The sequence below is a fragment of the Rosa chinensis genome, chromosome 4 (assembly GCF_002994745.2).
Source record: "Rosa chinensis cultivar Old Blush chromosome 4, RchiOBHm-V2, whole genome shotgun sequence".
Classification (NCBI taxonomy): Eukaryota; Viridiplantae; Streptophyta; class Magnoliopsida; order Rosales; family Rosaceae; genus Rosa; species Rosa chinensis.
The window spans coordinates 54,490,894-54,555,504 of NC_037091.1; the positions used below are offsets into that span (position 1 = coordinate 54,490,894).

Here is a 64,611-nt window from a genome sequence, read left to right on the forward strand (position 1 = left end):
CCCCAGCTAGGATGCTCGGGAGGCCCTTGGGTTCGAAAGATACTTTGACACAACTCAATCCTTTGATCATCGATACTCAAAATCCGTCTCATGAGAATGTTCCTGAATATGGTTATCATTGGGGGACGCCTCAACGTCAGAACCTGCTCCTTAGAATGTAGTGCTCTCTGAAAATTACACTGGTGTACATGAGACATGGGATAAAAACTCCATCATGATTGATGATTTATTCACGCATTTCATTGCACATGAGTTTGTTGAGTCAAATGACATCGAACCACGCTCCATTGATGAATGAATGCCAACGTAGAGAAAGTTGGCCTAAATGGAAAAATGCGATCCAAGTTAAGTTGGATTCTCTAAATGAATAGGAAGGTTTTTCGAGCCAGTGATGCCAACACCTCCTAACATAAAACCTATTGACTAATGTATCTTCATTAGAAAGCGTGATGAGAAAAAGATATAGTACTCTCACCTTATGGCGCAAGGCTTCTCACAAACGCCCTGGAATCGACTACGATAAGACATATTCTCTCGTTATGGATGTCTTTTCACTCCACTACCTTGTCAGTTTGGTAGTTTCTGAATAACTAAACATGCAGCTTACGAATGTGGTCACTACATATCTTTATGGGGATCTAGATACAGAATATATATGAAGGTTCAAGGTGAACTTCATTTACCTAAGTCAAGTGGCTTTAAACCACAGAGCTCGTTTGCAATGAGGTTGAAACACTCACTAAGTGACTACTTGATTGGGAAGGTATCGCAGTTCATGTTGATGACATGATCTTCATTGGAAGCCCTTAAAAAGTTAAGGGAAACCGCCGAATACTTGAAATCCGAGTTTGAGATGAACGATCTTGGGAGAACACGATTTTGTCTCTGTTTGGAACTTGTGCACCGTGTTGATGGATGCGTAGGCATTTTAACAAGGTCAAGCCTTCAAGCACGCCCATGATCGTTCATAGTCTTGATCCTAAAAAGGATCGTATTCGTCCGAGGATGATGACGAAGATGTGCTAAAGGTAGAAGTGACATACATAAGTACAATAGACGCATTATTGTACTTAGCTCAATGCGCAAGACTAAACATCTCATTTGCAGTGAACTTGTTAGCTAGATATAGCTCCGCTCCAATGCAACACCATTGGATTGGTGTAAAAGATATTTTTCGATGCTTAAGATGTACGATTGATATGGGCTTATTCTATCCCTACAGAGAGATGATGGATTCGGACCCATCACACACCAATAACGCTGCAATACTAGCCTGCGTCCTCTATACCCATCCTAAAATAACATTAGTGTTTTGAAAGGTTTTGCTGATGCTGGGTACCTTTCTGACCCACGCAAAGGTCGTTCTCAAATTAGTTATGTGTTCACCATGGGTAAGACCGCAATATCTTGGAGGTCTACAAAACAGACCTTAGTCGCTATATCTTCGAACCATGCAAAGATTATTACTCTTCACGAAGAGGTTCGTGAATTATATGAATTGGATCGATAATTATGTATGTTCGAAGCAATTGTGGTTTGAAGTCTGCCACAGATGTGCCTACAAGCATTTATGAGGATAATGCTGCTTATATTGAACGAATGAAGCAAGGCTACATCAAAGGCTACAACACTAAGCATAATCAACAACAACATACTCTCCTCAAGATCAAAGTGAACTAGGCTTGATCTGAGGAGAATGTGGCAGACTTGTTAACTAAGTCATTGCCCAGTTCCACTTTTGAGAAACATGTTACACTACTGCAAAAATTGAATCAGACGACGGCTAAAAACCGTTGTCTGATATGGAGGCAAACCTTCATATATCGAGGCGCCATCTGATGAAGGTCAATTGTAGGGAACCGTCGTGTGAAGGGCTTGGCAGCATGGCGGCAGCAGGTCGGCAGCCTATCGACAACATTAGCTGTTACGTGACTATTCTTCAGATGACGGGTTACTTTAGAAACTGTTGTATGATGGCAATTCAGATGTCGCTTTATTTTATGCCCGTTGTGTGACTTTCATTCAGACGACAGTTTTTCAAAATATCCATTATCTATTTTAAACTCAGACGACAGTTTTTATTTTTAGGTCATTGTGAATATTGTGCACATACGACAGTTTTTTTGTGGTTATTGTTGTCCTAATAGAATGATTCAATGCATTGTACGTATATGGTGAAACTGAAATAAAAAATGATCAAATTAACAGAGTAGCTAATCAATATATAGAAGAAATTGTTATAATTCACATCATGCACCAAAATAGATTGTGCAAAGGTAATCTTTCATCTACAAAAGGAGTACATCTAATACTACTCTCCTAGCAATATACATCCAGAAATTTTCTTAAGGAGTCTAGCTTTGCTGCTTTCATGAACTCATTGGAGTCTAGCTTTAGAAGCTTCTGTAGGAGCTTTTTGCTCTCTTTCTGTACTTCCAGCTGCATATGGATCAATAGTTCACTGAGTGGTACAAATGCCAAAACAGAAACACAACAATTCAATTATACCCTTTCTCACCAGTCAATGCTAGGATCATGTACCTGAGATTAGAAAAAAGGAAACAACATACTTATTCACATATGTGGTCAATGAAATACTGAATTTATACATGTTATCATCATTTAGGAAAGGAAACAACAAACTGGACTATATCCAAAGCTTCTTTAAGTGCTCCATGTTTCACCAAATTTAAGGGAACAGATATCCGTAATGCATGCATCATTTGGAATGACTTAATTCCTACAAGCACTAACCCATCACATGCATGTGGAAGCTAAGATGTGCAAAGCAGCTGTGCTATCAAAAAGATTACTGCCTCCACAGAGCCCAGATTAGCTGAAGAAGAAGATATAGTGTTATAGGCTGTGTGATCTTGTCGAGCTCATCTTCATTATCCCAGTTGTGTGATCAGGTTCTATAGGCTGTGTCGTCTCTGCCTTCATTTCTTCTAAGACATCAAAAGCATGGTCAACTGCTCCTGATTGACCACATGCAATAATAAGTGCATTGAATACAACTCAAATTGGCTTTACTTTCTGCTGCATGTGATATTTCATCAGCATGAACTTGCAATGCAGGAAGATACAAGAAACCACTTGCTCATAAACACATTAAAGAAAGCAGGAATTCTTCTGACATATAAAGGAAGCTAAATGGGCATTATTTCTCAGAATGGAAGTAACTGACTAAATATTTAAACATTCAATATTCAATCCATCAAAAAAATCCATAGACCCCATGTCAACTATTGAAAGAAGAGAGCTTATTTGACATTTTGATAGCCCAAACAAGCACCACATGTTGCAGTAAACAAGGCTTCCTCGTCTTAATTTGATGGAGAATATCACTCAAGATAGCACCAAACATGCATAGCAGAATGTTTATGTTAATCAACTAAGAAAGCAACTGATATTGAAGACTCCGTCAGCCAAAATAACTTATATGAAGTAGATGCACATAAATACATGTCTTAGTAAAAAGAAGAGAAACCAAAAACCAAAAGTTATATGGCAGTTGTGAAAAAAAGGTAATAAACCAGACATGTCTATCCTAATTATATTGAAAAAGAAAACAATTTTAGCTACTATGACTCATACATTCTCTATTGATATCCCAAGTTAACAAAGTAATTTGCTTTTTGATTTTTGCAAGCTTCACTTGATCCAAGTACAAAGACATTGAATAATCATCAAACTTATGTATTGCAGGTCTTTCTGTAGTTCAATTTTTCTACATAAATTAGTTGCCAAAGACAGAGTTATTAGCACAGAAGCAATTAGTCCATGATCACTATCTGCCATCAGTTAAAAATGATTGTAATAATATTATTCAAAGAGTGGAAATACTATACAAATTGATTCCAAGGTGAAAAACTATAGATGAGTATATAACTTTATGCAAGAAATCACAAATATTTACATTAATATCAATCAAAAAGTGCAAGGCACGAAATTACATACATTATACAAAGCAAATAGCAGTAAGTAAAACAAGGATTCATAATACTGAAGAGAATAAACTAAATTGTGGAATGTAAACACTTAAATAGAGTATTCAATGGAAGTAACAACATGGTATTGAACCTTGCATGAATTTTCTGTGCAATAAAAATGAAATCAATCTGATTGTAATGTAAATAGGTGGACAAGTGGAGGCAGTAATCTTTCCTGATAAATAAATAATAAAAAATAGCATGTCAAATAGGTATCAACTCCAAGCACACAACTTAGATATATTGTTTGAAGGCGATAGTACTATATATGCTAGAATTAGAGCTACTTAGGTTACCTTCTCAGTCAGTAACATATTTTTGTCTACTCACGTGCTTGAGTTTTGTTATATCATAAGCTTTTGCGGCTGTTTGTTCCAAACGATAACCTCCTAAAATATTATGTCCGAGAAAAGATTAAATACAAATAACAATGGTGTAGGATAGTTTACAATGACTAACCTGAACATAGGAAGAAAAAGACTCACTAACCCGATTAACCGATATTGCAGTTCGATTGGGACAAGCAGCAATACCAGAAATTCAGCGTGCCATTTTCTGTGGTAGGCTGCAAAATGAACAAAAAGACAACTAAACTTAATGTAACACACAATTTACCATCATAGCCAAAAACAACTTACCAATTGCTATAAACTTTGTACCATCAATTCAACTAGTATAGACATGGGGCCAAGTGGGCATGAATTTTTTTCTAAGTTCAACAGAAAATTATCCACAAGCATTACAGAGAATTCTATGTTCAACACAAAATGGAACTTAAGAGATTGGTGAACAAAAATTTCATATATACTTAACAATCAAATAGATAATCAATCAAGAATCTTAGGAGTTTCAATTTCCACTCCAATTGTACTCGAGTCCAAAGTACATGAACAACATATTGGAATTTTAATTTCAATTAAAGACAACCTCAATCTCCACTAGTATTGCAATCTAGAAATTAATTGATCAAATTGATGTTAAAAGGAAATAAAAAAATTTAAAAAAAGATCAACTTTGATCAAATAGAATAACAAAATAACAAGCACAACTAAAAACCCCCAAAGTCCAAGTCAATATATTAGATGTCAAACAATAAGTGTAAATTAGGGCCCAGACAGAATAAAGTTCCATACTTGAAGCACCTGAGATAGATTTTAGAGAAATATACTTTTCAATTGCAGCCTTTCATGGGTCTAATCAGTTACCCCTTTCCAGCTTTACCAAATTTAACTAATATTCAACTTAAAAAGAAAAAGATGTAAGCAGCAATTCTCTTGAAAGCCAAATGACAAACAAACAACAAGAACATAAAGAAAAGCAAATCAAAAACAAGCAAATAAACTCACATCCGAGAGCCTGATGCTTCAGTTTCCAGAAAATGAACTAGTTCAGATGTTATATGTTCAGAATTAGTTTATGCATTGCCATAGTGAACTAGGTAGTTCGGGTGTAGGGTATATCATTTGCCAATATCTGATGGATGGACGTGTCCTGCATAAGTTTGATTTCTGCATTTGACTTAGTCGGATATCATGTAGACATCTTTTTTAACACCAGTACAAAATAGAGAGTGAGCTTGGTATATAAGTCCTATTAGATTTGTTAAGCAACTACAATACAATTGCCACTGAAATCCAAGGGAATCATTATGCAATTTCCAGATGCATCAAACCAGGCCCAAAAGTTTAACTTCAACTAATTTAGAACATAAACCCATAAAACTGAAGATGTATTGATATCATGTAAACTCTGGATTGCTCAACACAAAATTCAGCATAACCCAAGTAAGAAAATGCACTGCTGAAGCTAAATGGTATATAAATTTAAGCTAAATGATAATCAAACCGCCGACCCAGATCAGCAAATTTCACAACTATAAACTACAATCAACAAAAAAGAAGTGAAATTTAGATATAACGGGAAGGACAATGGATACATTGGCTAAACAAGCAGCGAAGGCATCGCACAAGAAGGTCTGCAGGAATGAGATCTCAGACCTGGGGCTAAGATCCGCCATGTTGGAAACTGAAAAGTTCTAGCAAGATTCAAGCCCTTGCGATACTCATAAAACTCAGCAAGATGCTCAGCCTAAAAAACAACAAAGCATAAAGGAATTAGCTCAACACCAATTACCCGGCCGTTGAATCGGGTTCAATAAGAGAGGAGACTGAATTGAGATACCAAAAAAAAATCCCTCAACTCTAGGTTTGCTTTCAAAATTGGTAAGCCCTGAACCCTCCGCACTTGCTTTCAAAGTTGTAACCACCGACGAAAGCAATAATCACCATCGCTGAAAGATCTGAAGAACCCTAGAGGCTACCCATTAGGTTTTCTTCCCTTCGCTATTTCCCAGATTGAATAACCTAGCTAGAGGGAGAGATGGTTTTGGTCGGGAATTGTCAAAGAGAAAAAGCTTTGGTTGGGGTTTGTCGAAGAAGATAGAGGATTTGGGAGAATGAGGTTTTGGATGTAGGGAAAGAGGAGAGAGGAGAGAGGTCTAGGTTTTGATCTGATGGATTTCGACATCGTGTAGAACAGAGAGATATGGTTGAAGTGAGGAGGCGCTGATAGTTGTCGAGAGAGAGAGAGTGAGGCACTGTCGAGAGATTGAGGAGCTGTGGGTATTTTTGTTAGTCTTTTGCTCTAGTGCTAGGGCTTCAAGCCCGGCTATATTAATTTGGACAAAGACTTACACAACAAAATTTTATAAAAATGTGGTTTGAATGCAACTATTTTAAATTTGGGATTTGTCTCCAATCAATTTGACTTCCCTCTTTGGAGAGGTAAAGAAAAATGGTGGTGGGAAATCTCCCTCCTTCAGCCAAACATATTGATCAGACCACAGTTTTATTATTTTTCGTGTATGATTAATAGATGTTGGGGGAAAAATTTGGGGTTTGAGATGGGGTTTGGCACCACTTACACGGTGGAAAACTTGCCGCTCAATTTTTTAAGCATCACACAACGGTTTTGTCCTTAAACGCCTTCTGAACTAATTCATATGCCCATATCAGAAGACAGATTTTATAAAAAAGACGTCCGAAAAAATCAAAATTAATCAGACAACGGAAAAGTATGATACGTCGTGTGAGAGGTGTCGTCTGATTCAATTTTTGTAGTAGTGTTAGTAGCATCGTTTGAGGAAGTTATCCGAACTCCCATGACCGTAGTCATTAGGGGGAGATGCAGACATCAGGGGGAGATGTCTACATGTATGGTCTCGAAACGTGAAGGGTGTGTTGTACTCTTTCTTCTTCGACCGAGGTTATTTTCGTCCCACCGAATTTTTGTTACTCGGCAATGTTTTTGACGAGGCAACGAGAGGAGCACCGCGTTTGAGTGACACAAGGGGGAGTGTTTAAGGATACTTAGATTACGTGTCTGGCCCAAACTCTAGTTACTTGTCTGAGTTGTAATAGGATTAGTCTTACAGATATTCTCGGAGATATGCTAATCATTGTACGATTATGTTTCCTTGTAAGACTCTAATTCTATGCTTGTAATCTTCTATATAAAGAGACCCCTATTATCAATGAAAACACAACTCATTCTCCCAATCCTCTATATATGAGAAATGTTATCATACCATAGTCTAACCCAAATAACCATAATGAAAGGTATATCTTTATAAATCCACACAACTAGCAATTCTATATACTTATACATATAAGTTTATGGACTCCCTTACCAAAAAAAAAAAAAAACCAAGATAGTAACAATTCGGATCATCAGAACGTGTGTTAAGCTCCATATGCAATATATTGTTAGACAACACACACAATTCCTGCATGTAATAATGACCCTCTGTTTATCGATTAACATAAAAAAATATTATATATACAAACCTCTTTTAATCTACGAGAAGACGGAAGAGATGGCATAAAAAACCCAGCCTCAATTGCTTTTTTTTTCCCCACCACAACTTCCAGCAAATTATTGAAATTAATTAATACTCAATGCTTCCCCACCCCCAAAAAAAAAAAAAAAAAACTTGTTCAAAAGAAATAATAGATGATATTAATTTAGTCACGGTAGTTGCATGCATCTATTTTTGAACACGAGACTCGTCTTGTTCCTGAGTTTCTTCGATTTTTTTCCCAATCAATATTACTATCTTGTCCTTCTTCCGGAGGCGATCGATAAGCTTTTTGAGATCATACCTTCCTTCCACTTTCACTAGCTTTTTCTCCTTATCAAATACCACATGTTCGACTCCTGACACAGAAGAATGCTTAAACTTAAGAAAACTAAAGAAGATATTCAGATCAAACATTATGTAGATAGAGAGCATAACAAATTAGGGTTTGAGTCGGATATCTTACCTTTTTCAGTGACGCAGCAATTTCTGACATCAATTGCACAATGGTCACAGTGCATGCTAAATTCTAGCTCAGCAGCCAGGCAAACCTAGAAACAGAAAAGAGTTTCTGATCAGCCTGATCGATCGAGAACTAAAAATCATCTCTATCATCTATTTTTCTTTGCTTTCGATATTGGATATATATATATATATATATATATATATATATATATATATATACAGGCCTTCTCCACTGCGGACGTCCGCAGTTTTTCATTGGTGTGGATTTCCAGTTTTGACCCACTTTCCGATCATATTTTCACATCTTAACCGTTCAGTTTTTAGGTCCTAATGTATAGATCACCTCTGCAAAATTTCAGCCAAATTGGTGATCGTTAAGGCATCCAAAACTGCAATTTACAACAATGTACACGAACGGTTCCGGTTCGACAGATTCGGTCCGTTCGTGTAAATTGCAGTTTTTGATGCCTTAACGATCACCAATTTGGCTGAAATTTTGTAGAGATAATCTATACATTAGAACCTAAAAACTGAACGGCTAAGATGTGAAAATGTGATCGGAAAGTGGGGAAAAAATGGAAATCCGCACCTTTTTTCTTAGGTGCGGATATCCGCACATTTTTTCTTAGGTGCGGATATCCGCACCTGAGAATGATTATATATATATATATATAGATAGATAGATTGGCAAACAATATTTACTGTCACCATGCCTGCTGTGCTTACCTCTGGTTCTTCTTTCTCTCTTTTTTCGTTCGACTCTGGTTCTTCTCTTAAGACTGAGACTTGTTCATATTTTCCAGACCTTGTTCTCTGAAACCATTGCAAGGATTTTTTTTCTTTTTGGTAGTGAACCACTTCAGGGTACTTTTCTTAAAACCCTTCTTGCTCTTGAACTCCTCTTTTTCTACTTCTTTTTTTGGCAATAAAGATTGGTATTTCAAAAGGCACACTTTGTCAACCGAAATCAAGTGATTGATGATTGGCAATTAAAATAAAATCTGATGAGATTTTAATCGTTTTACGTATTGAAATCTACAAAATCTGGTAACTTTATATATACAAATCCTTCAAAATCTTCTGCTCCTTCCGGTTATTTTCCTTAATTGTGTACGTTTTTATGCTCTTTCAAATTTTCAATTAAGAGATGCAGTAGAGAAATTTTGTCAAATCAAACCTAGGTTCCTCTTACAATCACGTGGAGATTCTTTCATTACAGTCGAGCGCTTAAGGCCGTAGAAAAAGTTTCACATCATGGGAGGCCTATATCGACGATTTTTCCTCCGATAAAAGGTTTCTTTTTATTGTTATGGAGGATTTTACTGACGAATATTTCTTTGGTAAAAGTTTGTGCCTTTTTTGTGGAGGTTTTTACCTACTCAAACACTCAGTCCCGTTCACTTGATCAGCTACTGACCAGGGATGATTTGCTCACTAACCGTCCGATTGAAATCGGACGGTTAACAGGTATCTGGATTTTGGGACATTTATACTCATATTCATATTTAATTGTGCTTCACTATCATCGAATTTAAATTTAGTATTCAGCTGAGCACAATTGTGTAAAAATTAATTGCGTGAACAAATATAACTGGTTCTTGTAATCTACAATTTCTAAAATATATGAAATGCACTATTAATTGAAAACCAATTAATTAATTCTCTTTCAATTCAATCAATCCCATATTTTCCAGTTCCTCAAGCCATCAAACACCAAACCACCAACTCCGGCGAAGAAAATCAAACACTTGAATAGACTCAAAAAGTGAAGAATTCTCATTGTATGGTTGAAGAAATCAGAAGCAAGTTTTATTGTCTGTGGATAAAATACTTCTCTTTCATTAGAGGAGATATTGATAGCCTTGATTGGCTCAGAACAAGTCTGCAACCTGTAATCTCGGGGATATTGACAGTTTGGCACTGTCCCTAAATTTAGAATAGACCACAATCTTACTTTGAAGAACAAGGTGCACAGAAGGATACAGACTTGCAGAGTTAGCGAAACACACCATCACTAGGGATATAGAGAAGAGAAACCCAACGCGCCAATCAATTGACTATACCAAGATGACACATGGTTCACACTTGAATTAACTAATACCCACCCATAGCACTTGTTGAATGATTCAGAACTCACCACATCGTATGTAAAATTTAAAAACCAAATAGCAAGGCAACAACTGCAGGGGTAGATCTGAACGCCTTTATCAATAAAACACACAAACCCTGTCCACAATTTCACACAAACACTATCCGTGATTCACATATTCACATCAGGTCTGTACTGAATTGAAAATTTAAGGAACTTGTTATCACTTATCAGAAATTCAGAATACATACTTCGATCCCTAACAGTTAAATTTGAAGAACAACAGTTGTTCAACAATGTGAGTCAGGCGTTCTATACTCCTGTTGCAAATTTGTTTGCTCCTAGAAAAGCATCATGTAAACCAACGACATATCATGCCCCATGCAAGACAAAAAAGTTTACTTCAGACGTTTAAAACTCCACAAGATTAGCTGACACTACTATGGACAACAAACACTTATTGGCAAAAAAAATAAAGAAAGTTGGGAATAATAGTTCTGTACAATTTCTGCCTTGCAGTGGCATATCCTTCTGCGTTCATTTTATGAACATCTGACTAGGCATCCCGCAGAATCACACACATAAATTAAGCAATTACGAAGAACATTGTACGGTACCACAGTGATGCTAGCTGAAAAACAAGATAAAAAGTAAAATCAAGAAGTACCTATTCATGGCAGAGGCCCATAAGGATTACCTAGCTAGACAAGTACAATGAAATAAACTTCAAGCTTTCTTATGATGGTTCAGTTAGCAAGGTTGTTAGAAGAAATGTGTGGATTAGCTGAGTTTATATATATATATATATATATATATATATATATATATATATATATGAGTCCCATTCCTCTGGTCAACAACTGATCATGGATCATTTGGTCAGTCACCGTCCGATTGAAATTGGACGGCTGATAGAACTCATCTCAGATTTCATCACTTATCTGCCAGCCGTCCGATTTCAATCAGACGGTGACTGACCAAATGATCCATAGTCAGTTCACTCAGTTGCTGACCAGGGGATCATGATTTATATATATATACACACACACACACAGATCCTATCTAGAGTGAGGCCTCGCTCTGAAATTAAAGTGTGAGTTTAGGATCACTTTTCGGTCTCATATCCACATCTCGACCGTTCAGTTTTTAGGTACTGATGTATAGATCATCTATGCAAAATTTCAGCCAAATTATTATCTTTAAGGTATCTAACTCGCTTGAACCAATGGACGAACTGAATCTATCCAACCTGAACCGTACTAGCTTTAAGGCAATTATCAAATCCTTAACGACCATCAATTTAGCTGAAATTTTGCAGAGATGATCTATACATTAGTACCTAAAAGCTGAACGGTTGAGATGTGGATATGAGACCGAAAAGTGACCCTAAATTCCAACCTCGCACTTTAATTTCAGAGCGAGACCTCGCTTTGGATATGATCTGTACACACACACACACACACAGAGGGCCCTTCTAGTGATGGATTCTTTTTTTTGGTATTTTCTAGGGATAGGGCATTAGACCAACTTTTCAATCATATTTTGGCATCTCAACCGTTCAGTTTTTAGGTCCTAATGTGCATATCACTTCTACAAATTTTTAGCCAAATTGATTATCGTTAAGGAATTCAAAACTGCAATTTAAAATTATAAGTATGAACGGTTCAAGTTTGACAGATTTGGTTCGTCTATTGATTTAATCTAGTTTGATATCTTAACAATCACCGATTTGGCTGAAAATTTGCAGAAATGATCTACACATTAGGATCTAAAAACTGAACGGTTGAGATGTCGAAATGTAATTGAAAAGTTTGTCTAATGTCTATCCCTAGAAAAGACAAAAAAAAAGAGATCCCTTAGTGGAAGGGGGCCCTATATATATATATATATATGTGTGTGTGTGTGTGTGTGTGTGTGTGTGTGTGTGTGTGTGTGTGTGTGTGTGTGTGTATATTTTTTATTTTCTTGTGTGCTTCATTTTCATTCTTTCTGATCGTATCTTCAACTTTTGTAACCACAGAGTGGTCTTACTATAATTCTTCAATTCTAGCAATAAAATCAACTTCAAGCTTTCTTTTAACTTAGGGACAATTATTAGGTTCACCCCTTGGGTGAATGAGCATATTCACCATTTCTTGCGATTAAAGCATAATAACTTTATAATTTTCTAATCCGACCATTCATGTTGTATAACGTAATACAAAGATTAGCTCTGTAAAAAACCAATCAAATTGAACACCTTTTAGTTATTCATTTATATGAAATACATGGACGGTTCATCATAATAGTAGAACCATCTATTTGTTTGATTCAATTAGATAACTAAATGATTTCTGATTCGATTGATTTTTTACAGATATGATCTTTAAAGGCTTATTTAAGATATGTGTTGAGACTAATTTCTACTAAATTTTGCTTAGTTATTTCCTTAACAATGTCATTTCTAACTTATTTTGTGTTTTTAGGTAGTTTTGAGTTTGGAAATGGAAGGCAAAGAGTTATTTGAGCAGAAATGAGAAGAAATGGAGAAATGAAGTTTTCCCAGTTCTACCAGGAAAAGGAATCCCAGTTGAAGTAGGAAGCCTAATGCAACTAGGAATGAGCTCGAAAAAATGATGTTTGGAAATGAAGAAATGACAGAGTCCCAGTTGGACTAGGAAACCTGATGACACTAGGAGTCCTGATGCTGCTAGGAGACCTGTTGAGACGAGGAGATGCTGTGTCTTGAAGGTGACTCAAGATAGTTCAAGAATGTTCTAGAATAATGAAGAATTTCGGCAATCATAGAGATGGATTTTGAATTGGCCCAATTTTGAGAAGTTTGGCCCAAAGATTGAAGCATGTGACTTGCACATAAGTCTCTAGATCCTTCTTGACGTTTTGAGGAAGTCCATGGGCCATTCTAATTGCTTTTGCCATGAAAAATAAAGGAGAATATCAAGGATTTTTGGAAAATATCTTTTTGGGATAGTTTTGAATTTCTATGGAATTTTGGAGAAGAAAATAGAGGAAAAAATATTGAAATATGATTCCTAATTCCAAGGAGGCCGAAATAGGGTCTAAATACATGGAAGAATTAGGCAAACAAGGAGGTGACTTATTCTCTACTTCTCATGGAATATTTTCATTGGTTGAATGATGTCACAAGTAGATTTCGACCTAGATTCTCAAGCCCTTGCCGGTCACTATATAATAGAGGTTTGTGAAGCTCTTCTCCACACCACAAAATTCAGAATCAAAAGCCATAAACACTCCCCCTTCTCTTCCAAGTTTCGGCAATTTCAAGGAATTCCAAGTTCAAGGCCATGAAGCAAACATCCTCTCCATTCAAGCATCCTTGCCGTGATCCTCATCCATTCCACCACCTTTTGAAGTTTCTTGTGTCCTTGAAGATCAAAAAGTGTAACCATGAACACCATACTTTGTTTTCGGTTTTTGAATGTAAAACAATTTCGGTTTTATATAAAATTGTGATTTTGTTTTCTTTCTTGGTTTTACATGTTGCGATTTCTTGTGATGATAAAGTGTTGATTTTAGATATGTGATTTTCGAATACTATGAAGCATGTTTTAGGTTTTAGGTTTTCAAGTTGATAAATTGCGATTTCTATGTGTTCTTGCATAATTGTTAATTTCGAACTTCAATCCCATCTTTTATGTGTCAATTGATCTTTGGATGCATACTTAGGTTGATGAACATGTAATTGAATCCATATTAAAGTGCTAGAGTTCTAGGCTTTAATAATTTCGGTGGAAAACCTAAAATTACTTAGGTAAATTAACAATGAGTCTTGCATGCTTGATTAGCATGCTAATTTGTGTTCTTGACTTGAATTGATCAAACTTCCATGATTCTTACTGCATTGAAAGTGTTTTTGTTAGTAATTAGCTACCACTAGTAATTGCACGATTAATAGGGTTAGTTATGGTGCGTTCATCTAGTTAATTTAACTAAGGGAAGTAAAAAGAACTTTGCATGCATTCATCTTTGTTCTTGATTGATTCTATATATGCTTAAACATATTTTGATTCGTGATTTGATGTTTGAAACCTTGCCAACGTGTTAGTAGTAGTTAATCCTATCTAATTTCGTTTCATCCATATAATTCTACTTGATTCTGTGTTTTGATGTGTCACACATGTATATATTTACTTAGTTGTTAAATTAGAAAATAAAAATCCTAAATCCCCATACTTGTATTTTTCGTAAATAATGTTTATAATATATAGTTTTGTTTGGTCTATCGTTTTATTTTTCAGGAATTAATGAGGCCCTAATCCCCGGTTGGATTATGAATTTATTAAGTAAATATGGACCGTTGGATTAATTTTGTGCAGGTCAATATGGACCGTTGGATTATGAATTTATTAAGTAAAATTATGTTAATCGACAATGGGAGTGAATATGCTCATTCATTCTAGGGTGAATCTAAGAATTGTTCTTAGTATGCTTCCTGCAGATTCTCAGATCTCCCTCAGATTTTCACGAGGGTAAGTTGCCACAATTATTCTCAGCTTTCTTAGAATGACTAATTTAGCAAGATCACCTAATCTACAGTAACTGATAGAGCTCTAATAGAGCTCTAAATAGTGGTGGAAAATTGGGCAGAGTAGACAATTGCAGTGTATGGCTTGCATGGTAAAACTTAGGTAAGTATAACTGTCTCAAGTGCTCTATCTTCCTTATCATGTTAGGAATGTTAGGGACAATATTCTCCGAACCATTAACACGAAAATCAAGAGGTTACAATAGGATCAAATTTTCTCTGAATGATGGAAATGATTTAATATCACTGCACCTACAACTTGGGAATCTCAAATGGACCATATTAGTGGCGTTACTAAGAAATTTTATATAAGAGGGTCAAAACTTAAAAAAGAAAACCATACTAAAATTACTAATTTATAGATTTAAAACTATATTATATAACTTAGTAGATATAAGTAAATCTAAAATTGTATGATTGAATGATGAGTTGTTGACCATTTTGCAAACGAGAATAACTCAAGAAATAAAGCAAAAGAAAAAGAAACGGTTGAGAAGAAAAGAATAAGGGGACAATAAAGAGGAAAATATAAGATCGTGATTTTTTTCATCTTTTAATTTCTACCGTAAAGAATTTACTATATTTATATACCTCCTATTCTGGAATCATAATAGGAATCACAATAATCGACCATTAGAAATTCAATTATATAAAATGAATGCGAGACACGTCAAGACAAAAGCAGAAGGGTCAATATCCTATTTCTATTTACAGAAGTCCAAATACTTCAACCAATCATATTCATTTTTTAAAAATGAGAACGGTCAATTGACCCTTTTGACTCTATAATAGCTACGCCCATGGACTATATCCCCAATTTCTTAAGGTAATGTCAAGTTTTCACCATCTTCACTCACCATCCCTTCAACCTTTAAAACCCTCAGCCTTTTGAAATCCTTAAACATTGATGACATTACTTTTTTACTTTCTCTAGACTCAAAGTTTAAAAGAGACTGAATGTAGTCACCTCTCTTATCTGTGGACAGCACCAATTCATCAACATTCATACTCAAATGTATGGTAAGTCTTCTAGCTTTCTCCATAGGTGTTCTCATCAGTACCTTGTAAGAAGGAACATAATTCATTGTTGTATATTTACATGTCAGAAAGTTTTCTTCTTCCGCCTTTATCAAACACAATTCTCGCATCAGATTAGCATCCAACAAGTTTTGATTGTTCTGGTTGAACCTTGTTCTCTGAGGTGAACAAAACACCTTTCTACTAGCTCATTTAAGCAGTTGTATGTGATATCTTTCAATATGTCCCCTAAACCTTTCTTATATTGTCCCAAAGAGATAAAACCTTCGGCTATACATAGTTTTGTCAAAATCTTTACCGGAATCTCAAAAACCTTAGGAAAATGACTAAAATATAGAAAACATGCCTTTAGGTGATAAGGCAAGTCATCATAGCTCAGTGCCAAAACCCATAATGGACTTCCATATTCTGCTATGCATCCAAAAACGTTACCACATATTGTTTCTCACTTGTTAAATGTTTTAGCTAGAAGACTAGCAAAGCTTAGTAATGGCTAAGGACAACCCTCGACAATGTCTCAACATCTCATCTAGTAGTTTTTCTATCTTACTGTAAATTTCGGAGTCTGCAAAATGAACAAATAAAAACCAAAATATTAGATTTTTCATACTAAGCCATCATTCACTACAAAACCAGCAAAAATAAGAAAAAAATACTAAGGATCCAAAATGAAGAATGATATCATATATATTGGTGAAAATCTGAGTCAATGTTAATTAATTTGACTTATCAAAAATGACATACTAGGTAAACAACACTAACAAACTAGACAAGTAAAACATACAAAAGAAACTAGACAAGTAAAATATAACAAAAGGGTTTGGTGAAAAGATACTTTCAAAATTTGTTGTCTTTCAGAATAAAAAGAAAACAATTTCTACCCGCGTGCACATCTATTGCCTCATTACGGATGATAATTAATCAGCATTCTGCTCTTTGAGTCTTGAAAAGGAAACGTAACTTGCAATGTATGTTCCAAATGTCATCCAGGACAACTAGATATAGTGTATTTTCTAGGAGATTATAGAGCATTTTTGCAAATTTTTTTATCCATCGTCTTCGAATTTTCATCTCTGTCCAACTTTGTTGGAGAAATGAATTTGATTAAAATTTGCTTCCAATTATCTCTCAATCTAAAATGGGGAGAAACACAAACTCAAACAGATGTCTGAAAATGATACCGAAGTTCTGGTGATGACAAATTTGCTTAACCAATGTGTTCTTTCCAAAACCAGTCATATCCCAAATAGCAAAAACTGTGTATGTGGGTCACGTTTGGGCCTACCTATGAGGATATAAGTAGACATATCCAGTTATATGAGTTATGGTTTTTGTTGAATTTGCATCATACAAATAGAGTTCACAAGTTGAACAAAAGATCGAGATATATGAGTTATGGTTTTCGTTGAATTTACATCATACAAATAGAGTTTACAAGTTGAACAAAAGATCGAGTGATCATTAAGTGTTCCCCACACCCCCCCCCCCCCCCCCCCCCCCCAAATTATGAATGCAAAGTATGAAGATAAGAACTGTGTTTGATATATCAATCTTTTGATCATTGATGTATTTCTTAGTAGGAAAAGTATTATTCGATCATCAACACAAAGTTTTTAAAGATGAGGCATTTTGAATATGTTGTATGAATGTATAAGACATATATCCCGATGTGTTAAGATGAATGAATTTTATGAAAAGTTTAGTACAATAGTGAGTAGAAGAAGAATTCAAGGAGCGTAGATTCGCCTAAGGCACAACCAAAAAAAACCTTAATCTTCGTTCAGTCCCTTTGTTGTATTTGTTATGAACATTCTCTACTAAAAAAAAAAAGTATTCTCATTTCGTCCCCACCACCAAAGAATCACTAGCATTCGAATATTGATAAAGCCTGAAGCTCCTCGTCCAATTTTTAACATTCATTGGAGTATGTGCTAGTTTCTTATTTTCCTTTTAGATTAGGGTTTTAGACTACTTTATAAACGACGTTTTATGAGAATTCTATAGGGATACGTCGTTTTTGTGCTGTTTGTTTAATTTCAATGAATGGATGATATTTTCTACTTAAAAAAAAAAAACATTCCGAGTCACCTTAGCTAGCTAGCTCATCCTTCATCAACATTAGTGAAATTTAACTCCCACCATAATTTGTACCTGACTATTTTACAACTTAAAAAAAAAAATAGATTAGCCTGAGGGCAACCGCACCGCTCTTATTTCAAAAAAAAAGAAAAAAAAAAAAAAAAGAGTAAAGGATAGTTCGATCTGATCGACTGATCCAGTTCCACCACGAAGAACCGATTCGATCAAAACGGCAAAGCTCTCCTTGACACGTGTTGAACAATTCCTCTTCCAACGTGGCACCACTGCCAAGTGTTAACCCCACACTAATACACGTTCAAATAGATTAGCCTAACACTGTAGTCACCCACACCTTTTCCCCCGGTGAGTTCGTCTTCTCCTTCGGACGCTCTGGTTTTGGTATTGAAAGAATCATTTGCTTACTTTCTCCCTCACATCTACATCTGTAAGATCTCTCTCTCTTTCTTCGTCTTCTTCATCTTGTTGGCATGCTAAGATCAAGTATCTGCTTATATCATGAATCATGGTATTTTATGAACATAGGATAACACAAGAATGGTGATTACAGTTTAGTTTCATTCTTTACCGATTACCATATGAAATTGTTGTTTGCTACCTCAAACGTTGTTCTGTTGCACTTATCAATTGGTCACCATTGCATTAAGATGTTAAGCTTTCTTGATTGTTTCTGGATCGTAGCTTATACAATAAAAGTAATGATCCCCTGTTCCACTGGCCATTAATTTAAATCTGTTAAATTTCGTGACCACAGTTTCTGCCCGAATGCAAACGGTTCATTGATTTCATCTAAAACCTTTCAATAGAATTTTCTAAGATGCATGTTGAAAATGTTTGGTTCTCTTTCTTCTTCATGACCCGAAGAGTTGGTTCCTCTTTTCAGGTTCCATATCACTTTCTAAGAAGATACTGAGTGATCCTTTCCTATACAGCTTTTTATAGCTCCCTAATTAGTTACCAAGAGCATCGATCATCTACAAGGAAGTAGACCACAATGTCTGGCGTATCGGTTGCTGTGGCTCCTAGGTCGGAGCCTGACAAAACTACAACTGCTGGATCACAACACCAGGAAAAGCCACATCGCCAACTGCACCAACAGCGGCAGCAGCCAGCTGTTGGAGGTGTCATGGGGTCATTGCGCGTAATCGAGCTCCAGCTCGTGGCATTCATCATGGTGTTCTCTGCCAGTGGCCTCGTCCCGCTCCTTGATTTGATCTTCCCTGCTTTTGCCTCCGCCTATCTCTTAGTACTGTCGCGCTTGGCCTTCCCATCACATGGTCATGTCTCTTCTGGCGCGCAGGAGATTTTCCAAGGAAGCAAATTCTTTAGGCTGTATGTGATTGTGGGAACTACAATTGGGCTGTTCTTGCCTTTGGCCTATGTGTTGGGTGGTTTTGCAAGGGGTGATGAGCACGCTGTGCGCTCAGCAACACCTCACTTGTTCTTGCTCTCCTTTCAGATTCTGACTGAAAATGTCATAAGTGGGTTGTCACTATTTTCGCCACCAGTTAGAGCACTTGTTCCGTTGCTTTACACAGTTAGGAGAATCTTTGTCATCCTTGATTGGATGAAGGATGTCTGGCTTAACAAGACTCTCCCTGCAAATGCACAATTGAAGGTACTTAATCCCACACTAGCTGCATTTAGTCTTTTCTACTTGTTTTTGGTTACTTTGGGTCACGGTTTACCTAATCTGGCATGTTATAAAATTGTTGTGTAATTTAGATATGTTTTTCCCACTTTAGAGATTTTAAGAGAGAGTTCTGCCAACTAAGAGATGGTCGATGTTTATGTAATTTGACATGTTAGTTGGGTTCTGGTGGAGTCTAAGAAAATTCTAAACTCGTAGAGTAATGTAACCTATCTGAGAAAATTTCACTGGTGTTTTGAACTAACTATTATGATGGGTTGCAGGATGTTGCATGGTTTTGGTTTGGAAGGACCTTGGCTGTGGCCAACTTCTTATATTTCTCGATCAATTTGTTTGGGTTTTTGATTCCTCGATTTCTTCCAAGGGCCTTTGAGAGGTACTTTAGGGAGAGGGATGAAGTTCATTCCAAGACTGCAGAGGACAAGCGCTCAGCAGTGGTAAATAAATCGCAATCAGCTCCAGCAGATAAGAAGGCCGACTGATTCCTTGCTTGCTCGGTCTCGGTGCCATACACTCTTTTGTTTGTAGAGACCTACCTCTCGATTCTCACTTTCACTGCACCTTAAGCAATTCTCTGTTTGAACTTTGTAGTTTCCTTTAACTAGTTAATTTGTTGTAGTCCTTTTTGCATGGATTATATATCAATCTAAATGTGTTTGCTTTTTGTACCTTTTGTTTCTCTTCTCCACACCCGATTTGAAGGGAAAGGTCTTGTCGAAGTCAATAACAGATTATTATTTAGAATTATATGCTAAAAAAACTCGCTCTCTGGTTTAAGCTGTTGGAGGTAGCCTAACTAATGAAAATCACAAGATTACAAAGCTCAAGTACAAGTTTTCTTTGTTTAATTGGTTAAACAATGGATCCGAAGCTTATACGCCTATGGTTGCTTGATTGGAACAAAGTACGGCTTTAGGAGAAAAGTGGCATACCCCAAAGGAAAGCTTACAATCAAATGCTTAACCTAACCGATACAAGAAGGAAAGTTTGAATTACAAGAGAAGTTTGGATTGAGAGGAGAGGAGGAAATGAGAACTCTGAAAAATAGAAGTTGCATTACTCGTTGTGCCCTGTTCGTTTTCCTGTATCCCATGGGATATCGAATCAAGTATCACCAAATAAGGAACCTAAATGCCTGAATTTGTAAAACAATAACTATCCCATTGTTACGAACTCACTTAAACACAAGCAACATTTTACTCATCACAATTAATTATCAAATTTTATTCATCAAGTAATTATGCTTCATAATATCACATAAATATTCATAACTAGTCATTCGTCAAACATTAGAAATCAAAATCATTTAAATCACCTGTCACAGGATTCAGATCACCGGTGGCCGGAGTCCGCGGCCGGCCACTGGTCACAGGAGCACAGCAAGGTGGAGGATGACTTTTCTTTCTAAGTGAGAAAGAAGGAGAGGGCAAAAAAGTCCCAAAAATAAATAAAAAGAATAAAAAAGAATTAATTGGGTAAAGAGAAAATAATCTCTTAGAGTGTTTTGGATAAATGGGGTTAAAAAAACTGTTAGTGGAGCAAGTGGCAAATTTTAAGCTAAAATTGGGTAAATTAGCATTTCCCCTTAAAATTATTGATAAATCAACGTATTACCATTTCAACAAACAAAATGTTGAAATGAATATCACCAAAAAAAAAAAAAAATATCACCAACAGTCTGGTTCATAACCCTTCAATCTATCTTTCTATCGCAATGATGATGGTACATACCGCATAGAATTCAGAGAATTTTGTATCGCAGTTTTCATTTATTTTTTCCCCCTAAAATAGTTAACCGTTGGATATATTCAATAAAATGAACGGATAAGATGGGGAGAGAATCCAACCCTAACCCACCTCACCTCACCTCAATTGACGCCTTCCCACAGTTCTTTTGGTCGGTTGACAACTTGTTCTTATCCTTACCAGCGGGATGTGAAAATGACCACTTTGCCCACTAAAGTAGAAGCAGTATCAGGTGCTACTAGCTAGGTGACTCTGATTCAAATCAGATAGGGGCATCACAGTCACGATAAGGTAAATAAAACCGTTGTGAACCACGCGCGGAGGCATAGGGTGGAGACCAACCAAGCATGCCCCAACTTTACTAGGTTAATGTTAATTAATCAATCGATAATGACACATGTTGAATTTCATTTGCACCTTTACAACTCATATCAACAATGTATCAAATTATCAATGTTTAAATGCACTTGAAGTCTTGAACATATTCTTTTCTTCGTAAAAAACCTCTATCTGCTTCTATGATTCGATCAAACACGTTAAACGCGTGTTTGATAGTATTTAAACATTGTAATAGTTGTTAACCAAAAAAAAAAAAAAACATTGTAATAGTTATAGAAAAAAAATATTTATTTAGTTCAATCTTAAACATCAAAAAAATTATAAATCATCTTATTTAAGATTTTTTTTATTTAGCTCAAATATGAAGGTTTTAGGGTAAAACTAAGGTATGTTAATATTTCTCATACATCAACTATATTTACTACTTTAATGACTTATTTTACCACTTGAGGACTCATGTGGTAATTAATAAAATTTACCACTTTAAAGACTCATGTTATCACTTTAAGTACTAATATTACTATTTTTATAGCTCATTTTACCACTTTAAGGCAATTGTATGCATGTCATACGATAATACATTATAGAATTTTCCAAAGATTTTAAACCATTTTCTTAATGTTCCGTTACTGTCACGTTAGTTTGTTAACTTAATTATGTTTTGGGTCAATATTTTTAACTACTTTACTGTGAAATTAGTGATGGCTGCTAACAAAAGACAAAAAAAAAAAATTGCTATAGACAAACTTGGTTGCTATACTTTTTTTTTTTTTGAAAGAAGGCGAAGCCAATATATTGATCAAAAGCTAGAATGACCCTTACATACCCTTCCGCTGCCATCAGACAAGAAGATGTGTTAGTACCCACAATGGTACATACAACTAGGTCACTCATTTGACATTAAATACATCGAAAAAGCATGAATCTTCCGGAGTACTACTCCGGAAGATTCGCTAGAGGCACAAAAGTGCGTAGCTCCCTAAAAAATTAGGGACTTATTGAAAGTAATAAAATTACTATCCTAGAGTTCCTTAAAAAGGAAAATAAAATCAGCTATTAAATAGCCCAAATGGCCCAAAGAAAAAACTGAAACCCTAGGCCCAAATCACTGATCCAACCCTGTTCCACCTCCACCTCCCTACGTTGAGGAGGACGCATGCCGCAACCAGAGCCCTGCCCAACTGCACCGTATCGTCGCCACCCACTTCAAGGACCGCCGCATGCCACACCGCCACCACCGCAAAGGCAACATCGAATCGAGAAAGCACCAGACCCGATCCAAAAGAAAAGGATCCCTTGTGCCCCTAGAACGCCGACTGCACCCCGACAATGAAGCTGCATAGCCGCCGATGCTTGGAGTCAAACACCAGCCCGCGCCGCCCCTTGACCCGGACGCCATGACTCCCACCACGGAGAAGCTTCGAACCAAACAAAGCAAAATCTTGCTATACTTGATAGAGAAAGTTTGCCACTTAGGAAGGAGCGGCTTGTTTGCTAATTTTGTTGATATTCATCACACATACACATCAGTCATCAATGACCATTCTTAGTTTCTAGGTTAGGCAAAGAAATGACCATTATTCCCTTTAAAACAAAAAAATGACCATCCTTTATTTCTAGGTTAGGAAACCCTATTTGAAAGTGATTTCTAAAAAATGACCAGTCACTATCCTTGATTGACACAAATAAACTCTAATAATAGGCTAGGGTTTGGAACTACATCTATAATTAAAGTTATATAATTACTTATGGTTTAATTATAAACCCATTTATATAGTAATACCCATGCATCCATACCAATAATGTCAGGGTAAGTAGATTTTTAAGCATGGTTTGATTAATTTAATGAGTGGTGCTACATATCCCAAAAAGTATTACAAAATTTTAATACCAAATGAGGTGGCATATGCTATGTCATCAGCTTTTGCTTAGAAAACTAGTGAGGTGGATTTTCCATATTTTGATAATTATGTTATTTAGACTATTTACCAGCAAGGATACATGAATATGATTCATGTCTCATATCATTCATTGGAAATATAGGAAAAGGGATGTGAATCATCTGATATTAAAGTGCAGCTAGTGCTGCAATCAATAAAAAAATCATGATGGACAAGAGGAAGAGCTTAAACATGCAGGGGTTTAATACATTTTAATGGCGGAGATTTGCAACAGAAAACTTCACAGAGAGAGAGAGAGAGAGAGAGAGAGAGCAGCTTTTGCTTATGTCATGTTATGGGTGAATGAACTGAACCTCCAACAAGATATCTGAAATAGCAATAGCAAAAAGGGATCAAGTCTGGAGATTAATTGGTATGGTGAGGGTGGAGCTGTGGAGGCGATTCCCAGAAAATGATAAGGGATTAAATTTAATTTTTTGTTTAGGCTGAATATAATATAATAAAAAATGAATAAATTCCACCTCATCAATATATTTTTGTGGCAAAATGCTAACATGGCGCGTGCCACATCATTTGGGATCTAAATTTTGTATAAAAATTTGGGATCTCTAGCATTTTTCTAATTTAATTTAACAGAGTTAGAGCAACTCTAACAACTTCTTTATATTTTTGTATTATAGGGCAGCAAAAATGGGGATAGTTATAGAGGTCGCTGTAAATTTTAGAGGTCGCTGTAAATTTAAGGAATTTGATTTTCTATTTCCTCACTTTCCCTAAAATGGGGATAGTTATAGAGAATCTATTGGAGCAAAAGAGACTCTTTTTTTTTTATTCTAAAATAGAGAAAAATCAAAATATAGGGAAGTGTTGGAGTTGCTATTATAGAGCTTAGATATCGTATTCAAACTCCGTTTGGATTTGCTTCACATTAAGATACTAATTAAAAGCATAATTTTTCCGAAATATAAGACTGTTGTCTATGGGAGGAAATCACTTGTCCCCAAATTCCCTATCCCTACTCTGTCCCACGAATAAGAATTTGACACGTAACCTCTAGTCTAACACCTAGCTACCTCTGTTATCTCTCACTGAAAAGTAATTAATAAAATTTTTAGGAAAATGATTTTTCTCTTTCTTTCCAATTGATCGAGCTCAGAAGAAAAAGTTTCAGATCTAGCTCCATTTTGTCTTCTTCTTCTTCTTCTACTTTCCGATGCCTTTTCTTTCCTCTGAGCCTAAAATTCAAGAGTGAATGAAGAATTATACCATTAATGCTAATAGTACTAATATTGATTCATCTCTTCTCCTATCTAGGTTTTTGACTGTTTATGTCACACAAACTCAATTTATACACAAAAGTGCTAGAATCCAAATTCAGAAAGGGGAGGGGGGGGGTTGTTGTTGCCCCTCAATGGATATGTTCAGGTTGAAGCCTATGCAACTCGTCCAGATCATCATTCCCATCGAGTCCACGCACCTCACCGTATCTTATCTTGGCGACCCCGGCCTCCTTCAATTCGAAGACGTAATTATCATCCCCTAGTGTCTCTGATTCTCAATCTTCAATTATCTTAGTCTGTTTTTGTTCGGATTGGGTTGCAATTGGATTTGATTTTTGAAACTTTTTTTTTTGTATGCAATTTAGGATTTCGTCGATTCAACCCTGGACTCTGTTTTTAGATGAGATTTGGTTTCTGTTGAAATCTTTGGGGATGCCTTGGATGGTGTGGAAAGGAGAAGCTTGGGATTGGAGAGAGGGGTGTAAGGCGAGCGAGGGTTTGACAGAAGTGACAGGAGACCTCCGCCGCTTGAGCGCCACCACATGGTCATTTTCGGGTTGTTGTAGTTTTCGTTACGAGTTGTTCGATCTTTATTTTTTATAGATTATGGGTTGTTCTTCAATAAAGATAAAGTCATAAAACTGATAAATAATGAAGTTAACGATGTCAACTTCTGTTAAGTTGGTGGACATGTTTTGCAATGTGAGAGCAGTGACCGAATTAGGATAGGTTTAATGGGACAGGTGATTTCCTCTCGTTGTCTACTCTCAGTCGTACCTGAAAGGGCTTATCTGTAATTTACTCGAATAATAAAACAACGCGCTCCAGCGCGCGTGTAAATGCTCTGGTTAACCTGAAAAATAAGGAACAGCTCTCTGCTTTGACGAGACGTACTGTCCTCTCTTCTTTCGACACTATTTTTTTGCCTTTTTTTTTTTTTTTGGTTTCCGAAGCAACAAAAATAAAACCCTATCACTGTTCACCACTCGCCTCTCTTCCCCCCCCCCCGGCCCAACCACAATTTCACCACAGAAAAAAGTGTGAGCCTTTCCAATCCTCTCAGAGCTCTCACAAGCATAGAGCAGCAGCGAGCAAACCGCCACTCTCAGCCCATGAAGATAAAGAACAAAGGCAAAGTCCACCCATCTCCTTCCTCCTCGTCCTCTTCCTCCCCCTCCTCTTCTTCCGATGGAGTTGTTCTCTCCGTGCTCCAGCTACTCCCAGCTGCTATTCTAGCTCTGGCGACGGTTCTCTCCCTCGAGGACCGCGAGGTCTTGGCTTACATGATAACCCGTTCCATGAAAACCGCACCCTCTTTTTCTTTCTCAGATACCACCCAAGATTCCAAGAAGAAATCTATGAGGAAATCTAGTAGTAAAGCCGGCAGGACTGAGAGCCAGAGCAACAACCACCAGCCGCCGATGTTCGATTGCGAGTGCTTCGACTGCTACAGAAGCTACTGGTTTAAGTGGGACTCCTCCCCCAACCGCGAGCTCATCCACCAGGCCATTGAGGCCTTCGAGGACCACCTGGCCCACGGCGAGAGGCCCAAGAAGAACGCCGGCAGGGGGAAGCGAAGAGACAAGATGGGCCGCCGCGAGGCCCAAAAATCTGCCGATAATTCCTCCAAAGATGAAGTCTTTGTGGCGGAGGAGAATGTAGTGAGCTCAGTTGCCGAGGTGGTGTTGCCTCTGTGCGACGTCGTTTCGGTGGGGTCCCCGGAGAAAGTTGAGGAGTTGGAAGTGGAAGAGCAAGCTGTGGAGGTTAAGACGGAGACGACGGCGGACGACGTGGCGTTGGTTGTACGCGCCGCGGCGGTGAGCAACCACAAGGGCCTGGCCAGGAAAGTACTTCCGGACGTGTTGGGGCTATTCAATTCTCGTTTGTGGAATCTTTGGAGTCCGAATGCGTAGGAAAAAAAAAAAGTATTTGGAAAAAGGAAAATGGGAATTTCTTTTTTACTTTTCGAGCCTCAAAAAAAAGAGGGAGGAAGTATTATAATTTTGGTGGTAGGTTAATTTTTGTGCTCGAAATATAGGTATGTCAATTTCTCCCTCACTCCCACTCAATGAAAATGTTTATTATTATTTCTGTTCTAAATTAGTGGTAATTTTTGTGAAATTGTGAGGTGGGCCAATCGTTTTTAGAGATGATTAAAAAGAAAAGGTTTGAGTATAATAATTAAGGGAAATTGGGGGCAAAGTGATTTTGGTTTCAATTATTTATTGGGTTTTCTTTTATAAATTGTCAAAGGATGCGATTTTCTATGCCTTTTTCTTTTGATTCCTTTTGGCTGGAATCGTTTCAGGTAATAATTCCACTTCCAATTTATATCTTCCCAATGCCGCCTAGTCTATTTTGGTTAGGTACCCTATGTTTCTCTGACACCTTAACCCTTGCAAACTCATGAAAGCCCGGAACTACCCTTCCCTTCCCACCAGCAAGCACCTCATATATTCATGGCTTAAAGTGATTTTTCAGAACTATACTCTATTTTAGTTTGGGAGCTTTCATGAAATAGTGGTTCTAGTTAGACCTCAAAATTTGTTATTTGAACCTCCTTTATGTAGTACACTTCTAATGTACTTTTTTAAATACTTAAAAAGCTAATTAGACTTATTTATTTTTATCAAAATGCCCTTGAATATGAGATACAACAATTTGTTACTCAATTTTTTTTATTATCTATCTTCAACTACGAGAAGAATAATGAATCAAAATCACATGATTTTGCTTTCTTATGAGTATGTCTCTCATCCATCAAAACCCCATTCTCGATCTTAATATATTGTTGGAATTCCTTTGAATTTGTTAAAAAAATAATTTCAAGAGTTTTGAGTTGGAAGATCGAGTAATAATTATATCATAATATTTAATTAATTTAGTTTATGAAAATTTCAAATTAGATTATTTTGAATTTATTTTTGTATTAAATGATGGATCATGTTTAGAAATTTTTATTTTTACTTAATTGTTCTAGGTAAATTATAAAACTATATTAGCAATATAAGGAAATTTTGGGGGAAAAAAAACAATTTGATTGAATGTTATATTTGATCGGAGGAGGTAAGAAAAATATTTATTTATTTATTTATCTTTTTATTTTTCTCTCTTTGTCTTTATTTATCTTTTTGTATAATTTTTAACAAAGTCTATTAATAATTGAAAAAAATTAGAAGTCAAAATATCAAATTTGGAAGTCCAATTAGAATCACCCTTCATGAAATTGGAGTTGTCAACAAAAAAAAAAAAAACTCGTTGAATGGTACGCAATGTAAATAAGTTGTGATCTGATTTCTAGTTTTTAATATTCTGGAGTACCATTTATGCATGAAATTATGCAAGCAACACAACTTAGATTTTGGGCCGCTTTCTATACCCAAAAAGACAAAGGCAACAATTAAATGGCTAGAGGTTGAACTGTCTGGTAGCATTTTGTTAGTTTTGTGAGAGACAAAGGATGGGTTTGATGAGGATCATATACAGATAAATGGGGAGGGTCCTATGACACACAAAAACAACTAGATCCCGCCATAATTCAGTCATTCACAAGGGAGGTGATGACACTTGACTGGACCACAAAGAGTAATAGTTGGTGTAGCTTTTAATCACATCACCCTTGTACTGGAATTGATGCATTGCTATCAAAATTCAACAATGCTAACAGGGCTAGTGGCCATAGATATGGGTGTAGGTAACACAAGGCATTTGGAGCTATGTGACTGACTGTGAGACCCAAAATGTGAAACTAAAAACAAAACTAGAGAGCTGGAAATGTATGATTGTCCAAAGAGACTCCATTACCAAATCTCTCTCTCTTGGAGCTTGATGAGATCCTGAGACTACTATAAGGGGTGGTAGCAGTAAATAGTAGTACTATAAGGGCATGTGGTTGATCTAATATAAGAGTTCTGTCATAGTTCGCAAATTTTTTAACCTCAAGAAGTGGACTTGCGGTTTGGACTGTGCCAAATTTGGACTTTGAGGAGTTTATTGTGCGAGATTTTGACTTCAAAAATGTGTTTAAAAAAAAAAAAGGAATTATTTATATATATATATATATATATATGGAAATTTTCAGAATTGGCCAGAAAGGTAATTTTTTTAAAGATCAATATTTAAAAAGAGAGGGATAGAACCAGGTTCAATTTGGATTTCACAAACCGCTTGTGGACTTGGCTTCTGGGTTTCTTCTATTTAAAGCTGTAAGCATGAAAGTTGAAGGGAGTAGATTTCTTAAACCCTAGCATGTCAGTCAGCTAATTCTATTGATGGAAACAACTGATCCCAGTAGCTGGCCTTGTCCAGTTTGGCATCATCCATGGAAGATGACCTGTACATTAGTGGCCACTTGGGACCTGTAGGATCGATTGCTTTCGACCCAAGTAATAAATGGTTTTGCACTGGCTCAGCAGATCGCACAATCAAGTTATGGGATGTAGCAACCGGAAAGCTACAGCTTACAGCCTTACACTGACAGGACATACTCTTCAAATTCGAGGCCTTGTCGTTAGCAGCAAGCATCCCTATATGTTCTCTGCTGTCGATCACAAAGAAGTTAAATTTTGGGACCTTACACAGAATAAGGTCATTCGTTCATATCATGGTCATCTAAGTAGTGTTTACTGCTTGGCAACTCATCCCACTCTTGATATTCTACTCACAGGGGGACGTGATTCAGTATGCCGGGTTTGGGATATTCGTACCCAAACGCATGTTCATGCATTCTTGGGGTACGACAGCACAGTTTGCTCGGTTTTCACTAGACCAATCGATCCCCACGTTGTCACTGGTTCTCACGCCGCAACCATCAAGTTCTGGGACCTTGGAGGTGGAAAAGCAATGTCAACTCTCACACACCATAAGAAATCCGTGCGTGCAATGGCACCACATCCTAAGGATCAGCATTGTTTTACCTTCTGTGTCAGTAGACAACATTAAGAAGTTCAACCTTCCGAGAGGGGAATTTTTACACAATATGCTAGCTCAGCAGAACACCATATATAGTTAACACAATGGCGGTCAATGGTGATGGAGTTATGGCCACCGGAGATGACAGTGGGAGTTTGTGGTTTTGGGATTGGGAGAGTGGCCATAATTATCAGCAATCCCAAACAACTGTACAGCCAGGTTCACTGAATAGTGAAGCTGGTATTTGTGCTCTTTCTTATGATGTCACTGGCACAAGGCTAGTTACTTGTGGAGTTTACAAGACGATCAAAATGTGGAAACAAGATGAAAACGCCACACCAGAAACTCATCCTCTCAATTTCAGTCCGGCTAAAGATATCCGGCACCTCTAGCTTTGATTCTCCACTGCTGTTGCTCTGTTTAGTGATATGTAATAAAGTTCCATAACATTTGAACTTAATTTGATATCTATTCTTTCATGAACGCTTGTTAGGATTCATGTAGCTGGTTGCTATGAGATAGAACTATACAATTTTGTTGCTTGTTAGTACTCATAGACTAGATACATTTCAAAGATGTGTCTAAATTCTTCCAAGTACTAGAAAATTCTGGTTTTTTTAGCGACTTTTACATAAACTGTTTCTTTGAAAAAGCATTCGTGGTCTCAATCAATTGATTCAATTCACCTTTTGCGTATCAAAGAGTCATCTTCTATTTCTAGGTGAGAGTTGCATCCTAGTAGGGTTTGCTTAATTACAACTTTACTAGTGGTGTTTCATGCACATAGGTTACTTTTCCTCGAAGGTGAAAACTGACGGACATAAAATTTTAACAAACAGCATTAAATTTTGGGTGTCTTGCTATTTGGCAACCGCATTTTTCTTTTGGAAATATATTTTCATAGAACACAAGTGAACCGCAAAACCAACCTTTTTTTAATTTTTTTCTTCAAAAAAAAAAACTTTTTTGAGTTTTTTCTGTTATGCCCTGTGGCCAACAGAAGGCCTTATATTCTGGATCCGGAAAGCCTTTGATTCTAGATCAAGAAAGGGCAAAAGGGAAGGGGCAAACTAGCAGCCATTACACCACATGGGATATAAGAGAAATGAAGAATTAGAAATAGGAGAGGAAAACCTGGAAGTCTGGGGGAAAGTACTCATTCATTGAGTTTTTTGGCAGAGAGAGAGGATAGAAGAATGAGATGTTTTTTATGTGTGAGAAAATGAACAAAAGTTAACATATAAAAATTCTTTCCCCCATCCCATATCTTCTCCTGTTCCTATTCTGCTCTTGTCGATCTCACTTTGACAATATTCCATGCCAATAATCGTAGTTTGTTTAATAGGCCGATTCTAAAGCATTAATAGAATATTTATTTAGAAAAAGTATAAAGAGAATATTGGATTGTCAAGGTCTCTATCCCTATTTAGTACTAGTAGTAATCCTTCCTAACCATAATTAACTAAGCAGGAGCATAATGGCACTTAAAATCTTTACTTTCTACCATTAGCTTATAGTCATCCAGCTAAAAGGAAATTAAATTAGATCACCATTTAAAGCAGTGAAGCACCAAGACAAACAAGTTTAAACAAAACGCCATGCCCGAATGTATATTCATATAATTCATGTACGTGATCACACCCAGACTGAGATTTTTGGTAGCCACTTTTTAGATAAATCGTTTAAAAGGTGAAAGTGGCCAAGTGGGTGTGTACCTTTTTCTAATGTCTCCTTCAGGGTTGTTTTCCCTCATGATAGAATGAAGAGACTTGTCCACCAGTTTGTATTTTAGTTTCATGTTGGCTTCCCCAGAGGAGATGGAAGAAAACCTTCACTTGGGACCCTACGATTGGCCAATGTGATCTTCTTTAAACATGGATGCCCAAACTTCATTTTCTACAGCATCTCTTAGTTGCTTGTCGGCGATCAGCCACTGATAATACACCACTGATAATACACTAGGAAATTGACATCTGATGAAACTGAGGAAAATGATATATCATATTTCACCTGCACAAGTAATCCTTATTTTAGGAAAAAGGGATGCAGAGAACAGTAGAGAGAATTTGGGAGAATGAATTGTGTTTTCATTGATAATAGGATCCTTTTTATATAGAGGATTACAAGCAAAGAATTAGAGTTTTACAAGGAGACATAATCGTATAATGATTAGGATATCTACGAACATATCTGTAAAACTAACCATATTACAACTTGGACAAGTCATTAGAGTTTGAGCCAGACACATAAATCAGATATCTTTAAACACTCCCCTTTGTGTTGCCCAAACGTGATGCTTCTCTCGTTGCCTCGTCAAAAACCTTACCGAGTAACAAAAACTCAGAGGGACAAAAATAACCTCTGTTGAATGAGAAAAAGAGTACAGCACACCCTTCACGTTTTGAGACGATACATGTAGACATCTCCTCCTGATGACTACGATCATGGGAGTTCGGATAACTTCCACAAACGATGCTACCAACATGTTTCTCAAAAGTGGATTTAGGTGATGACTTAGTGAATAAGTCTGCCACATTGTCCTCAGATCGAACCTAGTTCATTTTGATTTTGAGGAGAGTCTGTTGTTGCCGATTATGCTTGGTGTTGTCGCTTTTGATGTAGCCTTACTTCATTTGTTTAAAGCAAGCTGTATTATCCTTGTAAATGCTCGTAGGCTCATCTGTGGTAGACTTCAAACCACAATTGCTTCGAACACGCATAATTATGGATCCAATCCACATACATTCACGAACCGCTTTGTGAAGAGCAATAATCTCTGCATGGTTCGAAGATATAGCGACTAGGGTCTGTTATGTAGGCCTCCAAGATATCGCGGTCTTACCCACGGTGAACACTTAACCAGATTAGGAACGAGCTTGTGTGGGTCAGAGAGGTACACAACATCAGCAAAATCTTCCAAAACACTGATGTCATTTTGGGATAGGGATAGAAGACGCAGGCCAATGTTGGTGGCGTTCCTGGTGTGTGATGGGTCCAAATTCATCATCTCTCTGTAGGGATAGAACAAACATATATCAATCGTACATCTCCAATGGTGTTGCGATGGCGCAGAGTTATATCTAGCTAACAAGTTCACTGTAAATGAGATGTCGGATCTTGTGCATTGAGTTAAGTACAATAATGCGCCTATTGTACTCAAGTAGGGCACTTTTGCCACATCTTCTTCATCATCATTCAGACAAAGAGGATCCTTTTTAGGATCAAGACTACAGGCGATCATGGGCTTACTTGAAGGCTTGACTTTGTCAAAACGCCTAAGTATCCATCAACACGATGCTCAAGTTCCAAAGCGAGACATAATTGTGTTCTCCCAAGATCCTTCATCTCAAACTAGAATTTCAAGTGGTCAGCAATTTCCCTTAACTCTTTAAGGGCTTCCAATGAAGATCATGTCACCAATATGAACCGCGATAGAATCTGAAATCTGGAACTTGTCATAGAAATGCGCGGCCATTTACATATCCCTTTTCAATCAAGTAGTCACTTCAATAAGCGTTTCGACCTCATTGCAAACGCACTCCGTGGTCTAGAGCCACTTGACTTGGGTAAATGAAGTCCACCAGGAAACTTCACATATATTCTGTATCTAGATCTCATAGAGACACATGGTGACCACATTCGTAAGTTGCAAGTTCAGTTATTCGGAAACTACCAAATTGACAGGGTAGTGGAGTGCAATGACATCCATTACGAGATAATATGTCTCCTCGTAGTCGATTCCAATGTGTTTGGGATTACCATATCTTTTTCTCATCATGCTTTTTAACAAAGACCCATTAGTCAATAGGTTTTATGTTAGGAAGTGTTGGCACTGGCTCTATAAACCTTCCTCTTCGTTAGAGAATCTAACTTAATCTGGATCACATCTTTCCATGTAGGCCAATTTTCTCTACGTTGGCATTCATTCATCAATGGAGCGTGGTTCGATATCATCGGACTCAATAAATTCATGCGCTATGAAATGCATGAATACATCATCAATCATGATGGAGTTTTTATCCCACATCTCATGCACACTAGTGTAATTTTCATAGAGCTCTATATTCTCAGGAATAGGTTCTGATGTTGAGGCGTCCCCCAATGATAATCTTAATCCCGAACATTCTCATGAGACGGATTTTGAGTGTCAATGATCAAAGGATTGAGTTGTGCAAAGTATCCTTCGAATCCACGGGCCTTCTATGCATCCTAGCTGGGGCTATGGCCTGTGATGCTAGAGTGCCACTCTCTACAGCACTGGTGCCATACCTACCTCCATGTAGGATGGCGTTATGTCCTCTCATAAGGACGTCCATCCTTACAGGCATATTTGCAGCAAATATATGTGATCTCGTCACTTTAGCAGGGGTCGAGATGAGACATAGTGGGGACAAACCACAACAATTCATGTCGTTCGTGTTGAACATATGTGTTCTTATCTCCCCCTGACGACTGGAAGACTGTTTCATCAAAGTGACAATCCGCAAATCTAGCAGTAAAGAGATCGCCTAGCAAGGGTATAAAGTGGGAGATGATTGTTAGAGTCTCATATCCAATGTATATGCCCATTCATCTATGAGGACCCATCTTAGTGCGCTATGGCGGAGCAATTGGCACATAAATGGCACACTCAAATATGAGCAAGTACGAGATACTTGTACCTAGTCACTAGCTGTAACTCAGAGATAGATTGAGTGGCGGTAGGTCGTAGACGAATTAACATCTGCATGTGATATTGCATCACCCAACCGGATATAGAGAGATTGATGGGCATTACCAATGTTCGGGCTACCATCGTAGTCGTTTCTATGAGACCATTTGGGTGTGTACATGGGAACATGATGTCCAACATCAGTCCCAGTGATATGCAATAATCATCAATAGTTAACTCTCTAGCATTGTCAAGTCCAATTGACTGAATGAGATGATCTGGGGAGTGAGCCCTTTGCCATATAATCTGTGCTAGGAGTGTAGCATAAGCAGCATTACAAGTGAACAATAGCATAACAAGTGACTAGTGTGTTTACTTGTCAACCAACGTCATGAAATATTTAAACGTTCGCAAGTTGGTTGAATCAATCCATGGAATCCTCTCGGATTCTATGTAAGAACAGAATGAGCATTTTTGTATCTTTTGCATAAGACGGTTTCAGTCCTAATTTTCCTAAGGAATAGGCTTTGTAGGATGAGGGAGGGCTTAGAAGCAACTAATGAGGTATTTAGTTAGGCCAGAGCGTCTGAAACACTATTGGAAGCAAAGTTTGGTGATTGTAGCATCACCTGGGGTGCCATCACCATGATGGGCACCATCCATGGCGTCATGGATATGGACTACGCGAGCCCTAGGCTGGCGGTGGATGGCAGCAGAATCAGAGGCAACGCAACGGTCACACTTAGTCCAAGAATCAACCTTTGATTCTTGCTTCGTTTTTCTCAAAAGAATGGATGTCCGTGTGAAGTCTTTAGTAGACGGATCATCATATCATGGCTAGGATGACCTATCCTGTTGTGACAAAGCCAATATGTGTCTAAATCTAAGAGATCTTCTCTCATAACTTTATTTGATTTAATAGCTCGAATAGTAATGACATAGAGTCCACTAGAGAAACACATAAGTTTCTCTAAGATGCGCATTTGTTCACCATCATTAGAGGTAGTGTAAAGGAACTCTTTTTCGTTCTCTACATGCGTTTCCACATGGAATCTGTTGGCATGAATAGCTTAATAGGGTTCGATTTGCCCTAGGAGCGTAAAGAGTTTCTGTGACAGTAATCAAGGTGCCATTTTGCAAGAGAAATTTGGGCTACTCCATATCCTTGAACTAATTCTAATGGCCTAGCCATCATAGTCACAAAGTAATATGCACAAAGTAATATGCTCAGAATTTCAAATGGAGTTATAATGAAAAGAACTCGAAATTTTATTCATAAGCCAACAGTGTACATCATTGTTTCTTTGACCAAAAGAAAATCTAATCCGAAATTAGCTAACGCAAAACAAAGACAGTCGTTTAACTTCTTTCGGTAACTCCAAAATTAACATAACCAGGTGAGTAGAGAGATGTCAATGGAGCAAAGCTCGCTTAAGTATCACTTATCTCAAAACCTTCCTAGACATCATACTTGCTTTGGATGAGCCTAGTTGAAGGAAAACTTAACCAATGTCATCAACTAATAATACTGTGGCAATTGCCATATTACATCTCTTGGAAAAATAAATACTTATTCAAAATCGGCGATCTATTGATCCCAGCCAGATTTGAAGTCTATAACCCTTAGTTCAAGATCACCTTCTTGATCTTCTTGTTCCACATATTGTAGGGGTGGTAATACTCTCACGAGTTCTACAAATGTGTGCCCAATGATCGGATGCTCCACATCGAGAGCATACATCTCTGTGCTCAGATTCCTTTGATTGAGGCGCTTTGAAAGCGTTATTAGGATGACTCTCAGTGTTGGTGGAGCCACCAATATGACCAGAGGCCTTGCCTCCCTCTCTCTTTCCACGTTGACCTATTCGGTTCCGTGTCAGCCTATTTTGGAAGTTACCTTCCCAAGTAGAGCAATTATATGGATAAGAACGTCCAGAAGTATCCCTAGGATTAAGGTTTCACTCTTGGCGCCTTCCCTTTGGGGCGCAACTATAATTGGACTCAAGAATAATCTTTGTTTCCACGGGTCTCGAATTATAGTTCTTCACAAAGATGTTGTCATGCTTTTTAGCGACGTTCATAGCTCCAATGACCTCATGAAACCTTGTGATCCGTCCTGCAGTAACAGCGATTCAATAGTTCTTAGAAACCATCAAAGCAAAGACGGGGAAGGTAGAGAGAGTCCTCTTAATCAATATCGCATCTGTCATCTTTTTACCACAGAATTTCAGTAAGGATTTAATGTGAAGTGTTTCTGAGTTGTAATCAAGAACTATCTTGAAATCACAGAAGGGGAGGTTATGTCATCTCACTTCTATGTCAGGAAGCAGGGAGTCACGGACGTTGCCAAAGCATTCTTTGAGTGAGACCTATAGCCTTTTGGGGTCTTCTTCATTCAGATACTCATACTGGAGCGAATCATCCATATATAGAGTCATTAGGGTGATGGCTTTTGCCTTATTTACCTCCAAGGCTGCTATATTTACTTCCAAAGCTTGAACTTGCTCAACAGTTAGCACGTCCTGACTAGGCTCAAGAATCGTATCCAGGATTCCTTGGGCCTTGAGATGCTGGCAGACATCACCAACCCACTTGTGATATCCAGAGCTACAGAGCTAGTTGTTCCCAATGGAGCAAAGTCCAGTTTGTTCAAGTTACTCATTGGAAAGAGAACAAGAAAAAAGGGTTAGTTTCAGAGCAAAAAGGCTACCATGAAAACAATAAAAATTTATGAGTGTAGTCGCTCCCAAGAAATTAGGAATTTCTTAACATAATCGCTCCTAAGAAATTTGAAATTCGATTCTAAGAGGTATTGGATTAGATCGAAACGATGATGTAAGTGGTCGATCATAAATTCTCAACAAACTCTAAGTTTGGAGATCTCAACAATCTCCAAGCTTGAAGATAGCACGAACCTCCCTCCACAATTCAGCTTAGGTATCCCTACGAAAGAAGAAGGGAGGTTGCAAGTTCCCGAGAAAAAGAAAAAGAATTGAAATCTTAAAGAAAAGTACACAAAAGCAGGAACTTTAATGAAAAATTACCTTGAAAAGGACAAACAGGGGGTCACGAGAACTTTTGGCTATAAGTTGGCCGGAAAAATATGCTTGTGACCAGTGGTGGCCCGTGGCTAGTTGGTGGTGGCCGGAACTACCCTAAATAGCTTCTGTCCCATTTTTTTGCCTGCGGTTCAGTGACTTGGGCTGCCCGTTCAGTCACTTTTAGACCAGTTCTTTAGGTTCTAGTTCTAGTTCCTGAATCCTAGCTTCGAGGTGCTACTAGTGACCTAGTTTGGCGGCTGTAGATGGTTTGGAAGGTGGCGAAACAGAGGAGGATTTGTGGCGGAAGGTTTGGAGCTTCCAAAGGCTAGTTCTGTAGTTTTACGGCCGATTCTAGTGGTTCTGCCACTGGTTCTGAACTCCTAGGGTTGAGGGCTTCAAGGCGTGCGGCAGAGGTAGAAAGGGTTTCAAGGTTTTGTATTCGGATTTAGGGTTTTGGCTTCTTGAATCAGGGTTAGGGCTTCGGCTGATAACGTGTTTTAGGAAAAAGGGATGCAAAGAACAGCAGAGAGAATTTGGGAGAATGAATTGTGTTTTCATAATAAGGGCCTCTTTATATAGAAGATTACAAGCAAAGAATCAGAGTCGTACAGGGAAACATAATCGTACAATGATTAGGATATATACGAAGATATCTGTTATTGTTCTATGGATTGACACTAGACAGATAAATCAGTGTAGCATGTAGATGGATATATACGAAGATATCTGTCTAGTGTCAAGGTTTTGATTTATCTGTCTAGTGTCAATCCATAGACTAACTCTATTACAACTTGGATAAGTCACTAAAGTTTGCACCAGACACATAAATTAGATGTCCTTAAACAATACCCTATATATTTAATAATAGTCAGTTAAGTTCATTGGAAGCAGCATACCATATACAAGTAATGATAACTTCTTGTAAACCCAAAAAAAAAAAAAAAAAAGGGAATACAACTTTAGTTATTGTTCTATGGATTGACACTAGACAGATAAATCAGTGTAGCATGCATCATTATCATATAAGCATGATTCAGCTCTCATTATCAACAGTAACCAGATTGCGATTACAGTACTGGGCATGTCTCCTGCTATTCACTAAATCTAGTCAAAGAGTGAAGTGGAATCTCAACATAGCATGTAGATGGAAATAAAACATACGGAGCCTGCCAATGTAACAGTACTACAATTATTGTGATTAGTATCAACTCCAGAAAATTTCAGACTGCTCTCAGTCAATCTAAACCAATTCAAGAGCATAGTTGATAGATACTTTTAAAGATAATCTCATCCACACTTTGTTTTGTTCATGTTATCACAGTCCAGAGAATACAGAGGCAAAAGAAAAGTAACAGATCCACAAGGTTCACATGATTCCTCATTTTCACACAGACAATTTCTTCTATAGTGAAATCTCAAACTTGTTCAATGCATCTAATTTGGTACTCGAGTAAGCTTTAATCCACTATTAAATGTGTTTGTTCTCAGTTCTCATTCATCAAGGATACATCAGATACTATTGCCTTTGTCTCTAAGCCTACAAACCCTTTCCCTTTTATCATCTCCTTACTCGAATCATGGAGATGCTGATGGGGATTTGTCCAGGAACAACGGCCCCGTTCCACATGGCTTTATTGTTGGAAAACACATTTATGATGATAATGGTAGACGTAACTAGCAAGTACACCAACATGAATGGCTAATAAAGAGGAAGGACAACTTGATCTGGCAACCTAACGCCTTAAAAACAGTCGGGATTACTCGGGTGACAAAACTTGACGCAAGGACTCTGTTTATCTTCTTTAAAGTTTATGTCAAGTGATGCTGGAAAACAATAGCATTGCCTACAAAAGCACCGAAAAATACCTGCAACTAGTCTATAATGCTGCTAGAGCTATCAGACAGAAAACATGATATGAGTTGAAATTGTGGAGTCAGACCTGCATATTAGTACTCATTTCATCAGGCTGTGAAAAAGTTGATTTTCTTCAAAGCTCAAGCAGTATAAATTGACTGCAATCAGCAAAAAAAAGAAACTAGGAAAAATTTTGACATCAATTATAAAGAAGTCACAATGTTCATGGACCATCAGCCAAGCTTTCTTAAGTTAGTACTGCACCTGAGGTGGGCTACCATATAGAATAGAGAACTCTAGTTTTTGTATATCCAATGAGAAAATATCAACTAGATTGTCGAATTATATGTTTGGCTCCATTGGGGTCCGAAAAAATATTCCCTTTAGTCCCTACTTTTCAATATAGGGCCTTTTCAACAAACACCAGGTTAAGTACTAACATTATAGACATGAATAGAAAAAAATTTACTCCGTTATCCTCTGGAGAAAGTGCATGTGCATGTGCATGAACGTGCATGTCAAAGCATGGAAAGACCAATTGCATTCATGCCCACCTGACAAACTCATTTTCAGATTTTCTTAAATTAGAAGCTCCACATTGGCAACTCTAAACACCATACCCAGATATATGTCAAATACTAGTACTATACTGAAAGAAATGACCACTTCTGCTCAAAATGTTTATAAAATTTATATACCAATTTCACACAGGAACCTTTATGCAATGACTAGGGTGGGGATACGGGACCCCCATGACATTTTGGCCACTTGATTTGATCTTGACAGACAATAGCCAACTCAAGTTTGTAACTATCTGTGTGGATCCCTCTGTCCACCTTCCTTACGAGCACCGGAGGCTTTCAGATAGTATTTGATATCTCATTCATAAATACTCATAAATATTAGACTACCAAGGAAAAGAAGCGCCTCTGTTAATTGGATCAAAGCTCAAGTTTTCTAGAAGACGATCACAAGATGAAGGTAAGAAAAGTATTCTATTCTCTTATTATCCTTGAAAGAGCATAAACTGTCTCAAATAATCTATGAGTTGATATTCTTGCATGCCTATGCTGCAGTTACTGGGATGGATGCATCGAAAGTTTCGTCAGAATAGTAATGAACCTGTTTTCCTCATTGGTAAGTTGTGTTTAGTCACATGCATCTTTCTGCTGTTTTTCCTTCCAACTGTGCTTAACCAGGATAAATTAACATGAGAGAAAAAAACCTGAGGCATTAAAACATGCATGCATTTACTGGAAGGTCATACAATTGCATGTATAAGAGGCTAAAACCTGTAGGCTGAACTTGGCTAATACAAACAAAATTGTAATCAAACAGATCAATCACAACCAGAAGACAACACAAGAACACAATTAAGACTGCCACAACCTAATAAGAACTGGTCCAAACAAGAATTTTGTAGAAGACAATACAGAATCTACAGCTTAGAATTATGTCATAAAGTTCCTTACATTTCTTTTTTGTGTCAGAGCGTTCTTGTGCATGTCTTGCAGGCCAGCCATCACTCGATGATCAACAATACTATCCAAAGGCAAACTATGGCACTAAACCCTTTAAGCAAGGCCAGAGAGACCATCAGCTTCGAAATTCTTTTGCTGGTCTAGAATCAGCTAAGGTAGATCAAGAAGATTACTATGAAGACGAATCCTCTGCTGCGGCATCTGAGCTCTTCCATGGCTTTCTTGCAATTGGTACCTTTGGCTCAGACCAAGTCATCACCGAGCCATCAACACCAACACTGCCGATGTCTGTCGAGAATATAACTGAAAAAGAGACGGAGGCCACAGAAAATGAATTGAAGCTCATAAATGATGAGTTGGAGAAGGTGCTGGTAGCTGAAGCTAAGGATGAAATTTGCAATGATTCATCTGGAAGGAACAGCCATGTTAGCAACGGAAGAAGTAGTCATGGTAGCACCATTACACTGAGTGGGAAGATGCTAGAAGTCCCAGAGAGCAATGGGATTAACGGAACTACAGTCTGCCCACTCCAGGGATATCTTTTCGGGTCAGCATATGAGTTGTCAGAAACAACAACAGTAGCGAAGAAGGAGCAGAGGACATCTCTTGGTGAGCTGTTTCAGAAGAGTAAATTGACCGAAGAGAATTATTCTGGAGCAAAACTCAGCAAGGAGGAGAAGCGAGCAGATCAGAAGGAAGCTGATAAGTCTTCCATTCATTTGATGAAAAAGAAGCTCATGAAAAAAGTGCTTCACATGAATGCTTCTTCTCGGAGCTCTGCAGCAGCTGCTGATGCTGGCTCAGCAGAAACAAAACTGAATAAGGTACCTCTAATCTAATGATTAAAGTACTTCTTTCTGGCTTATTTTGGTCTCTACCAAAAAAAAAAAAAAAAAAAAAACTGAATTTTAATAAAGTGGAAAGAAAAATGCTAGGTTAATAACATTTTAGTCCTTGACATGGACACTAATAGACAGTAAGAACCATGGAAGTTATGAACTGCCCCACTAGAATGACCCAAGGTCTGCAATACAGTCCCGTTCCCCTGGTCAGCTGACCAGGGGAACATTTTCGGTCTGCAATATGAGTGAGTACCTACAGACAATGGTTTTCGTATATACTTGCTGTTAAAGCTGTTACATCAGACATTGCCTATACTATGTACATGTTTTTTACTTTTCACCTCAAAAGAGTAATGTAAACTGAAATAATGCGGTGTGGACTGTAGATCCTTCAGATGTTCCACAGAAAAGTTCACCCAGAAAACTCGAATGCTGGGGAAAAATCTGGCAAGTACCAAAAGGGCGAAAAGAAAAAGAGAATGAGCACTGATGGGATTTGCAACCATGGAGATCAGGTCCTCCCAGATGATCAAGACATCATGTTATATCCTGAACAAGTCTTTTCATCAAAACAGAGCATGCGACGCTACAAGAGCCAATCTAACCCGCCCCAGTTTGCACTTGGCGGGCTTGATTCAAATGGGAACAAGGAGCACTGGATCAAAACTGATGCAGACTGTAAGTATACTATGCACCTTATATAACTATAGAGTATAGACCGTGTGACTGTAAATGGTAGACTGTTACAATTGCACAAATCAGAAGCATAATTTCGGATTGATTTTTCTGGCCTACTCCTCAACTATGACTACAAGCAATGTAGTAGTACAATTTGCCTGTGGTTTCTCAATCCTATTTCTGTTGTATTTGGCGTAGACCTAGTCCTGGAGCTGTGAAGAGTGATGAAAGCAAGTCGGGTTTTCGGATATGCCACGCCTGATTTTGATCAGTAAGAAGTAATTCATATACTACTACTGTTTGTAAGAGTAAGATTCTACTTATTGGTACTTGTGATAATGATCAAAGAGCATGAATGGAACCAGATAAATAAAAGAGGCAGGTCCTCTTATCTCATGGGTGAATGTAAACTATAAGATCATGTACTTGTGCTGGTGATCATATTATATGAATTTTTTGTAATCAGAATTACGACCATTATCAGATTGCTTGTAATAAACATGGATTGCAGTTTTTTTTTTTTTTTGATTGACATGGATTGCAGTTTGTATATTCCGTTGTTCAAACCCCTAATTCCAGTAAAGACTTACGAGGGTGATGAGGCTCCATTGTCTTCTATTTGCAAACGGTGTCGTCATTGTTTCTTGTTTATGCTTTGGCAGAGTTGATCAGATTTCAATCGGAATTTCAATTGCGACCTATCTTCAGGTTTTTCAATTGAAATTAGACTCCACTTAAACGATTCGAGGGGGACTGAACCCAACAACAGTCAATATACAGACACACACACACCCCACCAAGTATCTCCGCTTTTGTCCATGTTAATGAATTACTTGTAGGACTCGCTTTTGGATCATATTTTAGTTACCCGATCGTTCATGTTCTAAGTCCCTATGTAGGTGACTTCTGCATGTGTTCGACCTAATTGAAAATCAGTAAGATACTTGAGTAGATTCTGTCAATAAAAGAATCAAATCTATCTAACTGAAACCGTTTATGTTCATGATATTTATAATGATACATTACAATTATAAATGTTTTAGTAACATCCAATTTGTCATACTTTCGATGGACGGGACAAAATCAATCGAGTGCCTAAACAGAATTGGTTTGAACGAATCTAGAAAACTCTACAGTCTACATATCGGATGAGTGACCGAGTATAATGTGTTAGGAAGGAAGAAGCTGTATCGTCCATTCACGGTTTTTCTTTTCCCTCATTTGACCGTAAATCGGATTTCGATGATCAGTTGCCTGTTGCCACACGATCAAAATTAATATGCTCTCTTATTGGCACTTTCGGCCCCTTCCACATCTCCAAAGAGGGAAGTCATTTTCTCCTGTGATTTCTGTGTTGTCCTAGTGCTACAAAACTTGCAACTACATGTCTCTGTGGAAACAATTTTGGAGGCTCCAACAAGTGATGGGCAAACACTGGATTAGGGTAATGAATCCTTACATCAAATACAAGGAGCGAACATAGAGAAGTATTTTATGAAATCCAATGAATGACTATTCATTTTAATTATTACTGGTTTTCTGGTACATGCTTCTTATAACCTAACCAATGAATCTGACACGAAACACAAGTATGAGAAACAATTTCAATTTTGACAGCACCACTAGCATGTACCGTCCATGTAATTTACCAGCAATTCCTGGACCATACCTCTATCTGGCATCCTCCCTGCAGCACCATAAATGGGAGCAAGCCCTCCGCTTATGGGACCTGGATTTTCTTTGACCTGAAAAATGTCAGGGTTAACAAGGATTATATGACTTAAATAGCATTTGGTGATGTGATCAAATGCTAGAGATGGTTTAGTATTATATTAAGGAAGAGCAAGAATCACTTACAGTTTTCACAGATTCCCTTAGATCCCTCAGAAAGTCATCAAGAATTGGTACATGTTGAAGTGTCATACATATATGAATGCTGATTCAAGCATATTAAAGAAAAGAAATAAGTTCAGGATTGATTCTTAAATTAGTTTATGAGCTAACCATGAATACTGCAAAAAAACCCCATATTTGAGAGACCAGTGAGTTAAACATTCTACTTGTCATTACTCATTTGTTGTGCATGCTAAAAATAGGTGCTGTGTTTCATGCATAAAGAGCCTACCTGTTAGGTCTTTGCAATGCATTCAAATGCCAGCCTTTAGATGACATGATATCATTGACTTCAAATATATCAATAACGTTAGAGCCAAATGCAACAACTGTCATGTCTGGCCGTCCAATGATGAACAACTCGGGAATATCCTTTATCCTGCAACAAAGCGGCCATATTTTCAAATGGAACAAGACCCCTGCTCCCCATCGGCGAATCAAAGACAAATAACTCAACAAATAAGACAGGTGAAAATAATACCCCTTCTGAAGTTTTTTGGATACTTCCATGATAGACCTTGTGTTTTCCAAATACCCTACAGATTGTTGGAACGAAATGGAACAAATCATTTACCCGCCAAGAACTTGACGAAATCTTCATATTAGAAGAACCTTTGACCAATCAAGTCTTACCTTCCTCACCCAAAGCCATCATAGCTGCCCAAGCCCCCGCAATTAAGCTACCAGGTCTGCTTCCAGCCATTGTTGGGGATACATACAACCCTCCTGACCACTCCGTAACTGCAAGATGGACACAGACGACCATAAGCACAAATTTCAGACCACAAATTACAGCAATGCTCATGGTATCAAATCTATAACTTGATTCCAGCAATGAATAAAAACTTTATTCAGCTTATACTCTGTTGTCTTTACTCTTTCGTTTGTCAGGATCAATGAAAATATCCAGTTTCCAGTAGAGTTATTGCATATGAAAAGCTTCTATCATGACTGGGAGTAGTAAATGATCCAAATAACCTCCATGCTTGAAGAGGTCATGTCTCTGTCCAGCATATCTAAGATGAAGCTATTGGGAAACCAATATAAGTGGGATTTAGCACGTCCATTGTGTTGCTCCCACATTATCCGTAAACCAAAAACTATTAAACAGTAATCTAATTGATGCCATCAGGCAATCACACCACTAATCTGTTTCCATGTCAAAAGTTTATATCCTTTGACTTTTCAACAAAAGCATAATCCTTTGATTTGTCAAACCAAATGAAAAGTTCACTTTACTTGCTGGATATTGCTTGCACGTACAAAAACTTACCAGCTACAAATTGATGCTGATGACAAAAAGTCATACAAACCCAGCATTCCGATGAACCAATATGACATGAAAAGAAAAGCACATCAGGGAGGTTCTAACCAAATGTAAACCAATATTAATATCTGAAATTCTGACCAGTATAAATAGACAACCTTTCTAATGCCATGGTTTCTGTACAGAACTATGCTTGTTCCTTTAGGAGCCAACCCATATTTATGCACATCAGCTGATATTGATGTCACTCCTTTAACTGAAAAATCAAAGGGTGGAATCGGATACCTGAAAAACAAAAGGTAATAAATAAAAGATAAGAAAGTAGGTACATGCCACGTATTATTGGGAGAACAGGAAAGAATCTGCACTAGCAGAGCAATCAACAGAAAACTGGGCTACAGGCTACTCAATGCTTGGGTTTTGTAGGTCATAAAATGATGTACACAAGTAGCTTATAGATTATGTGGTCAAATGTATAAGAAAACTCCTCATATCTACTGCAGCTCTGAATATTTCTAAAGACAGGGAATGAAAAGACAGAGAGCATACACTCTCTCACATCTAAAGGTAAACAGAAAAAATGCTGAATTTATCCAAGTGCACTTGAAGATTTTCAAGTGCCCACCCCTACATGATATTACAGATTTGAGTAGCTCTAAATTTGTGTAACCCAAAGATCTAACTAAGATGATCATCTGCATTATTAAACTCCAGCACATCCTCTTGAGTACCATACAGCAAAAGTCAAGTGACCAATTCCTTGTAGTTTAATTAACTTCAAATTTCCTACGATAAATTAACTACTGCTCACTACCTTTTAGTACCACTGGTACTTAATATTTTTCAAACATTAACATTAGTCATTTACAAGGTGCATAATAAAACCAACAGCAAACATATCAGCCAAAACTATTTAAAATGAAATCAAACCAGACATACCCAAGCTTTTGAGCAAAAGGTAGTACAAATCCCCCAAGACATAGGTCGACATGGAGACAGATATCAAAGCTAGAAGCTAATTGACCAAGCTCCTGTAAAAGAAGTTCCCATTGTTATCATTTAACATCATATGCTTTTGCCAAAATCTATCCATCCTTCAACCTCCTCTGGGAAATAATAAAATACCTCAATAGGATCAACAATGCCATGAGGAAAACCAGGTGCAGATCCAACAATCTACAGCACGGACAGAGCTAGTTAGTTTAACTGGTAAACAAAAACTTGAAGTTGGTTACACAATGGGTTTTCTCTCAGGTCAAATCAAATAACAAAAGTTCAAACTACAGTCCATTAGATTATAAAGACAAAGGAATGATTACAATCATTACATACCAAAACAGTGTTTCTATTAATGAATCTTCTAATGGCTTTGACATCTGCTTGGAACTCTTTATCTACTGGGACACGCCAGAGCTTGATGTTAAAATATTGTGCAGCCTTGTCGTATGCTGAGTGAGCAGATTCAGGTATTATCCTAAGCTTGGAAATAAAATGAGTTATATAAACAACTCCAACATGCATGCTAGACCAGTATATGTGAAGAAGTGTAACTGGAAATTAACATACATTTCAGGTTGTTTAATCCCCTTCCTGGCTTTCATATAATCACGTGATGTTTTCACAGCTAGCAATATACTTTCAGTTCCTCCTGATGTCATGTTTCCACATATTTGTCCTCCAGAAGACTTTTTTTTACTTCCAAGCATTGCGGCTGTCATAGCAACCACTTCTGCTTCAAACCGTACAACACTCTGGAATACATCCATATGTAATGGATTGGTATGTGCAAACCTGAAAGCCAAAGCAAGCCACGTTCAGACAAGAGGTCAAGCCAAGTATACAGGAGAAGTGAAAAGAGTCGGAAAATGGAGAGGAACCACTTTCATCAGATACGCCAAAATGGCAACACAAGCTATAAATTAAAGCACTGTAACAGACATTCTTGAGCACGCATAACCACAATAGTATCAACGTAAACAAAGAAACGTATTAAACTTAGACATCCAAAGAAGTAGAATCACAAAGCCTGTTCAAGCTGAACTGCTAATACCAAGAATCATTAAATTTCATCCACCTTTGTGATGTGTCAGTACAACAATTTTTACCATAAACCCCAACACAAGTGTACCCTAAATTGTTTTCCGGTGCATCCCCAAATTACAACTGGTGTTTCAAAATGTTTACTATATATAGGGACATTCACAACAAGTTACATGTATCATAGATGTAAAAGATCTTACTTACATTGAGCATGCCTCATTAATTAGAGAAAAATGTCCTTCGAATTCACTTCCTCCAATATATCTGCAAACAAAAAACAAAGCTCAATGATAAAGAAAGATAAGTAAATAAATAACTGCGGATCAACACCCTTCCATGAAGGTGTTACACTTGTGCATGACACAGATACACAAAAAGTCTGAAACGCCTTTGATTGCACTGACTGTATACAATCGATGTGATCAATGACCCACAGTGATTCATGATGTCTGTGTCATCCCCACAGTTGACATATTCTGTGAAACCACACGTATCTATGTGTATGATGGGTAGATGAACATAAACAAAGAACACACAGAATTTTGAACATACACTGTACCGGAGCATTTGCCTTGCCAAGCCACATCTTTTCTTTTCTCGTCTTTCATTTGTTCCAGAACTCCCGGTCCCAACCCTGCGCCAGGCAATTCAGTTCTCCAATTTTCTCTCTTAGAGTTACCACCAGACTGTAATTTATCCACCACCTGCTTGTTCAACAACACATCCACAAAATCGAGAGAATGAGAAGCTACCATGAGATGAAAAAACCTCCCCATCTGTAATTCAAAGCTAAAATAGTAACAAAATCTGCACTTGCATACTGTTAAAAACTAAAGCGAGGGCCCCAATTCAGAAACCTTGCTACTGCTACATCCAACTCCCAATATTAAATTCAAGACTTGCACAACTTGCTGGGTGGTGGCATTTAAAGCTCATCTATGTGGTGCTCGCAGAACGAACTATTATTCCCATCTCACTTCAATTAATTAAACCCCAACAACATTACTACTATGCATCATACCAACCCCAGAAAACAAACACTAAACTTTCAAAAATTATTCTCCACGCACCTTTTGCTTCTCCGCGTCTATGTACTTCTTCACTCCGGGAACCAGCCTGAAATTAATTTTACAAAATTAACAACAACAAAAAATTTACAGAAACGAGTCGAGTCTTGTATATGAAGCTAGCTTACTTGATGAAGCTCATGAACAGCCCTAACAGAGTGGCCTTGACTCCCTTCTCCTGCACAACACTAAGCAGTGATTGAAGCGTCGACGCAACGAAGAGTCCAATCAGAGGCGTCGAAACCAGAACCAGAGGCTCGTAACCGGCCAAAAACGAATTCGCCGAAGCTCGAGCGCCGAGCAGGAACGATTTCACCGACGAAGAATCCATTGCTATGAAACCGATGAGGTGATAATATCTAAGACCTGATTACTTTGAACGTATCGCCCTTCGGCTTCGGGGGTTAGGTACTACCTTCTAATTTTGAGTGCGATTTTTGGATAATCGCAGAGGCTCTTTGGTGAGGTGTCAGAGCCGTGAGCTGAGACGAAGCGTTGAAACTGGTGCGCGTACTGCTGGGGTTGCTTTCCCGTTGAGAACGACGGTTTTTTTCTGCCGTGGCAATTTTTTTTTTTTTTGTCCTTGTCATTATTCGAGAATATCAATTTGGTCCCTCTGATTTCAGGTTGTTTTTTGGTACTTTGGGATCTTGTTGTCACGTGATTTAACATGCTATTTTTCGCCCTGATTTTGTTCATATCAAAATTTACCCTCTTCGATAATTAAAAATATCATTTTTAGTGTCTTGGCAAATTGACGAGTAAAGAAAAATTCCAAACATAATAAACTAATATGCCCGTTATTTGGTGCACGCGTTTTCGTATAAACTATGTTTTTACAACTCATTGTTGTTAAAATGATAATTAAGAAAAGTTGTTATACGTAAAATTCTAACAAAGTAAAATATATTATCGTTTAGGTAAGCCCTCAACATGATATAATTATAATGATTATATATATACTTACAATGTCATAATATTGTCACAATTTGCGATACTTTAATCTAAGCTCGCTTCTTGGGCTTTAAAATCAAGATGCATTGATTAGGACTTGGAATCTTGGATATTGTTTCCTCCACCGGACCCTTGAAATGTAATTGGACCATGAAGGCAAAGTTGAACTAAATTACTCAAGCTTCAATTAGACCTTTCCCAATTCCTATGTCCCTCACGCCTAGCATATGGAAAGTCAATCTCTTATCTTTCTCATGATTTTTACATCGATCAATCAATAGATGATTTTTGTTGGTGGGAGTGGCATTGTTTTCAACCTCCTCAATAGTGAGATCTCCATTTTAGTAAAACTGTCTTTTCATGTTATTAAATAAATAAATAAATAAAATTATACTAAATTGTAAAATACGTGTTTTAAGTTTTTTTTTTTTTTTTTTTACATGGAGGATTAAAAGTCTGAAAACTAATTAAGTACAAGTCTTTATCTTCTTACATTCTTCTCCTTGATACAATCATGCGGTTCCTCAACAAAGTATTGTCCCAAATTCAATGTAATCCCAAACTGTGTTAAACCGCATGCAGACATGTTACATTCTCGGTAAATATGCATTAACGTACAATTCAAAATTCTTAACTAAAAAGCTTTGTAAACTGTAATGAGGTCATGGAGGGGATGGATATCATGTCACTTCCCTTTAACCAGATTAACCACAAGAGATTAATCAAACTCAACCATACTAGAGTAGTATTGGGGTTTAGGCTCTATGTCCCCCCCTTGTATTCTGCAGTTTTATTAATCAAAGCTTGAGGGCAGCCGCACTAGCCCCCTTTCAAAAAACAAAAAAAAAGTAGTATTTCGTCCTAAAGCCATTTTCAAACCAATTCACAATAACCACAGTTCAGCCATAAATATTTCTCCTACATCAAAATTGGCAGAAAAACCACAAACCCAATCTCCAACACTATTTCAAATCCCCCCAGTTGCTATATGGAAATATTTGAAGACAATCTTGACCCGTCGATATTTAATTTTAGAACATCACAAGGAGGAGGAGACCATTTTAAGAGAAAATGATCTCGTAAAGAATGCGTATTGGAGAATTTATTAGCTTTAAGCCAATCTTCAGAAAAACGTTGAATTACTGACCTTGAATTGAAGGGAGATCTAAAGCGAGGATAAAAAAAATTGCACTACATATATAATTATATAAACCAACAGATGTATTAAGTATTTGAATAGGTAAACCATTCTTGGGCTCTAATTTTGTTATAGTTAATTTACCTTTTGATTTGTAATTCTTTTTCACTTACTACTTTCTTTATTGATCGATCATCTAACCACATTTCAATATATACGTCGTTAGCTAGTCTAGTTGGGTTCTTCTCCCCCATATGTGCTCTTTGTGGTTGTATATTTTGTCTATAGAGGAGTGAAATTCACAGTTCTCATTTTATAAGCCACACTCATTCTTTCATTTTTTTAGTTGAAATTATTATAAAATGAGTAAACGACAATATTTTTATTACCAGAGACAAATTAAACTTCAGTTATTAGAAATGAAACATGGAGTGAGAATTCCAAAATAGTTAGTGTGAATTCCACTATCATTGTAAGTATTTGGGTCAATACCATTCAACACACACTTTCCTATTGCCTCTAGGAGATCAGAGATTACAGAACATTAGGAGAATACTTCTCCTGCATTCTCAGTAAGTCAAGGAAACAAGAAGAAGATTGCAGAATCAGATATTGCAGAGAAAATCAAGGAGGATCACCTCACTGATCTTGAGTTAAAGGGAGGACTCATGCATATCATTTTACATGATTTAATTTGATTTGCATATCGGATAGATTGATCTGATATGGTTATCTTCATTAAAATATTTTCATCTTACATATCACATGGAGATTGGATATGCACAAAAATAGGAAAATTTATTTGCTGTTTTAAAACCTTTACATACATATCTTATTCGGTGATGCAATAAGAGATTTGATTGAGGGGGAGTCTTGCTCCTCTATAAAAGGTTTTGAAACTGTTTTCTGATGCAGGGTTTTTGGCTTTCACAAATAATCGTTTTCTTTGTGTGTTGCTTAGTCTTCACCAACAGTTTTATGCCAAAACTCTCTTTGTTTCTTAAGTAGTCTGTTTTCTCACTACATACATTTCATGTGTCATATTTGAGATCAGTGAGTTCTTGATACAAGCAACTGAGGGGGAGATCTATAGTATAGAGATTACACTAAGCATTGGCTACGTGTGTAGTCTAGTTTCTGCAATTGTAAACAAGTTAGCATTGTGTGCTAGTAAAGTGATTGTGATCAACATCACTACTTGTAATTGTATTCTCTTTACACATACTGGATTTATCCTTCGTGTAGGCTACGTAAACAGCCTCGCAGTGAAGTTTCCTCAGTGGAGAGGTTTACACTGCGTCAGCAATTCTTGTGTTATTTACTTCTATTACATATTGTGATCCATTCGGTGTTTTCAATTGGCATCAGAGCGGGTTCTAGAATCTTCTAGTAGGTCGCTGTGACGATGGAACACTCGCGTGATAGAGCTGCTGGTGGATCGGTTAACAGTCCTCCGTGGTTTGATGGTGGATGTGAAAAGTACACTCAATGGAAAATTTACATGAAGTCATATCTCTATGCACAAGATGAGCACGTATGGAACATTGTTGAGAATGGCTGGAAGATACCTGTTGTTCCAGCCAAAGGTGAAGGGTCCTCAACTATTATTTCTAAACCTAGAAAGGACTGGACTGATGAGGAAGTTCGTGATATGCAAGCAGATTTCAAAGCCAAGAATAGTATCTTCACAGCTCTCTCTGAATGTGAAAAACTGAGAATTAGTCATTGTGACACTGCTAAGCAAGCATGGGATCTGTTACAAACTACTTACGAAGGGAATAAAAAGGTACGAGCACAAAAACTGCAAGCCTTAATTTTTGAGTTTGAAACAATGACCATGAGAGATGATGAAACCGAAGATGACTTTCATGGTAGAATTCTCAAGATCACTGGTCAGTGTCGTAGTCTGGGTGCCCTTTTGATGAAGATAAGATAGTCAAGAAGATACTCAGAGCCTTACCGGAAAAATTTCATTCCAAAGTTACAAGTATTGAGGATTCATTTGATATTGATGATTATCCACTTGATGAACTTATCGGGAATCTCAAAACCTATGAAATGAGGTTGAAACCTGAGAAGAAAACTAAGGGTGTAGCTTTCAAGGTTGCGAAAGAAATAGAAGAAGAAGAAGAAACCCTCGATCTTGCTCTCTTAACTAAGGAGTTCAAAAAATTTCTCAAAAGCAAGAATCCCTCTAGAAATTCAAATGTTCCTAGAAAAAACTTTCATACTGGGAGTAATAGCAGTAGTGATTTCAATGGTAAGAATGGTAAAGCAAGCTTCAAGGGAAATCAGTCTAGAAGAACTAAGTGCTATGAATGTGGTGGCTATGGTCACATCTCTACTGATTGTGGTAACAGTAAGCATGGAAATAGCAACAACAAGTCTCTGTTATCAACATGGAGTGATGATGAAACTCAGGAAGTGGAGAATGTAGCATTTGTGTCATCTCTATGGACAGATTCAGAGAGTGATGAAGCCTTCTCTAATGATGAAATTAATGTCCGCTGCAAGCAACTCTACAAAGCATCAAAGGTTACTTTGATTAGAAACATGGAATTAGAAAGAGAAAATCAAACATTGAATGCTGAAAACGAAGAGATGAAGAGGTTGCTGAAAGAATCTCAGAACACATGGGAACAAGAAAGGAATAAACTCACCAGTGTGACAAATGACAAGGAACCACTAATATGGGGGATTGAATGCACTGAACTCAACAACAAAGTCAAAGTGTTGGAGATAGAGGTAAAAGGGCAACATGCTTTGAATTTTAATTTACTAACCGAAATTGATTCCTTGCAGGAAGAGTTAAAAGCTACTCAAGATAAGTTCATTAAGTTTGATATCAGCTCAGGAGCTGTATCAAGACTGTTTGGATCAGGAAAAACTCCTCACAACACTTTTGGACTCGGCTACTCAGGTGAGAAGTCTATAACCACCAAGTTTGTCAAAGAATCACGATCAGCTGTTGAAAATGATGAATCTTGTGTTGATGCTATCATAAAGGACAAGAATCAAGAAAAGGAACAACCAAAATTTACTCAACAGGTAAAGTTTGACCAAGGGATTGCTACTGGTCAAAACAGGTATACGCAATCTAAGTCTTTTATTCCTATCTGTCATCACTGTGGTAAGATCGGACATATTAGACCTAGGTGCAATGAGAGAATTAATAAATTACAGCATGAAACATGCACTGTGGAATCCCTACAAAGTGAGCTTAGAGAACAAAAGGAAATCATTAATAAATTGACTAAGTTAGTTTCCAAAAACAATATACCAAATGTTGGTAGAAAATCTGTTTGGACTAAGAAAAGTAGAAATAATGGTTCTCCTATCCACATTGATACTACTAATGCTGCTTGTTGTATATCACATGTGACTTCATGTGAGAATTCAACATATATCAAAGCCACATGTCTAGTAGCTCTCACTGCCCTAGCAGATAAATGTAGGGACTTTTGGTATGTTGACAGTGGCTGTTCTCGACATATGACTGGAGACAAGGCATGATTTTCTTCCTTTGAAGATGAGTGCACCACAGGATCTGTCACCTTTGGTGATGGAAGAAAAGCAAGCATATTGGCTCGAGGCACTGTGAATACTCCTGGGATCCCAAATCTCAAGAATGTACTGTATGTTGAAGGACTGACAGCGAATCTGATTAGTGTCAGTCATCTGGCTGATGATTATGAAGATGTATGATTCAATAAACAACGATGTCTTGTTCTTAATCACAAAGGTGAAGGCATTATGGGAGGTAAGAGATCTTGTGACAATTGCAATCATATTAAAGCTAATGAATCTTCTGCCATGCAGCCTTGTCTTTCAGTAAGATCAACATAAGAGACATTTGAACTATGGCATAGAAGGCTCGGACATGTGAACTATCAAGATCTACTAAAGATATCATCCAGGCAATGTGTCAGAGGCTTGCCAGCTCTAAAAGGTAAGACTGATAAAATGTGTGGAGGATGCAGGATTAGAAAGCAAACCAAATCACCTCACAAAGTGGTGAACTCTGCTACAACCACAAAAGTTTTGGAACTGCTACACATGGACCTCATGGGACCAGCTCAATCTGAAAGCATTGGAGGTAAAAGCTATATGTTGGTAGTAGTAGATGACTTCTCTAGGTTTACCTGTGTGAAGTTTTTGAAAGACAAAACTGAAACCTTTGAATCATTCAAAAATTTAAGTCAGAAAATGTTGATAGAAAAACAATCATCAAATCTCAGTATGGTCAGAGTTAGATCTGATAATGAAACTGAGTTCAAGAATGCTGCTTTCACTAACTATTTCAATGAGCTTGGTGTTTCCCATGAGCACCACTACCAAACTGAGTGAAGTTCCGCATGGGAAATCCATCGATTCCACCCTCTACAGAAGCATGATTGGAAGCTTACTGTATTTCACTACCAGTCGACCTGATATTTCCTATAGTGTGGGAGTGTGTGCTCGCTTTCAAGCAAATCCCAAAGAATCCCACTTGGAAGCTGTTAAAAGAATCATCTAATATATTTCAGGTACAGTTAACTGTGGTATTTTCTATACCTTCGATACTAATGTGGAAATTGCAGGGTATTCTGATGCTGACTGGGGAGGAAACCTAAAGGATAGAAAAAGCACTTCTGGAGGCTGTTTTTTTTATTGGAAACAATCTTGTAGCTTGGCACAGCAAGAAACAAAATTACATTTCCCTATCTACTGCAGAGGCTGAATATGTTGCAGCTAGGAGTTGTTGCACACAAATGCTGTGGATGAAGCAAATGCTTCATGATTATGGCATTTCTCAAGGTAAGTTGTCTATCTTCTATGACAACACAAGTGCTATTAACATCACAAAGAATCCTGTTCAACACTCTAGAACAAAGCACATTGATCTTCGATATCATTTCATTAGGGATTTGGTTGAGCAAAATATACTTGAGTTAAGCTTTGTGCCTATTGAGAGTCAACTTGCTGATCTGTTCACTAAGCCTCTTGACACTGCTAGGTTTGAGATGTTGAGAAATGCACTAGGGATATGTTCTAAGCAGTAAGGTACAAGAATGTATGTCCACTGTTGATTGAGAAATTCGTGCTCTTAGTATACTTTGACCACTGTCACTAGTGAAATGCACATATATTCCGCTATGTATCCATTGTTGCCATGCCTTATTTTGGACAAGACAAAAATTGTGTACTCATGTTTAGGTTCTTAATCAGTTACACTTCTTATGCACTTTCACTTATAGCTTTCATGGTGGCATATTCATTGTTTTCTGTCAAGAGAGAATCGGTGAAGTAGGAGAACTGCCTAAATTGCTCAGATGGTTCATTCCCACTTCTCAAAGTAATCAGGTCCTAGTTGTGGTGAACTTTCTAGGATTTGTAAGAAACGAGAATGGTTAATTATATTCCTCCTCTCAAAGTAATCAGGTCTTGGTTGTGGTGAACTTTCCAAGGTTTTCAAGAAACGAGTTGGTTGGTGATCTTTGTACGGAAATTGTGAAACTACAAAACAACAACTCGAGACACTCTCCATGGAGCATCCTTGTTATGTTTAGTACCCTATGATCGTCTGGTCTGGGAGTTACTGACATGTGTCTTGTTACATGAGTTCCTGCTGTTGCAAATAAAGAAGTCTATGACTCAACTAATTCCCTAGGTACAAGGTTTCCTATCTCTCCTATGAGAGCTCCTGAGTCCAGTTCATAAGTTCAGTTCTCTTCCTTCACTACTCCTCTCTTTCTCTAAACCTGTTGCTAAGCCCCATGTACTGCTTATACTCACTCATGTCACAGGTATACTTCTTAAGGTCTAGCATTGAGTACCAATTCTATTTGTTGATAGAATACATCATGGTTGATACTTTGAAATATGTTCCCTTCACTAATTGCATTGTGCTCTCTGTGTTTCAACTATGCTATATTTTCTCTCTTCGATTTGACAACTGCATTCATTGCCTTGCTACTTAGCACAGGAAACGATTGTGTGATATTATTGTTGATTACGGGAATCTTTTGTCTCTTCGTTTCCTTCTTTGATTGCCATCTGGTTGCACTTAATTTCCATAATGATTAAGTCTAAGTTGAGGGGGAGAAGTTATTTGCATGCGTGTATCTCGAAATAATATCTTGTCATAACTCCTCTCCCCCTTGGAAACGCAATCCCAACCGGTGTGTCCCTTGATTTTCTCTACCCCTACTGGTTCGATTTATAAAGCCTCTCCTGTCTCTCTCGGATTTCACTCTAGTTTGTCTCAGTGCAAGCTTCTCCAAACTCTCTCACCATGGTTCGCACAAAGCAAACTACTCGTCTTGGTGGACATCGCCGCCTTCCTCCTCCTGAGGAGGGCCGTCAGGCCCCTGCCAGGGCCGGCCTTCTTCATCCTGGCATGCAACGTGTCCGCAGCCGGAGTCCTCCTCCTCCTCCTGTCTCTCTAGACATTCTTCGTAACTCGATTCTTGTGGCTGATTGGCGGATTGCATGCCTCACGAATGACATGGATGATATGCACACTCTCCTTGTTCGCACTAACCACACTCTGACCAACCTCCTCAAAGAAGTCCGGAATATGCAGCGCCTCCCTCCTGGGTTTGAAGCTCCTGGTCCATCAACTGCAGTCAAGGACGAAGCCTCTCCGGAGGACAACACATATTCCATGGATGAAGAGGAGTTTCTGGACAATGTCACCAAGCTTATGGAGGAGTTCGATGTGCCTTCCCATTCAAAGGGGGAGAAGTAAAAGAAAAAACTTTTTTTTTTTTTATTTCTGTTTCTGCAGTTTAATTTTAGGTGAACAATATTTCTTTTGGCTTTTGGGGTTGTGAGTGCATAAGCACAAACTAACTGGGATGCTTATTATTACTATATTATGTGAGATTTATTTTGGCAACTTGGATCTGGAAAAGGATGGAAACTGATTTCTTGATCCAAGAAGCTAATCTTTGTTATCTATTGTTATCTGTAAAATCTAACATGCAGGGGTTCAAACATGAAAAAGTCATGTGTTGAATGGGAATGCCCAAAGGGGGAGATTGTAAGTATTTGGGTCAATACCATTCAACACACACTTTCCTATTGCCTCTAGGAGATCAGAGATTACAGAACATTAGGAGAATACTTCTACTGCATTCTCGGTAAATCAAGGAAACAAGAAGAAGATTGCAGAATTAGATATTGCAGAGAAAATCAAGGAGGATCGCCTCACTAATCTTGAGTTAAAGGTAGGACTCATGCATATCATTTTACATGATTTAATTTGATTTGCATATCGAATAGATTGATCTGATATGCTTATCTTCATTAAAATATTTTCATCTTATATATCACATGGAGATTGGATATGCACAAAAATAGGAAAATTTATTTGCTGTTTTAAAACCTTTACATACATATCTTATTCGGTGATGCAATAAGAGATTTGATTGAGGGGGAGTCTTGCTCCTCTATAAAAGGTTTTGAGACTGTTTTCTGATGCAGGGTTTTTGGATTTCACAAATAATCGTTTTCTTTGTGTGTTGCTTAGTCTTCACCAACAGTTTTATGCCAAAACTCTCTTTGTTTCTTAAGTAGTATGTTTTCTCACTACATACATTTCATGTGTCATATTTGAGATCAGTGAGTTCTTGATACAAGCAACTGAGGGGGAGATCTATAGTATAGAGATTACACTAAGCATTGGCTACGTGTGTAGTCTAGTTTCTGCAATTGTAAACAAGTTAGCATTGTGTGCTAGTAAAGTGATTGTGATCAACATCACTACTTGTAATTGTATTCTCTTTACACATACTGGATTTATCCTTCATGTAGGCTACGTAAACAGCCTCGCAGTGAAGTTTTCTCAGTGGAGAGGTTTACACTGCGTCAGCAATTCTTGTGTTATTTACGTCTATTACATATTGTGATCCATTCGGTGTTTTCAATCATACAAAGTGAGTTCAAGCATGCATGCAAGTTATATAGAGAGGAGTATAATGTTGGAACTAAGCATTACAATGTCGGTGTTTGTCAATGAATCAATATGCTAGGGCAATTTCACCACAACACAATGACCACTGTAGCACAGTATGCAGCTTAAAGAAATCTAAAGTTACGAACTTACGATACAATGTTTCCAAATTTTTACATCTATTTGATCTAGTGGAATACATATTATATTATAAGTGGGAGGTTCAAAATACATCCAAACAAACTTATTCAAGCTTTAAATGATACTCTATCGCCCCGTGTGATTTTAAGTTAATGAACAAATAATTAAGACCTATGCAATTATTAGAAAATCAAAATAAAAAATAGCATTTCATGTTTAGGGTTGTGTACATCACCATTTCATCGGATATCACAAGTTTCTTTTCTATAAGTGAGAAGTCTTGAATTTAACTTCAAATTAAGTGATCCGAGTTGTTGCAATTAAACTAATCAACTAGTAGCTGCTTAATTGATTGCCAACACGTTTAAATTGATAGAATGATTGACCGGAATAGTCATCGACCTAATTAGCGTTTATTCAGATTTCGATCGGAAGCTTCTCCAGTTAATGACGAATTATAATGTAATGAAAACAGCAAAAATTATTCCCTCAAACTAAAAATGAGTGGAAACTAATCTTACGGATGGAGAGAGGATGAATAAAAAGGGCCACCATATTTTCAATTCTTGATCGACTGTCAATTATTCGGTCAGGTTTGGGTAATATTCTAACCTTTTCCAGCGACTTTTCGTTGTGAAGAAGTAATCGTGCAAATTAAGAGCATGTTTAACACCAGCAGCAGGCATCAGCCAATCCCTATATATATATTTTGATAATGGTCGATCACCACCAGCAGAAGAACGGTTTATAATTCGAATATAATTTAACAAATTCTCACTATACATGCATGCATACAGAATATCCCAGGGTTATTAAACTTTATTATTATTATTATGGGCGCGCGCTCGTGGATAACAGATAAGAATTAATGAATCGTGAAGTAGCAGCAGCAGCTTATGCACGTACAGTAGAAGACTAGAAGTTTGGTGGCCGACTGGCCGGTAACTGGTAAGCTAAGCAGCCAGCCCCTGCATAGTAGAAAGAAGGTCATCGATCAATTTGGATGGATGACAGCGTTGTTTTGAGAAGTTTGAATTCGTCTTTTTCTTGAATTCTTCGATGGCTTGAAAAGTGGAGACAGATGCTTGCGTAGGCCATGACGCATACTCTGTTATAATTTTGTTGACTAGCTACATGATCAAATGCGTGTCAGCGTGTGTGTGTGTATATATTATGTTTTGTAACTTTCATTCCATGAATGTGACACTAGTGGAGATTATATACAATTCTGGATCATTACGTGAGAATAGTACAAACTACTAGCTAGCTAGTCCAATTCCAGAAGCCCGATCGATCAGTCAACTATAATTGTAACTACACGTAAAGAAAAGCTTGGCAATGATTTTGAGTGCTAGCTAGCTAGCCAACTAGATATATTGACTGATCATGTCGCTGATATTTCTGCATGCATTCACCCCATCTTAAATTCCAACAATAGAAAAATTAAAGGAGTAAAATAGAAGAACGCGACTATACTTCTCTGGGACTTCCTTGCATGATCTTAAGTTTTCCCGGCACAGCTTAACGAAATCTTTTTTATAGGAAAAAGAATACCATGTACCCCTATATATAAACATAAAACCAAATTTATGTACCCCTAGATATAAACATAAAACCAAATTGGGAAAACATCACCAATGGTCACTGAGTTATGACTTATTCGATACTTAACTCACTGTATTTTCAACAAGGAAAATAATTTGTGGCCTCAATGAGGCCTAAGATTTATGGCCTCAATATTAGGTGTCATGTCATGTCACCTACACACATCACCTATTTGTCAAATCATGTCATGTAATTTTTGAGAAAAATATCATTTTAGCCTTCCCAAATCTAATGACTCTAAGTTATTTTTTTCTCTAAAAGAAAAAATTATTTTGTCTTTTTTTTTTCTTTTCATTAACTCATGCTTAGATTTAAATAACAATGTCAAGAATAGAAAAAATTTCGTGTAGTTCAATCAATAGATTTGCACATACATTTGATCAATAGATTTGCATAACACATGTATATAAGTTCAACCTTTGTTGTGTTTCTGTAAATTTTGAAAATATAATGTGAAAAATACATAGTTATATCACTATGTATGTTCTTATGTTCATTTTTTTCTCTTTATGTAGTTAGGGTTTAAACGTTATATTTTAGTTTATTATTTTCTGTTTGTTTATTTTCCTTATATTTAGATTGTAGATGATAATTAATGAATGCTACTAACATGAAATTTTTTTTCTTACCTCTTAATTTAGACATATGTATTTTCCAAATTCAATTTTATTATGCTATTTTTTTGGATGAAATTAATCAATAAAGTTATTGCCTATTTCTTGACACCTAATTCAATATATTTATGCTATTTGGGAAGAAAAATTATAGGAAAGAATTTAAATAAATGAAGAAAAATATTGGTTAAAGAATTTGTAGACATATCTCTTAAATTAATACATAATTAATAGCTGATTTTTTTTCGTCACCTAATTAAATTCATTAATGTAATTGATTCACCCCTAACATCTAAAAGGAAATATAAAAGGGTAAAGTTGGTGTTGCAATAGTATGATGTGGCAAGATATATTATGTGAAATTGAAAATAAAATTAGTATTTGCTTACATGGCATGACACCTATGATTTGAGGCTATAAATCTTAGGTCTCATTGAGGCCCTATATCATTGCCCTTTCAACAATATTACTTAACTCACTCAGTTTTACATCCGTCTTTCACTTAACTCACTGTCGTTAATTCTACCGTTAAAAACTATTAAAATTGAGGGTATATTTGTCTAAACACTAAAAAAATGAATTTTTAACTCCTTTTTTTTAAAAGACAAATTTTTTCTTCAAATTATATTTAAATTTAAAAAATAATTTTTTATTAGAAATCTCAGAAATTTAAAAAATTGAAAAAAGTCTAATAAATGTAAATTGAGGATATATTTGTCTAAACACTAAAAAAATGCATTTCTAACTTCTTCTTTTTTTTTAAAAAGACAATTTTTTTTTCAAATTATATTTAAGTTAAAAAAATCATTTTTTATTAGAAATTTACAAAATTTAAAAAATTATAATAAATGTAAATTGAGGGTATATTTGTCTAAACACTAAAAAAATGCATTTCTAATTTTTTTTCAAATTATATTTAAGTTAAAAAAATCATTTTTTATTAGAAATTTCGGAAATTTAAAAAAAATTGAAAAAAACTCTAATAAATGTAGTTTTTTTAAGTTAAAAATGATTTTTAAGTGTTTTGACAAATATACCCTCAATTTTAACGGCTTCTAATGGTAGAATTAACGGCAGTGAGTTAAGTGAAATACGGACGTAAAACTGAGTGAGTTAAGTGATATTGTTGAAAATACAGTGAGTTAAGTGTCGAATAAGTCATAACTCAGTGACCATTGTTGACATTTTCCCAACCAAATTTAATTAGTAATGGACTGTATATATAAAAAATAATTACGTATAATATTGAGAGATTTGTCTTCAAAGCACAAAAAGAAATTTGGTCATATAATATGTTTTGTTTACTTTCCTAAACTTTTTGTTAAAACTACTATAATCGTATCAATTTCACCACATGTTCTGTTATATTGTACGTAGTTTCATATTAACTATAATATTATAGTTTCAATTTCAAGAGGTTGTAGGAAACAAAACGAACTTGTTAATATGAAACTATAATATTATACATACATATGTCTATGTATACCGTATAACATGTGTGTGTTAATTAGGATAAACAATACATTAACCAAAGCAGTGCACATGTTCTCAAATTAAAACTCGCGTGCTAACGATTTGTCGCCCATGCATCCTTCAATTTGATTGAGAAACTATCATAATTCATAAAGTATAGCAGTGCAAAGAAAAAATGCATGAGAATGTTTGAATCTTATTTTGTCCTTAATTTGAATGCATCGATCAACATCTAGTACAACTGTGGAAAGGTTACTTATCTAGAATTTTGGAAATCGTCAATTCAACGGAGACTACTCGATTTATTGATTTATACACATATGCAAGAGAGAACAATACACAAAGGGAGACTATAATGCCAGTTAATATTTATTCTCCTAGCTTGCAACATAAATTCCAACATCTGTTTCGTGTGAATTCTTTTAATCCTTTATTAATCACTTCGGGTTGAAAATGGCCCCTTTTCCATTTAGTAGAGCACGTAGTTTTCTTTGAACTAATTTTCTCGAAGCTTACTTATGAAGATAGTTATGGTTAGGACAATTTTTAGGTTCACCCTTTGAGTGAATGAGCATATTCACCTCTATTGCCAATTAACATACTTCTACTTAATAAATTTATCATCAAACTGTTCATATCTTAAATGAGTATTTAGATATTATCTCTGTAAAAAATCAACCAAAACAGAATTCGTTTAATTATCTAATTGAATCAAACAAATTGATAGTTCTAACAATACTTACTACTATTATGATGAACCGTCTATATATTTCATATAAATGAATTACTAAAAGGTATTCAATTTGATTGATTTTTTATAGAGCTAATCTTTGTATGATGTTATGCAACATGAATGGTTGGATTATAAAATTATAAAGTTAAAATTCACTAATCATAATAAAGATGAATATGCTAATTCACCTCAAAAGTAAACCTAAGAATTGTCTTTAAGGTTGTAAGTATGGTTATTTCCCCAGCTAATTTTGTTGTGGGAGGAGAGGGAGAAGCTAGGAGTACTAGTGCCTAACCATAAACCTAACCTAAGCAAAAACACAAACTTAGACCTAGCTGGTGGCTCCCTTCCTACCTTCACGTCAACGTATACCATTATATTCATAGTAATTAGTGTCGGAGTTCCATATCGGTCAGTTAGAAATAATGGATTGGATGTGTGCTCAATCGTTATATGCACCAAATTCTAGATAGGTATATTGATCGGGTTCGTTCATTTAAGTTAGATGCAAAATGTTTAAGTACTGGTGTAGGCGTGTAGCAGACCTAATAATCTCTGCCTAGCATGCTAGCTTAGGTATATCGTCGACATGTATATGTGGACAGGTTTACAGTTTACTAGTGGGATGTACGTGCCCGCTAATTAGACTTAGTGATCCCAACATTAAGAGAAAGTATCACAAATGGTCACTCAACTTTTACATGTTCGACACTTTGGTCACTCACTTTTTAAATATATCACTTTGGTCACTCAACTTTAACTCTGTTATTCACTTTAGTCACTCCGTTAATTTTTTTCATTAAAAAAAAATATTTGCCACACTATGAAGGTTATTTTCATCTGATCAATTGTGAAAAATTGAGAAGTACAAATTGGAATGATTGGAATAAGATATTAAAGTGAGACAAAATGCTCATTTGGTGACTAAAGTGATTGACAGAATAATAGTTGAGTGATTAAAGTGATATATTTGAAAATTGAGTGACTAAAGTGTATAATGAATCATAGTTGAATGACCATATGTGAAATTCTCCCCAACATTAATAGCATCTCATATACACGACCAAGTAATATTATTCTACCAGGAAAGACATGAGAGTTTGATTACTTTTTTATTTTAATTATTATTTTTCTTTTGTGTGACAGAAAATTTATTCCAATCAATAAGAAATCAATCATACATGGGGGACAAGAATGAAACCACCCCCCCCCCCCCAAAAAAAAATCAACGTTTACAAACACTATAAAAAGTATAAGTTAAAAGAAGTTTAAATTCCAACCACTTCTTTTG

The 64,611-nt window shown here is 36.9% G+C and overlaps 4 protein-coding genes and 1 pseudogene across 6 annotated transcripts; 4 read left to right on the forward strand and 1 right to left on the reverse strand.

Moving 5' to 3' along the window:
• Positions 1 to 18,400: 18,400 nt before the first annotated feature.
• LOC112200310 lies at positions 18,401 to 20,462 on the forward strand. 2 transcript variants are annotated; one of them, XM_024341335.2, is made up of 3 exons: positions 18,401 to 18,510; positions 18,967 to 19,701; positions 19,998 to 20,462. In XM_024341335.2, exons 2-3 carry the CDS (start codon positions 19,078 to 19,080, stop codon positions 20,214 to 20,216), a joined length of 843 nt encoding a protein of 280 aa, XP_024197103.1. In that variant the 5' UTR covers positions 18,401 to 18,510; positions 18,967 to 19,077; the 3' UTR covers positions 20,217 to 20,462. The 2 variants fall into 2 exon arrangements, with proteins under 2 accessions (XP_024197103.1, XP_040374847.1); XM_040518913.1 differs by lacking the exon at positions 18,401 to 18,510 and adding an exon at positions 18,537 to 18,591.
• A 5,514-nt stretch (positions 20,463 to 25,976) lies between these two features.
• Positions 25,977 to 27,128, forward strand: LOC112196090. The gene has a single exon (XM_024336388.2). The coding sequence runs from the start codon at positions 26,113 to 26,115 to the stop codon at positions 26,911 to 26,913; it is 801 nt and encodes a 266-aa protein (XP_024192156.1). The 5' UTR covers positions 25,977 to 26,112; the 3' UTR covers positions 26,914 to 27,128.
• A 2,016-nt stretch (positions 27,129 to 29,144) lies between these two features.
• On the forward strand, positions 29,145 to 30,430 carry LOC112195996 (annotated as a pseudogene).
• A 9,877-nt stretch (positions 30,431 to 40,307) lies between these two features.
• Positions 40,308 to 42,942, forward strand: LOC112199946 (protein LAZY 1). 2 transcript variants are annotated; one of them, XM_024340941.2, is made up of 5 exons: positions 40,308 to 40,439; positions 40,535 to 40,595; positions 40,973 to 41,763; positions 42,168 to 42,459; positions 42,658 to 42,942. In XM_024340941.2, the coding sequence occupies exons 1-5, from the start codon at positions 40,434 to 40,436 to the stop codon at positions 42,675 to 42,677; spliced, it is 1,170 nt and encodes a 389-aa protein (XP_024196709.1). In that variant the 5' UTR covers positions 40,308 to 40,433; the 3' UTR covers positions 42,678 to 42,942. The 2 variants fall into 2 exon arrangements, with proteins under 2 accessions (XP_024196709.1, XP_024196708.1); XM_024340940.2 differs by having other exon boundaries at positions 40,309 to 40,439; positions 40,949 to 41,763.
• A 908-nt stretch (positions 42,943 to 43,850) lies between these two features.
• LOC112198257 (sphingosine-1-phosphate lyase) lies at positions 43,851 to 49,217 on the reverse strand. Its single transcript, XM_024339345.2, has 15 exons — positions 48,855 to 49,217; positions 48,730 to 48,775; positions 48,212 to 48,363; positions 47,864 to 47,923; positions 47,186 to 47,410; positions 46,952 to 47,093; positions 46,745 to 46,795; positions 46,559 to 46,650; positions 45,778 to 45,904; positions 45,626 to 45,641; positions 44,986 to 45,093; positions 44,834 to 44,888; positions 44,585 to 44,731; positions 44,317 to 44,395; positions 43,851 to 44,204 (listed from the first exon to the last, which is right to left on the reverse strand). Exons 1-15 carry the CDS (start codon positions 49,055 to 49,057, stop codon positions 44,082 to 44,084), a joined length of 1,626 nt encoding a protein of 541 aa, XP_024195113.1. The 5' UTR covers positions 49,058 to 49,217; the 3' UTR covers positions 43,851 to 44,081.
• Between the last annotated feature and the right edge of the window lie 15,394 nt (positions 49,218 to 64,611).

What these genes read in the sequence shown, in the direction of transcription:
- LOC112200310 (XM_024341335.2), top strand. Translation starts at nt 19,078, where the DNA reads ATGTCTGGCGTATCGGTTGCTGTGGCTCCTAGGTCGGAGCCTGACAAA. An exon ending in CTGCAAATGCACAATTGAAG is followed by an intron (nt 19,702 to 19,997) that starts GTACTTAATCCC and finishes GATGGGTTGCAG; the next exon opens with GATGTTGCATGGTTTTGGTT.
- LOC112196090 (XM_024336388.2), top strand. Translation starts at nt 26,113, where the DNA reads ATGAAGATAAAGAACAAAGGCAAAGTCCACCCATCTCCTTCCTCCTCG.
- LOC112199946 (XM_024340940.2), top strand. An exon ending in TGAACCTGTTTTCCTCATTG is followed by an intron (nt 40,596 to 40,948) that starts GTAAGTTGTGTT and finishes TTTTTGTGTCAG; the next exon opens with AGCGTTCTTGTGCATGTCTT. An exon ending in GATCAAAACTGATGCAGACT is followed by an intron (nt 42,460 to 42,657) that starts GTAAGTATACTA and finishes TATTTGGCGTAG; the next exon opens with ACCTAGTCCTGGAGCTGTGA.
- LOC112198257 (XM_024339345.2), bottom strand. Translation starts at nt 49,057, where the DNA reads ATGGATTCTTCGTCGGTGAAATCGTTCCTGCTCGGCGCTCGAGCTTCG. An exon ending in CTGTTCATGAGCTTCATCAA is followed by an intron (nt 48,776 to 48,854) that starts GTAAGCTAGCTT and finishes AATTAATTTCAG; the next exon opens with GCTGGTTCCCGGAGTGAAGA. An exon ending in TTAATAGAAACACTGTTTTG is followed by an intron (nt 46,796 to 46,951) that starts GTATGTAATGAT and finishes TCCGTGCTGTAG; the next exon opens with ATTGTTGGATCTGCACCTGG.